This window comes from Camelus bactrianus, chromosome 8 (genome assembly GCF_048773025.1).
Source record: "Camelus bactrianus isolate YW-2024 breed Bactrian camel chromosome 8, ASM4877302v1, whole genome shotgun sequence".
Classification (NCBI taxonomy): domain Eukaryota; kingdom Metazoa; phylum Chordata; class Mammalia; order Artiodactyla; family Camelidae; genus Camelus; species Camelus bactrianus.
Window position 1 is genome coordinate 27243672 of NC_133546.1, and position 72089 is coordinate 27315760.

Sequence of the window (72089 nt, forward strand, 5' to 3'; positions counted from 1 at the left end):
TAGTCACATAGAGCCTTCTGTATCAACAGACTTTTATCATTTCAAAATTGCTTTTACTTTTATTATCTTACTTTACATACTGAGCTCTGCATAGAAATAGTAGGGATGAGAAAATAAAAGCACATAAAGTTGCATTAAGCCCAGTATCACACAGCTAGTTCAAGACAGATCAGGTCTACAAATCAATGCTGAGCTAGATGCTAATTCTATTAAGTTAAATTCATCCTTAGCAAAGAATTTTAAACCTTTGCTGTTTTATACATCTTTTAATGAAACTAATTTTCCAAACTAGTTTTTCTTTATTTTCCTTTATTCTCCAAATGGGAAAACCATGGCTTAAACAGCAACAGAACTCTGGGTAAATGTTTTCTTGAATACCTTGGCTTTACACACTCATGTAAAGACAGTTCTGAATATAAAATGTTATTTTACTTAAAATAATCATCAATGTAATAATGTTTAAATTTTAGAAGGAGGGAATTGGGTAATACCACTTTTTTTGTAATGCAATTTTTCTTGATGTTGTTTTGAGAGACATTCTGATATTCCAATAAATCAACTGAGTAATTTGTATTTTTTGAAGTCCACATATTTGCCCAGCACTAGAATAGAAGCTGTGGAAGTTTAGGTAGAAGTATAAATCAGTGCATCAATAAGCTTACAATCTAATTAAGAGAACACATTTAGTACAAATAAAACAAATAGCAGATAGCTCATATGATTTAAAAAAATTATATTCTAATGGATTTTTCTGTGCTTTTGGATAAGACACTTATTCTCTCAGTTTTTTTCATTTGTAAAGTAAGAAGGCTGGTTTTCTCTTCAATTTTTGAAATTCTAAGATCTATGTCTTAGAGTAAATAAAATAAAATCACTTAAAAATTTGGATAGTCGTTTTTCCCAAAGAATGCAAAAGAGATCAACTTGATGGTCATTAAATAAATTTTGCAAAGTAGTTCTAAAGTGATACCAAAAAATAAGATTTAATTCAGACATGTTTAAAGTAGTAGCAAAGCAGTTAACACATATTTCTTGAACAACTATTCATGCCAGGCATGTTGTAATAGCTGCTGGTGATACTGGCAAGAGTTCCTGTCTATAATTCTCTAGTTAGAACTAGTGGGGTGAACCAAAGAATAAATACTAAGTTCAGGTATTGATAAGTGCTATAAAGAAAGCCATGCACAATAATGTGACAGACGCTGACTGGGGGAGGGGGAGGGGAACTGCTGTAGATTGTTGTTGTAAGGCCCTTCTAAAAACCTGACTTCTGAGCAGAAATCTCCCCCAAATGATTAGAAGTAAGTGGCCATGCAAAGATATTTAGAAAATGCCTCATAACAAGCCAACAATAAGTCCCAAGGGTCTGAGGTAGTAATCGAAGTACTTTTAAAAAGAAAATGGAGCAGAAGCCATTAGAATAGCCCTGAAGGCTAGAGGATGCTCAGGTGAAAACGCTGACAGTCTCGTAGACCATAGTCATGGTTTGGGGTTCTATTAAAGGCATTTACCGTAAGCCTATTTCTTGTAACTTTTGTCTTTCTTCCTGTGTGCTCCAATCACCAAGATTCAACTTTGCCTGTCCAGTCCAGCTGCTTCTCTCAAGTGGATAGTGAAATAGACAGAAAGCAAGATCTGACTCACATGCCTAGGAACTTTCATTGATTTGGGGGAGAACTGAAAACCTAAACACCACAGCACATCAAAGGGTTCAGATGTCTCCTTCATATTCTGTTATCAAGGTCAAATCCATCTTTATTCTGGCCAATCCCTTACTACCTCTGCCCATGGGCACCCAGTGCCTTCTCTCTGGTAGCCTTCTTGTTAGAATCTAATCTAATCCTATGCCACCCTTTCACATTTATGGTCCACAAAATGATCTCACACATCCTCTAGTCCGACAAACTTCAGGAATGCAAATCTCAACACAGCCAGCTCCCCTTGGCTCATCATCAAAGAAGCTAGTCTTTCCTTACTGACCTTTCAGATTTTTTAATCAGGAGCTGAACACCTACTAAATGCAGAGGGCTTATATTAAGCTCTTCGAGTGGTCTCATTAAGGCCCTTTTCCCTTGATTTGAGGTGAAAAGGACTCATAGCTTACCAACTCCTCTCTTCAAACTTTGCCTCCCATTTCTAACCCTTACTCTTTCCACCTTCCTTGTGAGCAAAGGGTTAAAAGGACTTGTTTTGGGCCATCTTCTTTGAAAATGTGGTATTACTCAAGCCTTTAAACCCCACTGTCAATTTATGAAGAGAACAGAGGAACTTATTAAATAGGAACAAAATCAGCAAAATCCAGAATGTGGGAAACTACTGGACAAATATCCCAGTTTTGAAACAAATAATTACAAAGGGAGAAAATAAGGAGGTGGAAAAGCCTGTACGTTAAAAGAAACTGAGGAGACATATCAACCAAATATGATTTGTGGACTTTGGATCCTAATTCCAACACACTATCTATAAAAATGTTATAAGGTAATCATAGAAACATAAGCACTGGTTGGATATTTGACGATATTAAGGAAAGACAGTTAAAATTTTCAGAGGGATAGTCGTATTGTGGCAATGTTAAACATCAAAGAGTCCTTACAGATTAGTAATAAGGTATTTAAAGATGAAGTGATATGATGTCTGGAGTTTGTTTCAAAATAATGCAGTAGTGAAGAAAATAACATTAGAGATGAACCAAGACTGGCCATGTGTTGAAGCCAAGTGATAGATACTAAAGAAGCTTTATATCAGTCTATCAGCTTCTATCAAATGTTTGGAATTTTCCATGAAATTAAAAAAGGAAAATGCTGCTTCACACACTCACAGGTCTCTTTGAATTGCAGTATTGTTTTGATGCCTCAACTGAAATATTCCTTTAATATTTTTCATATAACACATTTCAAATGTTTATGTGGCCAACTTATGGGTTGTCTGATATCCAGTTCACTTTCTGCCATATTGTATTTTCCCTTCTTGGAAGTTTAAACTGGACAAATGGCCCACCTTTTCCCCGACTCCTCCAAAATGGTGTTGGATGGTCATATCATGCAGGAGCTACAGGGGATGGAAAGAAACTCTCTGGATTTTTAGGTCTACAAGTCACTGACTGAACACTTCAAAAAGTCTTCTGCTATGGCAATTCTGAGATTAAACAAGTACTATTATGAAGTTTTATGTAGGAGACAGCTATGTTTCTTACCACTCTCGAGGGAGTAACTTCATTTTGAAGCCAAGCACTTTAAATTACATGCATTGATGCCTCGATTTTTACAGCCCTTTAACATAATATTTTATGTAGATGATTTAAGAAATATCAGTTGCACTTCTAGAGTACACTGGAATTAGTCTTTTCTATGATGACATTATGCCATTCTGAATCCTTTCTCTGTAAAATCGCTTCTCCTTTTAGTACCTGTTGTAAATTTCATGATTGATAGCAGGTATTTGTCCACAGGGCTCAGAGTCCTTACAGATTTTCCTATGTTGCATTCTTTATTAGGTCACCCAAAAATAACAGAGCCAAAAGCTGTTATGAAGACAGACATTTAGAGGAACTTTAGGATAAAGCTCATGGAAAGCAAATAAAAAGAAGGAGTCACATAATATTCCCTGCTTAGCATTTCACTTTCTCTCAATGCAAATGTTTTTTATAATATGAGTAAAAGAAAGGGCAAATTAAACTTTCTCATTAATATTAAACATTACAAGTTACAGATTTATTTCAACTAGGCATCATTAATATGTCATAAATTATATAAATTCTCTTTCCCTTCTTAGAAGCAGCAAGGAAATCTCACACACACACAGCCCCAAAATGACACTGAATTCATGTCACTAAATAGAATTCCCCAATATCCTCATTTCATTTCCTTCCTCACTAAAATAATGGGTTTGTGGCCATACAAGAATTTTTTAAAGAATATAATCTCATCAATCAGACAATGTAACCTCTTATTAGCAATGGGAAAAAAGATCAAAAGACAGCACTGATACATTCTCCAGTTAAAGGAGAATGGACTTGGAACAGTCATGGCCATTAAAATTATAGGCATGTGGTTGGAAATATATTAAAACTCATCACCTAAAATGTATTTATGAGGATCAAAACCACTGAATTAAGTAAAATTTTAATGTGATAGGTGAGACCAATAAACCAAATTAGCCTGATAATGTTTTTCATAGAACTGTAAATTTAACAAATCAGAAGAAGAAAATAGGTATGGTAAGTTGACTCTAAGAAATAATTATCTAAATGTGTCCTATAAATGCACTGAAACAAACTGGAATAGTATAGTTTAGCAAATTCTGAAGGACCATACACCCAAGAGGGTGCCTGATCAAGGAATAACTACTTATGCTAGAGTATCAATTAGAGGGAAGAAAAAGAGACACACATATGACAAATACAATGAAAAAAACTAAAAAAATTATCTTCAAAGACTTTCATCCTTTTATCAATTTTTGAATGATATTGGTACAACTTTAAATGGATGGTTAGCTCTTGATAATAAATATATTTACAGTTTATTATGCATTAGAAATTGACCTAAGCCCTGCATCAACCCTTGCAATCTTTACAACCATCCTATGAGAAAGTACTGTTATTGCAATGGTATTACTTGTGATAAACTGAGGCACCAAGAGGTTACATACCTGCCCCAGTGAATGGCTGAACCAAAGCCACCACTCTCTACTACCTCTTATCTTTGAAAAGACAAGACTTACTTATAATAAATAATTACAAAATAATTATAAATGTAATACAAGGAATATGTGAAAACCATGGAAACGTGGAGAACAAATATGCATGTATTAGAGAAGGAGCTTAATTTAAAAAATGAAAAGAATTAACAATATTTTTAATGGAAGTACTAGGGATTGAACCCAGCACTTCACGCATGCTAAGCATGAACTCTACTGCTGAGCTATTACCCTCCCCCAGAATTAATAATATTTAATTGGGATAAATGCACAATAGGGTACTTTCACATCTGCCATCTGATTCAGGGAAGAGAGAAAATAATAATAATCTGCACAAAGATGATGCAGAAAGTAAAATAAATCCAAAAAGCATAAATAGAATCCCAAGAAGTAAGAACCATAAGGATGTCCTACCAACATATTTGGTCAGATTAGTCTTTGCCATCCTGCCAGCTTGGTATGCAGCATCTGAAGCTCAAAAATACAGTTAAAAAACCATCCAAATAGTCAGCAAATTTATACTTCCTATTTTCCTGGTACATTTTACTAGGTGTATTGTTATTTCCACTGTTATGATTAATGATGAAAAATCAGCTTTTTCCTTGTTGAGGTCAAAATCAGTATTAAAGCAGATAAGGAAAGCTCAGCAAGAATGACAAGGACAGGCTGGATGCACGAAGGACTGTATTGAAAAATCTGGATCAGAAAGCCTGCAGAGACAGCCACACATCTACAGAATCAAGGCCGACTACTGATTCCTAGCGTGAGCTTTTCCCTTCTCAGGGTCCTCTTCAAAATTAGGTAACCTTCATAGTGGAAAGTTGTGAAGGGATATTTTATGGTTGATGGTAAATATTTACTGACCCCCCCTTTTTTTAATGAAGGGCAAAATAAAATACTGCTTTGAAAATGATAGAATTTGGTTTAGACTTAGGAGAAATTTCTGGGCTGTAAAAGCCTATGTCTCTGTAGTAGCACAGCAAAGTAAGTTATGGACTCACCTTCTCCTGGCAGTTTTGTGACCAAAGGAGAAAAGGATGTTGCCAGCCTGCTGGGAAATAAAGGAATGGACTAAGTGACTTCAGGGACTCCTTCCTGCTAGTAGATTTGGGGATCACTCCAGGGAGAGCAAATACAATCTACTGTTAGGTCTTTGGTTTCCCCTCAAGTAAGTGAGTGAGAGGGCTTGAAAATATCTGAATAAAAACTTTAAGGTACCTGAACTCTTTATGATTATCTTAAATACACTTACATCAAAATCCTTGCAGATGTGAAAATATGTTTCTCCTGCCTTCTTGTATCTAGTATCTGCTGTCCTCGGCAAATTTAGCCCTGGTGTAGCCCTAGCACTGAGGCAGGGGTTTCAAATTACTGATGAGGTCTTCTGCCTCTTTAAAGGTGGTATTAAGAGTACCTAGGAGTTCTGAGCAATATCGTCCCTTTTTAGATCTGTCCATTCATCATGATCCCGTGCCAGAATTTGTTAGGTAAACATGATTGACAGACAGCCATCTTTATCCCTTATATGGCTAGAGGTCAGCCCTGGTGGAAAGTAATGCTTTTTTAATTAGCTGTTAGAGGATTGAGTTTCCTTTGTGTAGATTGCATGCTGCTCTCCCTCAGAGCCAGCATCCAAAGTGGATATCTCTTATGCCTTTCGTGCTTAGTATAACTCAGATGACTGGAGAACAGTCATAAAAGATTCATATTGAAGCTGTTTTATAAAAATTTGCACAGCTGGCAAAAAAAAATAGAGAAAACATACTTGAAATAACAGAGTCCTCGGAAAGGAAAATGAGTAACATTTTCAAGGCTATCTTGGCAAATAATGACTGCAAGAGAAAATTGTTTTGTCACAATACTTCTGCTGCAAAAATAAAATAAAATAAACATAATTTTTAACTGTAATGTGCAAAATATAATTTCCCTCTGAGGAATTGGTCCTTCCATTTAAAGGTAAAATAAACCCCTGAAACACTTTTGGTCTGGCAGAGTTTGCAAGAAAAACAAAGCAAGCATTCGTGACTAATTCAATGGCACTGTACTTCTTCCACATCTTTTGTAAGGCAAGATGTTCACTTCAGAAAAAGCTGATTATTTTTATGCCTAAAACAATTAATTCGGCAATATGTGAAACCACTGTGAAATGAAGAATGGGTGTGCACAAGATGTTAATACATATTCAAAGCATGTGCTTTTTATTTAAATATAAAATTGTTGGGCTACAGAACACTCTCATTCTAACAGTGAAACTTACAAACTTCTAAGTAGTTTATAAATACAGTGACTTGATATGATGGTTTAGAAGAAGGGCTAATATATTAAGATCCTAAAAATGAATTTTCCACCTTATGAATTAAAAAATAAAATCAATTATTTGAATGCAATGCATAAACAGACTCAAACTCTTTTGTCTAGTTTCATGTCTAAGCTGGTCAACTGATTTTCTCTATTGTTTTTTGCTTCCAATTTCATTGATTTCTGATCTTTTCTTTTAATTATTTTCTTCTTCTTGGGTTTCTTATACACTTCTTTTTCTAATTTCTTAAAATGAAAGCTTAAGAAGTTGATCTGAGACTGTTCTCTTGAGATCTTTCTTCCCTCATGAGCTTGCTTGCTTGCTTGCTTCCTTCCTTCCTTCCTTCCTTCCCTCCTTCCTTCCTTTCATTAAGAGGTAGTATAGTGTTGAAGGGCATGAGATCTGGAGCCTGAGTTTGAACCTGAGCTCTGCCACTTACTAGCTGTGTGATCTTAGGAAAATTACTGAAGCTCTCTGGGCCTCGGTTTCCTAATCTGTAAAGTAAGACTAAAAATATTTTTTGCCCACCAGATTTTTAAAGAAAAAGTGAGTAAAGATATGTAAAGAACTTAAAAGTTCTTTGCAATATGTGCAATTTGACTGCTGTTACTACTGCAAATGGCATGCATTCATAAACTATGTAGAGCCTACATCAAGTATACTCTACATTAAATGAGCTAACTTCATTTAAACAGCACATCAGCATTGATAAGAAATTCCTTGTTTTTTGCCTTGTGTCTCATTTCACTCTGTGTATACAAAATGTTGGGCTGTATTAGTAAAGAGGAGAAAAGTCTATTGATGATAGTGACGACATCTATCACCCAGTGACAGTCTCTAAGCCAATCATACGCAATTTCAACACAGAGAGACTTGGAGAAGTCTCTGTGGCACATCTTGCTTATGACAAGGATTGATTCAGTATAACTGTCCTTATTAGCTAATTAAGCTCCAGAAAATTCATTCAGCACTAACCCATATTCCTTCTCTTATTAGTGACCTGGGAGTATATTTTTTAAACAAACAATAACCTGCAAAAACAAATGCAGTTGTCCCCTGGTTCCAGGACACCTGCGGGTACCAAAATCAATGAATGCTCAAGTGCCTTGTATAAAATGTCATAGTATTGGCATATAACTTATGTATATCCTCTAATATAATTTAAATTATCTCTAGATTACTTATAATACCTGATACAATGCAAATGCTAAGTAAATAATTATAAATACAGTGTAAATGCCATGTAAATAATTGCCTGGAACATGGCAAATCTGTTTTGCTTTTGGGAACTTTCTGGAATTTTTTTTCAAATATTTGATTCGTTGGTTGATTTCATGAATTGAGGAACCCACGAGATGGAGGGCTGACTGTAGTTCTTTAAATGACTAACAACCAGATGAAATGCATAATTTTTAAAAATAAAGGATGAAATGGTTTTAGGAGACACCTCAAGATGTCATTTTGCTAGTTTCAGGCTTGACATTAGACAGGAAAATGCCTTCTCCCTGCATCTTGCAACTTTGGACAGAAAAATTGGTCTGTACAATCTGACACATGGACGAGATTTGCAGTCACTTGAATTTTTACTTATGTTAAGGTTGAGTTTTTCCCACTAAAGGGTCATAATGACTGTCAAAGAAATCCACATATAAAATTTGTTTACTGCAGTTTAAACAAGCCATTTAATCTGCAGCTGGTCTGGCTGCATGTGATGGTGCAGAGGGTGCTGAGCAAAGCACCGACAGAGTCATACCGTGGGCACAGCCGAGATTCAAGTTTTTACACCATTTTTAGCCAACACATGGCATCTTTGTTTTCCGAGTGTGATTACGGGAGTGGGAGCTGGGGTGAAGACAGGAATTATAATGAGGAGAGGATAATCCACTTTATTGAGGACTTAGTAAGCGCCAGGTATCGTGCTAGGTAAGCCCATTACATATTATCTTGTCAGATCGGATGAATAAAAGAAAAATTAGAAAAGCCTTTCAGAAAGAACAATTATGTGAGGACTGGAGGTTGCAAATATAAGCTGTATTTGCTGGCTGGGATAGAAGTCACTGAATAAGATTATTAAATGCTCATTTGGGGAGAGTTTTTAATGCATCTTTTTTCTTCTGTGTTATATGCTTATAAGACCAAAATTCTTCATTGCCATAAGTATGCTCCAATCCAAATATTAAGGAATATATAAAGTTTAAAATACACTGCCTTAATTAATAATTAACGTACAAAGTTTAAAATGCATTGCCTTAATTAATAGTGAACATATAAAGCTTAAAATGCATTGGCTTACCCTACTACAGGAATAGATTTTAGCTGTACTTTTTTATTAATCTTAATTCCTTTTGCTGAGGTCTACTTTTGAAGGGAACATGCTGCTGCCTTGCTGTTTCATCTCATTAAAGTACACCATGGAAAAGGGGTTGTGAGAAATTTATACACAAATGCAGCATTATGGGTCTCAATTAGCTGGAAGAATACCTGTATAAACGGAATCTGCTGGACACAATGAGCTGCCCTTCCCCCACTCACTTATATAATAATCCTGGCTTTCAGAAGACTAATCACTACACACCATCTACACAGCATCTAATTTCCTCATCAAATTTCTCTGCCGGGTTTAGCCATGCTTGTCAACTTCCCAGCTCCCTCTTCAACAACTGGGTTTATTCTTAGTGTCTCGCCAATAAACATTCCTATGAGCAAACCCATGAAAAAATGAAGTCCAAATTTCTTTATCGCTGCCTCTCTCCAGAAGGGTTTTCTGCTCACACTCCTGGGAAAGGTCACAGGTAATTTTGGCTGGTCACTTCAGGGTGGCAGGATTGCAGCGAGCACATTGGGCTCTTTTGTTTAAGCCTCCCACTGACCACCAAAGGGGACCACAAGCTGCGAGGAGACGGTTCAGGAAAGTGGACAGGCGACAGTGGGAGCAAGTCCGCCCAACTCCATCTCTCTTGAAGCGCAAATGAAGTTGCTCATATTCAGTTTCAGGAGAAACACAGCTTTTCTGCAAGCACAGTTATCTTCTTTATTGCTTGTATACTAGACATGACTCAATGTTTACAAGGAGTTTTAAAATCACTTACTGTGGTAGTGAAACGTGCCGTGAATGAACTGAACACTAATTCCTTTTCATATCAATTGTACCATTTTACCATGGAAAGTGCATTTAAATCTCTCACACTCAGTCTCTTAGAAATGTCTGCCTTTCTTGAGTCTCAAAAGGAAAGTGGGCCCTCAGTAAATTTTGGAAATGCATAACTACTGAACTATTTCTAAAATAGTATTGGCCTATGATGTTATACAGGTGGGATTGTGCCTTCCCCACCAACCCCTCAAAAAAGAAATATTGGCATCCTAACTCCCAGTGCCTCAGAATGTGACCTTATCTACTGATAGTCTTTCCAGAGGTCATCAAGTTAAAATAAGGTCATTAGGGTGAGCTCTGATCCAGTATGACCAATGTCCTTATGAAAAGGAGAAACTGGACACAGACACACACACACACACACACACACACACACACAGGGAAATGCCAGGAAACGATGAAGGCAGAGATGAGGATGTAGCAGCAGAAGCCAGAGGGGAGCAGCACACCACCAGAAGCTCAGAGAGAGGCACGGAACGGGTCTCCCTCACAGCGCTTAGAAAGAACCAAGCCTGCCGACACCGGGATCTTGGGCTTTTAGCCTCCAGAACTCTGACACAACACATTTCTGCTGCTCCAGCCACTCAGTTTGTAGTACTTTGTTACAGCCCTAGGAAAGGAACATAAATTCTAATGATAAGTTCCAGGATATTAAAAAAAAATAGATGGATCTGGAAATTCATTCTTTGCCAACAAATAGGTCAGAGGTAGTAACACAAGTATGAACTAGATTCTGCTGTTACCCAGCTTCTTCTTAAGCAAACCAGACTTGGCCTCTTCTATCTACATGACTATCTAAACTGGGTAAGTGTTCTATCACTGTCAAAAGCTAATAAAACTTCTAAGCCCCAGTTTCTCAACCTCTGCACTGTTCACATTTGGGGGTGGAGAATTCTTTGTTTGGGGCCGTGCTGTACATTGTAGGATGTTTAGCAGCATCCTGGTCTACTCACTAGGTCCCAGTGGCACTCTCCCCAGGGCTGTGACAACGTCTGCAGATGTTTGCAAATATTCCCTGGTAGGCAGAAGCACCCCCAATCCCACCCCTAGTTGAGAACTCCTGCTCTAAACATATTTTCAGGGAGAAATTGCAATCTTGTAATGCAAAAAAAAAAAATTATAATTGATATTCCCTGATCCCGTTTTCAATGGCCTTCAGAGACTTTTTCCAAACCTTAGTAATGAAAGCCTTGTTTCACTCACAGGCAAACCAATCCTATTAGTTCTAGGGCCATTTACTGAGGGCTTCACACTGACCTCCGAGGTTAGGCAGGAGACTCCTCGACACACGAATCTTACCAAAGCAGCCCACTCTTTGTAACTGGAAGTTTGGGCCTAACAAATGTGTCAGTTTGGCAAGCATCATCTTCCCCTTCTCCTGAGGGTGAAAATAAAATTTTATGTGAGTAAACATCATTCCGTCTGGAGGAAAGGATGGCCTTCTGTGGCGGTGGGGTGCCTTGCCACAGTAAATACTCAGTAAATGTTTACTGGATCAATGAATGGCTCTTGTTCCTCCAAACCAAGAAATAAAAATAGGAAGTTTCAAGCAAGACATACTGAAAAACCATTATATTGTTAAGGGCATGCTTGGTGGGTGAAATAAATCCTTTCTTTTTATTCTACACTGTTTTGTATACTATCCTTCCCAAAATACGCATTTGGCTTAAAAATACAAAGGTTTCCTTCTCTTCTGGTTGCCCTGTGTAGGAGGTCTCGGGGTTTATCATCTTGACACGTTATGGTAGTGTGATATTCAGATCCCAGGCTCTGGATTCAGACGGACATGGAGACATGGGTTTGAATCCCATATGTAAAAGTTTTTTGCCAGTTCCTTGTCCTACTTCAGCTTCAGGTTTTTTCATCTGTAAAATGGGAATAATAGAATCTGATACTGTTACTATAGGGCGCAATGGAGTAATGCTTGCAAAATACTTCAGCTTGGTTATAAGAAAGCACAGTTACTGCTAATTACTTTTCCAAGCTAGACATTTTCCAAATTGATGCATATAAATGTTTTCTCTTCTTCAATCTTCCTAAATTACCAAACTCTCCTGCCACAAAGATTTTTTTCCATGGCTTTCTATGATAACAAGAATAAGAGAAGCCTTTCTAAAATAAGGGTCAGCAAACTCTGTTCTAAAGGAACAGGCAGAAATACTTTAGACTTTGCTGGACAGTCTGTGTCTCAACCACTCGCCTCTGCCACAGTAGCATGAAGACAGCCGTAAGTGCTATGTTACCAAACGAACATGGCCTTGTTCCAAAAAAAGCTTTATTTATAAAAGCAGGGAACTGGCTGGGTTTGGCCCACTGGCTATAGTTTGCTAACATTTATTCTAAAAAGAATGAGCAGCTTTCCCTTTTCATATATCCCTACACATTTTGTATGTTGGTGATTTATTTTAAAAATCACTGCAGATATAAACCATGCTTTTCCCTTTCTCCTTACAGCTTTGCATTCCTGTATATGACTCAGAATAGTAGAAGTTACACTGGATTTGTAAATTGTGGGTTGAAGTCAGGGGTGAGAACATCAATGATTCACTGTAGTAAGGAGAAAGTTGGGTGGTTCTGTTTTACTTCTGCTCAGGAGAACAAACTGGACACGCACTGGCTGCTTGGCTACCACACCAGCCCACGCATGGTGTGGCTGCTGGAGCCTGTGGGTGTGTCTGAGTCGGCCCTTCTCCTCCACCCATATCAACAACAGGTGATCTCCTGGTATGACCTCCCACGACATAAGAAGCACTAAAGCAGGACCTGCATCATGGTGACCATAAGGGTCCAGTGCCAGGAATGTCATCAGCACTCAAGATTTTGTGCCCAGTTTATGTTTACAAGTCTTTGATCCCCAGGGTCCAGACCTTGAGTGATGTCACAGTTCGAAGAACAGAGTCCATCCAGTCTACAAAAGTCATCTCAAAGCAATCTCAGTCATATATTTCAATTTTTAATACATGAAGGGGATTTGCCAAGCAGAGAGTGCCTCCTTAAAATCCTCATTTTCCTGCCATCTGTATCTTTGTTTAATATAGTTAATTAAAAATTACTCACTAATACTAACTACCTGCTACACAATGCTCCTCCAATCAGGGATAAGGGATTCCTGGCTTCATGGTCTGGAAGATCCCGGCCACAACAAATTCTGCCGGACACAATGCCCAACTCGGGCATTTGTGCCTCCTGTCATCCTTTCCTTTCCTTTCCCTTCTAGTCCTTTATTAAAAAGCCAAAAGATTAGTCTAGCGACAAGCTAGACGGTTCTTGGAAGGCAGCTCAGAGAAAGAGCTGGGAATCCTCATGAAGAATTACTTAATCCCATAACAAAACTATGATGCATCTTGATTATGGTATTGTGTTCTGAAGCCTTAAATCAGAATTCAGACAAACTCCTATCCGTTTTGAGAAATGAAAGAGTAGCTCCCAACCCTAAGGCAGAGAAGAAAATGAGACGTTTAACAAGAATGGAATAACCACTACCACCATTTATAATTGGATGTTCTTTGTAGCAGGTAATTTGTGGCATGCACAGTGCGGGTACCCTTTTCCCTTTCTTAGAATGCCAGTCCTGTCGATATTCAAAGCCTAGATACAATTTGTACAGAACATGGGTGTATTCGTTTTCCATTGCTACGTAACAAATTACCATAAACTTAGCTGCTTAAAGTGACACTCATTTATCAATTCAGTTTCACTGGCTTCTCTGCTCAAGGCCTCATCAGGCCAAAGTCAGTGTCAGGGCAATAATCCCACCTAGGGCTCAGGATCCATTTCTAAGCTCACACAGTTGTGACTGAATTCAGTTCCCCGCTCCTATAGCACTGAGGCCCCTGCTAGATGGCAACGAGGGGTCTGTCTCAGCCTTGTACATCCCAGTAGTTCTTGCCACACATGGCCTCTCACAAGCCCTCTCACACCGTGGCCACTGACTCCTGAAAGCCAGGAGGAGATTATTGGAGCCCAGGGAGGGCCCCAGTCCCTCTTCTAAAAGGCTCTCTTAATTAGGTCAGACCACTAAAATAATCTCCCTTTTAATTAATTCAAAGTCAACTGATTAAAAACCTTAATTACATCCTTAATATGTACTTCTTCTGCCATATAACACAAGACAATCTTGGGGATGATATCTATCTCATGACATTCACAAGTCTTGCCCATACTCAAGGAGAGGAGATTTTACAGGATGTGTACCCCAAAGGGCAGAAATCCTGGGTATCATCTTAGAAATCTGCCTACCACTGTGGGAGAGACTACCATGATGGAATTGGCAACAATTAATCCCAAACTGCTATATATGAATGTATTTATATATACATATATATACACACTCGTATCCTTAGGAACTCACTTCTGAGGATGGACTCCCCAAAAGTGTAAAATCCCACACTTAAGATCCACGACTATCACACAGGGTATTTACTGTTTATTTATTTATAAAGATATATATATTGTTTATTCTACAAATGATACATGCATTTAATGCTTTCACTCCATGAAATCTTGAGATAATTCTAATGTTAGGACAAGAACCCAGATGTGCCTTTCAGCAACGACTTTCTCTTGCCTGGAAAACTACAAAGTGAATTTGAAACCACCAGCCACACAGTGGCAGTCACATGGATAGGATTTAAAAAAAAAAAAAAAGAAAGAAAGAGGAAGAAGAGAAACATCAGGAGCCTTTAAGCTGTTTTCTAAATTCAGAATCAGCAGAATATTTATGTTGGCAGCATCCTGTAACTCACAGCAGGAGATCTGACAGAAGGCACTCTATACATAACCCATGCGAGCCCCAGATCAAGAGGAGAGTATTTGCATAAACAGAATCCTAGAGACCATGTCATCGCTATCTTTCTCTTCCTCCTTCCTCCCTCTCTACCCTCCAAGCTGGTCGTATTGAGTTTCCTGGGCCACCTTCCATGAACATCAAGGAATGCAACAGAGATGAATGTTACATTGACACCAGCAGTGCCACCACAGAAAACTGTTTGTCCACTCTTTTCATTGCTCAGTACAAGCAAGCATCTAAAGACTTTGCACCTGTTCTAGTTAGCCCTGGCAAATGCAGCCTGTATTTATATTAATAGAATGATGTTTTCATAACAAAATGGATGTGCAGCCATCATGGACTCACTCTGGATGCTCTCATAAGTGCACAGGTCGGGGGAGGGGCAGCTCTTACATAAAGTCCCAGGGCAAGGGGAAAAGACACACAAATCCCAAGCTGAATCATCAGGACAGTTTGAGAACTTGTCCAGGAACTACCAGACTCAAGCATTGGAAATGAAATCAAATTCTCGATGAAGAGGAAAATATGCTGGAGATAAATGGCCTTTTCATGGGTAGCTTGGAGCTCTGAACCTTTTGTACTCCATCTCCTGTTTCTGTAATTTGTGTCTTATCTCCCAAGAGTAGAGCTGAAAACTGATGAGATCATACTTGGCTCCATGCCTGAAAGTTTGTTTTGAGTCACCAGTGTAAATATTGCCTACCCAATCTGTACATTTGCACAAATTAACTGAAACCAGCTACCCAATTCCTACTATGTATTTGGATCTGTTGATTAACCCTGACAGCTGTAACCTCATTAGTCCAAGCTCTGGCCATAGCAAAGCAGCTGTCAAATTAGAAAGAAGTGGACTCACTGAAGCCGCCTTTATGGACCAGGCCTGTTAAAATCGATAGATGCTCTAAAAGCTTTCAGTTCTGATTCTGACTCTCATCTTTGTTATGCGGTGGGCTTTCCATCTAGACCCATAATATGTGCCTGAAGTTGGCTGCTGATGGAGAAAGCAGAGGCTCTATCATGAAGCAAGAACATAGGTTTTATCTGGAAACTTTGGATCTGTATCAGTTGAAAATGGGTTTTTAGCATGCATTATAACACAGACATTTCAATATATTTTAAAATATTAGTTCCTAATGTATTTTTTGGCATGAGAGACTTTGTTAGTTTTGACAAGAGGCCAGCAGGGTCCTGACTACAGAAATAAGAAAGATTCTGCAGCTGGTGCTCACTGGAAAAGCAGAGATAAAAAGTGAGGCGAGAATTAGAACACACTCCAATAGGAATGTGGTTTCCCTAAATAGAACACGAAGTCCTCGGAGTGAATCCTGTTCCCTTCCCTGAGAATCTCCAAGGATGGAGTAGGAAGGAGAAAATCTCAACATCTTTTCTTGAAAACCTGGAGGTGCAGAGAAGGAGATGGTTTTCCAGCCATCAAAGTGTTGCAAAGAACACTGGAAACCAGGTGGAATCAATGTGGGAACTTCCCTTGCAGCATTTTCATTGTGAGGCAATAGCAAGAGGGAACGGAGGAAGTTCTGAAGGGAAAATCTGGAGCCCTCGGTTCTGACCCCACTACTGGTCCTAGTTCTGCCTCAACCTCCGGTGGGGGCTTTGCACAAGTCCCAGAATCTCTCTAGACCTCAGTAGACTCCTTTATGAAATAAAGAGGTTTGCCAGATGATTGCAAAGGTCTTGTCTATCTTTAGTGATTGAAGGCTCTTTTCCCAAATCATAAGAAGCCTCTCCACCACCGCCCAAGGTGGATCCAAGTACTGATTTCCCCCTCTTCGGGGTAATTTTCTCCTACTCTTCCTGTAGTGCCCTTTAGCCTATTAAGCAAACAGGTGCTGTCCTTTGGCGCCCCCTGGTGGTGGCTGGAGCTTTTACATGCGCCTTCCCCAAGCATGGCCCTTGGAGATAAGAATGCTAACTGGGAACCCGGGTGGTAGAACTCAGTCAGTTGTTCACCAGGGGGAAAAGCAATCTAAACGTTCATCGTCGCTGTGTTATAGCTTTTAATGTATTGCTTTTTGAGGCTTAAGGGAGCATGCTGCTTTTTTCTTTAAAAGAAGTAGCATGAATGAGGTGCTTTAATGGCATAAACACTACAAACTCCTAGTCCGCTTCAAGTTGAAGGATTTAGAACCCTCAAGGACATCTACTTTCATTATAATGGGAAAATACACTGGTAAAATAGGAAGTGTTTAGGTATTTAGTAGAGGCCAAGTGTTTCTTTTGTACATGACTACTTTAAATTACCAGAAATAGTAGATAATGCATGCTCTGATGTTTCCTAAATATTTATTGAGGTAATGAGAAAGAACTAAAAGTTTACTGAGCCTTTTCCTATAACTTTCCTTCAATTTAAAAATCATTTACAGAGAAAACTCTAAGAGTCAAAAGTTGAGATGAAAAAGTAAAGAAAATCATTTTTTTGTTATGGAAAGACAGGTGACTGTATTTTAAGTATCGTGAGCCATTGGAAATTAAATTCTAACTTCAACCATGATCATTTATGTTTAAACTAGCAATTAGATTATATCTGCCTTAATCCTTTTAGTCCTACTTCTTTTGTTTACAATTATATTCTGTTCCTTTTACTTTGAAATTGTACTGAAACACAGCAAAAAAAAAGTTTGTCTTTAATTTAGTGTAAAAGCAGATACAACATCTTTCATTTAAATGCAAAAAGTTACAACTATCCAAAGAAATTCGGCAAATACAATGTGAAGAAAAAGGGGAAACCTCGCAAAACTTTATTCTAAGTTCTGTTGACTGCATTGACTCCACCATGTGCTAATACTAAGTACTTTCAAGGCTAATTCATTTCCATGCATTTAGTTTGATATGATTCTAACAACTATGACTGTTTCCAGGTAGGGTTAAAAAAAAAAAAAAGTCACAGGAAAGAAAAGTCAATATTCCCTAAAGGAGAAAAACATTTCTTTGCTGTGTTTACTTGACTCCTTCTGGCAAAGGCTGTTAGCTGTTGTACCACACAGCTCAACCAGAGCTTGTCTCCAGAAAAAAAAAAAAAAAGAAAGAAAGTAAGAAAAAGAAATGTAATTGCATCTCAGAGATTTGGTTTGGAAAATCTGCTTTTGTTTCCAATGCCTCGTCTCTTTTCAGCCACGTTTATAAGCATTTTCCAAGCTCTTTACGAGCATTTTGCCCGCCTCTCCACGCTCCTAAATATTCCCCTCTGCTCCTTACAGCCAGTCACGTTTTTCAATCTTGGCCGAGGAATAAAACATTGGTTCACCTCAAAGGCTGCCATTAAATTTCCCTCATTTATTGACCAGCAGGAGGTGCACCCACCCTACTGGGGTCAATGTTAACTGTGACACAGTGGAGCTCACTGGTGCCCCTGACTGCTACCCTGCTTAATGACTGTTGGGCCCCTTGGGCCAGGTAAAGTCTACTGTTGACATATTGGTGGCAATGCCCTTGGAACCCCTTTGATCCATCAGTATGCTCTCTCCATTTGGGGATGTATTTTACTGTGTGCTGATTAAAAATAACCAGATATGGAGAAGTGAAGGAAGCAAAGTGAGCTCCTACTGGAAGAATAAGCCACTTATAGTTCTCTGCAGTGGATGCCAGGGCTGAGGAGGACATCGAGTGTAAGAAAAGTAAGGCCTTGAGAACTGCACTCTCTGGACAGAACCACCATCGATCCTCTGCTGCCCTTGAGGTGGGCAGCAGGAACGGCCCATGAACCTGCCAGCTCACTGAAAGGCATGCTGTCACTGCAGAGGGAACATTGGGCATGGATTTCTTTGCTTTTCTTCATCATTACTTTGCCATTCTGTAAATATGTGTGCTCTCTCAGCACAGTGACTGCTTAAAAAACAAACTTGAGTGCTTGGATCCACTGCCTGGAGGATCTGCTTATATTTTTACATCGTCTGGTAAAAGATCACATTCAGCATAAACAGAGAGGTGATTTCCTTTTCTTTATGAAATTCAGCGCCTAAAAATGTGCCAGAGAAGAAAGCCTAGAAATCAGAACGATCCTCTGGTATGTAGATCTGTATGAGCCCTTTCGTGCTCCCATTTTACCCTGCAAACCTGCTTCTCTCAGCCCTGACCCGGAGTGACCAGGTTAGATGGTCAGGGCTCCCAAGTCTGAGTGCTGATTCAGGCCCTTCTCTCTTTGCTGCCAATAATAGTTCGTCACAGTGCCAGATTTAGTGGTGGTTTCTTATGATGTGGATACCTGTCCAGCAGGGATTGGACTGTGACCACAAGCCATTTTTTCTTAAGCCACAGAATAACTGTCAGATGGTAACTGCTGATAGTGACTACTTGCCAGGCTCAGCAGCCTCCAAGTCAGAGGCTTTCACATCCCATAGTAATTCCACTGAACAGCCCTACCCCACAGTAAAACAAATTTTGTCAGTATGTAAAAATTCTCTAGGGTAATAGCTCACTGTTTGATCTTCAGATCTTTAAAAAAACAAACAAACAAACAGAACAACATTAAAAACAAGCAAAAAAAACTCCGGCTTGTTTCTCTCCTACGGTTTTCTTACTCTTATATTAATGCTTTTCCTGTTTCATTGCACTTACGGATTTTACTATAAGCCACATCAAGTTTTTCTGATCATCAATGGAGACTAAATCTTTTAAATTACAAGTTATATTTATACATTGCCTTCTTCTGAGAATTAAGAATCTTTTTGAAATGTTTTTCTTACAGCCTCTTTCTTTTGTAGGCAGAATCCCATTTTCCTCTCATTTTATAGAAGAGGAATCTCAGCACCTACTCTGGAGCAGTACAATGCCAGGCAAAAAGTCATCCCAGGAGTACAGGGGAGAAACAAGGAAACAAACAAAATCAGAAAGATAATGCACTGCTACTAGTCATGTTACGATGTGTTGAAGCCTCTATTCTTGAGTTGAGTCTAGCAGACTTGGACAATGTGTCTCCGGTGAAGTGTTAATGTGGAAAGATGGACGTTTACTCTAGGGAATGCTGACTTCCTGGAGTAAATTTCCTAGAAACTCCAGACTGTATCAATGCCTCTGTTTCATTTCTCATAAACTAATAATTGTTGTGCATGCTTGTGCCTGAAAAATATTATTTTTAAACTATGAAGTAGCTGTAAGCTCATAATAGTAAAAATATTTCAAACAGTGAACCAAAAATAAATGTGCATGTGTATGCAAGAAGGAAAACAGTCAATATGTTTGTAATTAGAGCAACTGATTCTTCACATTTGGGCTGTGTGATTAAAAGCACAGTCATCGGGGAAAGTAAATGAAGATTCTCCCAAAGTGAGAAGATAATTAATGATCTAGAAGCTGTTATGCTTCTTTTGACTGAAATTGACAGTCTGTCCTTAAATAAAAGGTGTAAACATTCATTAGAGTAAGTTGACTACAATTTTAACTCCAAAACAAAATATGCAATTGTAAAATTTTTGAATGTCTTCTTGAGTTTATAGGAAATAAGACTTTAGAAACTTAGAAATGAGATGCTCTGGGCTTCCTGTTGTCTGACTCATTCATCATACAGAAGAGGACAATGAGGCCCAGAGAGATCAAGGAAATTCCCCAAGGTCATGCAACTTGAGTCAAGATCTTGCAGGTGACATTGGACTTCAACTTCCCCATTCTTGCCTCAGCAGTTCACTATTTCAACCATATCATAAACGCTAAGATATTGAGTTTTGTCTGCACCTTTATGAAACTGATCTGGCCTCTTCTCTTTCATATCCCTTGTGGAAAATCTAACTCAAAAAAATTATGTTTAAGCCCACTGGCTCCAGAGACTTTCAGCCTCACCAACCTCATTCTCCAAACTATCAGCGACTACGAACATCGCTTTATGTGTACACACCCACACAAATTCTTCTCAGTTCTAAGCCTAGTCATGTAAAATTTCCCTGCAAACACTGAAGGAACACAACAGGGAAACAGACCAAGATACCATGGACCAAGCCAGAGGATAATCAAAAGTTTCCTGTGTGCTGGAGGACTCAGACAAGGCTCCAAACACTCTTCCTTGACCCTCTTCTAGCTTTCACACAGTGTCTTAGAAATTAGTGATTTAGAATGAAATACCACCAGTTTCTGATAATCATTTCAATTGCTACGTTTCCTTGGACACATTTTCAAAGTACTTGAATGAAGCCCCACATGCAAATTATCTTCCCTGAAAAGAAAGCCTTTGTTGGCAAGTTGGCTGTTCAGTTTTTGTGGCAATGGCACAGAGACACCATGTATTTTTAACATTCTTGTTTTGTTCTTGTCTTAACTGACACTAGTAATTTAAGAAATGTTGAGGGCGTTACTGAATATAAATTGGAAGAAAAATAGCCCTTCAAACTATATTGTTAGAAGTAGGATGAATATTCAATCAAAGATGAATCAAAAAGTTTAGATTATGTATGTGGGCATATACCTTCCTGAAAACAGACTCTCCCCACCATCTCTTCCTCATGATGTGGCACCCACAAGAATCACACTGCAATTTGCAACCAATTGTGCTCTAAATGACAGAAATCTGCTCCATGCTCACTTGAAAGCTCTTTTTATAGAATTATTGAATTCCCAAGTTAGAAATGATACATGGAATACCTCATTTTGCAGAAGAGGAAACAGGTCCTGACAGCAACGATACTTGCCTGAAGCTATAGAATATGTTAAAGCTTTATCTGAAAACTCAGATTCTGAACCCTTAGTTGAGAAACCATCACCCTCACTCTTAAAAATGATCAACACCAAAAAAAAAAAACCAAAAAAGATCAACACCATGTCTCATACTCAAGTTTTCCTCAATGTTTATATTTAGTCATCCATTCTTAAATTCACTCCTGCCCCTTTCTCTTTTCTTTTCTTTCTTCCTTTCTTCAGTCTTTCCTTCCTCTCTACCTCCCTCCCTTCCTTCCTTCCTTCAATAAATATTCTTTTACCACATGCTAGTCATTGTGTTGAGATCTAGGATACAAAGAATAGAATATAGTCCCTGACTCAAAGAACATCTCATTTGCAGAGAAGACCAACATAGTAACAAATGGGTCCAAACCCTTTTATATGGCTTATGGTCCTGTCCTGTCTGACCCGGAACCCACCTCTCTGGCTACTTCCCATCTTGCTCTCTATGCTCCAAACTTACTAGATTTGGGGGCTCACTGCATGGATTTCTTACATATGCCTACTTCCTGGAACACTGCTTCTCCCTACCTTCCTCATTTGGCTGGCGCCATGTCATCCTTCAGATTTCAGTCCAGATACCTGTTCTCTGGGAGTTCTTCCTTAAACCACAAGACTAGGTTAAGTCTCCCTGCTAATTTGCAAACATCTGCATAATGCCTCTCTTCCTTATTTCACTAGTGAGTTCAATAAGGACAGTGATAAGTAAGTGACATATTTATTCTTATATCCCCATTTACCTAAATCAGGTACTTGGCATCTAGTACAAGTTCAATAAATACTTAACTGAATGAAAGAATTTGTTTAGCATAATGGGAGCAGAAATGAGAGAATAGTCATTTCTACCTGGAGAGGCAGTCAGTGGATGTTACCCACGTTTAATTCATTTGAAGGCTTAGGATGATTTCATAAAATCAAGTAGATACGTATCATGTCTAATTTCCCATCTTATTTTCATGGTAAAAGTAAAAAATAAGACTAATGTTGATCTCTACTAGCTGTATCCCAATTAATTTCCTAACATAGGCCCATAATCCCTTATCTATAATTCTGAATTCCAAAAACCAAAAAAGATCTGAAAAGAGAAAAGTGTTTCATAAGCATGGGTAGCAAACTGGATCTTAACTAACATGATGTTTTGGTAGTTATACCACTTTGTACGGATTCATGTTTTGCTGAAGAAATATCAATGTCATTAATCTTTATTGATCTCACTTTGTAAGAATACTCTGCTGCAGAAATGTTTGGTTCCTAAATTTCCCCAGGATGTCATATAATTCTACATTTGAAACATGCCTAGTGGCAAAAATAACGAAGGGAATTAAGAATATGCATTAATTTACTAACTTGTGTTTCATTCAAATATTCCATCAAAGTTATCTCTTTTTCCAATTTTCTCCTTGATTAGAATTTTTCTCTACTGAGAATAATAGAAGTCAAATGTATAGAACTTGAGAAAACTAAAGCCCCAGTGATAAAGCCGCACAACATGGGCTGTCACTGGAACCGAGGTGGTCCAGGATCCTAAAAGAAGATCCAGAACTCCCTTCTGTTTGAATATATTGTTTGAGCTGGTAGAAAGAAATGAAACAAAAGTGTTAATGAAAAGTGGAAAAAGTAAAAAGTAAAAAACAAGAGTCTAAAAAGAGTGTTTATGCTCTTGGGCGCTCAAATATCTACCCTCAACATAGAAAGTGAAATTTTGAGTTGTGGCCTGAACCACTCCATGTGGAAGCCCAGAACCGTTACCGACCATGGTGCTTGCAACCCATTTCCATTAACACACCAAACCAAAGGTCTTAGCCTACAGGAGTGTGAGTCTGATAAACCATTCACCCCAACTCCCTCTACACATAACTTTGAGTAACCTACACTAAATCATATTCAGTTTTGGCAGGCAAACATCTTGGAAATAAAACAGTTTTTAAAAGCACTGATTTTTCCATTAATTTCAAGGCATGAATGGAATTTTTTTTAAATGTCAGTCCATGTCCACAGTGGGAATTTAAAAGCCACCCACAAGTTTCCTTTCAATGTATATGTGAAAAGGGCTCTATGAATAGATGTACAATCCAAGAAATTCCAAAAAGGCTGGATTAAAAAAAAAAAAACCTAAAAAACATAGAGGAATGAAAACAACAGATGACCTGCTGTTTTTCACAATTTCTAAATGAGACGATAAAAATGCCACTGACTTAACATGCAACATCTATCAAATCAGTTCCATTGCTAAGAACATTTGCCCCGGAGATAAGCCCTGCATCCCAGCCCATTCCTAAAAGAAAAACAAAATCCCTTCAGCCTCCATCCTATCTTGACATGTTTTCAGATTGTGAAAGATGACTGAGGGAAAAGAGCACTACTTGATGAAGGTCAAGGGTATTTAGTAATTCTTGGTGAGAAACGTTACAGAAAGTCCATTAGAAGACTAGATCACCACATTCCTGCTGCCTCTGAATAGGACAGCAATAAACTGGCCATATTTCCCAGGGAGAAAGGAAAACAGCCAGGCAGAGCTCCCCTCACGGCAGTGTTTTCAGATGTCTGGAGAAGTCTCTGGGGCTTTCTGGTTGGCTGACAGCTGGGGTATTACAGTGCAGTGTATGTAGCTATGGATCATTACAGATTGGCACACAGCTACAGAACAGAACTACCTCGAATCCCAGAGATGCTGTTTGCTCAAAGACGTGCTCTGCGGTATCCAGAAATTAAGGGAGGTATAATTTATGGTATGAATATGTACTTTCTGGAATGACTAAATTTAGAATTTCCCATATATCTTAGGGAAGTTAATGGAATAAGTCCTATTACTCTACAAATAAGAGTACGTGGGTTTTGTTTCTTTGTTTAAATGATATTGCCATTTCTTTTTTCTTTTTTTAAGCAGACTGGGCCAATAATGATAAAACGATGAAATGATTCTCTCTCTACATATAATAGTATTAACTATAATAGCAATGATACTCCAGAAATAGACTAGTGAGACAGTGGTTCCCAAATACTAGTCCATGCTGGTGCAAGACCACACTGAAATTCTTACTTGTACATTACAAAATAAGAAGAGCGAGGAGAACATAGTAGTTTGTTTAAAAAACTAAATTTATTCTATTTACGAGTTTGTTACTTATCATTCCAATGGAATGGCATTCCAATTCTCTTGGTATTAAAAAAAATCTCTAAGAATGGAAAGATGGTGATGGGATGGGTAAGATATGTTGTTGTTTTGTTGCCTGAGGTCAAATACAGACAAAAAGCAGTCAATCTGGAGTAGGAACTCAGACAACGCCACTCCAGTCCCACATTCTTAATCAATATGCCCCACTAGCTTTTCCCACCTTAATGTTCCCATCCGAAAAAATGGAGAATAATGAGAGTACTGTCCCAGCTTGTAAAAATTAAATGAGCTTGTATTCGTAAAGTTCTTTTTTTATGAAAAAAAGTTTATTTTTAATATTTAATTAAAAAAATCATACCTATGAGGTGTCCTACAGAAATTTAGATACAATAATTGCATATAAAACCTAAAACCCCACCTAACTGTGGTAAAGCAAAGGCACGTCAGGAAAGAAAACATGTACTCCACAGTCACTGATGCCCCAGCACCTGAGATGTTTCCACAGGATCATCCCGAAGGACGCAGCCCTGACCGGGTGCAGCCTCCTGGTCCCTCGAGAGGGGGACGGGCTCCCCACAGCGACCACGCAGAGCTGCTATGGGGGCACCTTGGGCCGAAGCACTCACTCGTGTTTGCTTCATATTCTCAGCCAAGACAATCAATCAAATTTTGCCATCACTTATGCTATTTTGGCAAAAAGAGCACGGCTCCCTTGATGGGAAGTATTTCTGGCAGTTTACAACAGGGATGGGACCTGCCTTCCTGCAGCAGAGTGGCCGTTTACCACAAAGCCGGTGGCCACAGGACATCAGCCAAGGGCAGGCAAGCCGGGGCCACCGAGCCCGGGGAGCCGGAGACAAGCAGGGGAGGGCAGTCTTTAAGGGGCTGGGCGACATTGCATTGAGGGGCGGGGCAGCGGCTCAGCAGCCCTCCTGGCATACGGGCGTCAGGGGAGGCGGGAGAACGAGTACAAGACGAGGGGGTGGTGAGGGAAGAAGACAGGGGCCTCTGCTAAAATCCACCAAATACCACGAAATTTTACAGTGTTAGAGGCTTTTCCACGTGACCTTAAAGCTCCTACACTTTCCAGCGATCTCCCTTCATTCTAACTTTCTATCAAGATCTTCCCCCTTCCTCCAAATATTAGGACTCGAGACAGGGCCCCCTGAGGACAGTGACTCCTCCCTAACACTCTTATACGGCCTCCACGGAGCGGCAGGCGACGAAGCGGGCTGTCGCCTGCCGGCGACAAACCAAAGGTCCCCGAAGTGGCTCCATGCGACAGTCGATTTGGCAATTAATTAATTAGTTAATTAATTAATTAAAACAAAAACCTTAAATGTATAAATCACCGAGTCCTCCAAGGGGCATGATTACAATATATTAGGAAATCCTGTGGCCTAGATATCTTCAAAAGCGTCAACAAAAGTATTAAATATAAAGGCAATCTGTCTATTCCCCTCCTCACCCTGAAGAAACCCACATAAGGAAGGCAGGGTCTGCAGCGTGAGGACTGCATGGCCCTCCTCCTAGTAGTTGGCTGGGAAGAGCCAGTACCTGCCATGGCACAGCCCGCGCCACCAGCTGTCATCCATCATCGCGACGTAGGTGATGATGTCGTCGGGGTGGAAGGAGACTTCGTCACCGCCCGCAGCCTGGGGGTCCCGAAGGGCGATGGCTGTGATTCCGAGGTCGCTTTCACACTGGTCATAGGCATCTATCTCCCTCTGCCGGATGGTGGCCCGGGGTCTCCGCAGTTTCGTAGGCGACCTCCGGCGCGGGCCTCTGGGGAGTCAGCGGCCTTCGTGCTGCACGCCGGCTCAGGCTCGCGGGGCCCCTGTGGCTCGGCTGGGCCTGGAAAGGAGCTGCGTCCTCGTGGACCCGGCGTGAAGGCGGCCTCTGCCGAGCAGGTGGAGGCGTCGAGGTCGCGGTGGGCGTGGGCTTAGGGGCCCCGGCTCACTGGTGCCGCGGCCTCTGGGCCTCTTCTTACTCGCTTCTCCTCTTTGCCGGCTCGCTCCACTTCCGCCTGTCTTCTCGTCCTCTCGGTCTTTCCCTCGCGAGGTTTCCAGTCGCGAGGTTTCCCGTCGGCTCCAACAATGCTTGTTCTGCTGTTCACGGCTTCCACAGGAGCAGTCTTCTGATGAGAGGAGGCTACCTTGGCAACGTCCTCAAAGGGGGAAGCCTTCTTACTCGTCCCGTCCTTCTGTGCCCTGTATTCTCTGCCAGATCCTTTGATGTAGTGTTTTTTGGGGGGATTCATGCAGCTGCAGTTTCTCCTGGTGATCCCGGCCAAGAGCACACGTGTCTGTCTGCACACCAAATTTCCCTCCAAAGCCTTTCACGTAGTCTTTCTGGGACTCTGCTTCTCCGTTTTGCCTTGATACTGAAAGCCAGCCCTTTTATACACCTTGCCTGGTCGATACCATTCTTGCCACGCAAACTTCTGGAGTAATCTTTCTGCAACCCGTGTTTCTCTGTCTTGCCCTGTAATCGAAGCCCATCGCGCTCTTGCCTCCACGGTTGGCCTGCAGGCCCGTACTTGCCGCCAAGACCACTCGAGTAGTCTTTCTGTGAGGCATGTTTCCCAGTTTTTCCCTGGTAGTCAAAGCCCACAGCCAACTGGTCAACTCTGTCCACCTGGATACCAAACTTACTTCCAAATCCCTGGTTGGGGTCGACCTGCAAGTAGTGCTTGGAAAGCTTTGATTGATATTCATGGTGGACAGCTGATTTGTCCATGCTGTCCTGCTCCACACTGAGCTTCCCTCCGTAACCACAGGAGGCTTTTGGTTCTGTTTCAAGCTCCTTCTCCTTGAGGGGCTCGTATTCTTGAAACACGTTCTCTCTCAGTTTGTGTACAGTCATGTATTCCTGGTGCCCAGACCTTGCACCGTCTGGGGTCCCCATCTCTGTTCTTTCTCACTTATACCATTCACAAAATTAGGATAGATTTCCCAACAGTCAGCTCCCAGGTCATCCTGGGTGATGGACACGGTGTGGCCTGCCGCAGCTTTTCCCATCTTTCTTTTCCAGGTGAAGATGAAAGGCTGTTCACAAAATTCTGTTTAAAATTCAGCAATCTAAGGAGGAATTTCCAGGAATTTAGGAATGATTCTGTTGCTGCCTGGGGTCAGTCTGGTATGGTCTGCTTGGCCCTGGCTCCACTGCACCCATTGCCCCCAGGCCTGTAAAGTTCTTAAATAGTGCCTGACATATAGAAAGTTCCGTATAAGTGATTGTTTAAAAACAACAACAGCAACAACAAGAAATCTGTGTTTTATCCAAAGTCATACAGCTAGTAAGAGGCAGAACAAGGATTCCAACCCATGCAGTTTAGTAGTACCTATAGTCTATACCCTTAACTCGCATGCACCACTGCCCTGGAGTCATGCTGATTCACACCATTAAACACAAAATGAGTGTGAGAGGCAACCCCTAAGTTAAATCATCACCAGTTTCAAAACTATCTGGAATAAAAGCAGTCAACCATGGAAATGGGTAGTTGCCTTGTTAGCAACTCAAAAAACTAAAAATTTCATCTGGGTGGGAGGAAAAGAACAGAACCAGGTGGGTTGTATTCCCCAGGGGTCCCGACACTCTTGCAGCTGTTCTGTGGGGCCAAAGAGGCTTAAAATAAAACTCAGTATGATTGCCAGCCTGACCCAACCCTGTCTCAGCCCCTGTAGGAAAGAAACTGTTTATAGAAGGGACATTTATTGATTGGTTTTTAAAGACTCTTGCTTTAGCATTAGTCATTGGTTTGCTTCTAACAGCTTAAAATCTTAAGAATAAAGTTGTACTTCTCAAAAGCAGGCAGACATGCACACAAAGCATTCTCAACATCATTTAGGCTCTGTTCATAATTAAAAAGTAGAAAGCATGTTCCTACAGATATGAAAGGAAGGAAAAACAGAGTTTTGAGTTTTCCCCCATCATCTCTTAGGCAGCAAACTGAATGGAAATTTTACAGGTTCCTGATCCCACATCTCTCTATGTTTTGTCTATTACTTGCATTTCATCAGCTCAATGTAAACATCCCTGCTCTTGCTGCTGCCAGGTTAGGAAAAACTAGTTAGCCTTCCAGGAAATCACCAGCATTTTGTACTTACATCTTGATGAGTGAAAATTTGATGGAAGAATGAACCAGCAGGACTGAGCGAATGTTTTGGGACCCATTACATTTTGTTATTCATACAGCTGATCACGCTGGAGAATGATCTTGCCAATTAGCACAGCTTTTGCAAAACATCCCGCATCAGGAAAACTGGCTGGTTAGCATCCTCTCCTGCAGCCTTCAACTCAAAATACAGCTCAGGCCTTTCATCACTTGTCATAGTTTTGTAAATAACTCCAACCATATGAAAGGGCTTTCTTTCTTTTACCGGTAACCATGTTTACTGTATATGCACAACATATAAGTTATGACATTTTGTTTTGGACTTCTTTTTAAATTAATTTTTCTGACCAGGGACCCACTGTTGTTGAAACAGATGTTGTGGGACCCAATAATAGCTCTCAGCTGCCAAAGGCAAAATATGAAACTGTGCCCAGACCTCGCAGAGCAAACGACTGTAAAAAAAAAAGGATGCTTATTACAAACAATCGAGAAAGCTGATATTTCATATGTGTAGCAACTTCTGTGTGATCATGGACTGAATACATTCAATGTCATTCTTCATGTACCCTCTCCTCTCTCATGAATAACTAGCCTGAAGGGCAGGTACACTGTGAACCCCAAACCTACCCCTCCCTAAAGTAAGAACTCAGGTATATGTACTCAGGAACTCTAGTCCAGCTAACTCACAACTTGAAACTAAAAGACCCTCCCTCACATTCTCATCCTGTCTGTAAATTTAAGCAAGTATAGCTCCATGTAAAATAGTTTTATGTTTGAAATGACAACCAGATTTTTTTTAAAAATATTAGTTAACATAAGTGTAAATGCAATGTAGGTTTATCAGAGTGATAAGCTGGTAAATGTTTTAACAACAGGCTCTCTGGGGAAAAAAGTCCTGATTTGTTATATTTTCCAGTTTCCATGGTATAAATATTCCCACTGTGATGGATTTCAGGCTTTCCACATGGCATCACTGAATGCAGAGCTGGGAAGAGATGAGTGGTGTCACACCATTGTAGAATATTTCCACAATCGACATTTAAAAAGTCAAGAGCATTAACAATTGAGAAATACTGTACTAAATGAAGTATCAGAAAGAGAAAGACAAATACCATATGATATCACTTATATGTGGAATCTAAAATATAACACAAATGAACTTATTTATGAAACACAAATAGACTCACAGACATAGAAAACAAAACTTATGGTTACCAAAGGGGAAAGGGGGTGGGGGAAGGATAGATTAGGAGTTTGGGATTAACAGATACAAACTATTATATATAAAATAAACAACAAGGTCCTACTGTGTAGCGCAGGGAACTATATTTAACATCCTGTAATGAACTACAATGGAAAAGAATATGAAAAAGAATATGTATATATATGTATAACTGAATCACTTTGCTGTACACCAGAAACTAACACAACTTTGCAAATCAACTATACCGCAACAGAAAGAAAGAAAGAAAGAAAGAAAGAAAGAAAGAAAGAAAGAAAGAAAGAAAGAAAGAAAGAAAGAAAGAAAGAAAGGGAAAGAAAGAAAGAAAGAAAAGTCATGAAATGTTAAGTGAGACATGACTTAGGAGTGTTTATTGCCTCTGTTTACAATTTGTTTAATTGGACATTTATATAATTTGTTGATAATGACTGTGCTTAACAACCGGCTCCCAATATTCTTGAAAATTTAACCATTGACTCTCATAAGCCAGTAGAAGCTGGCACCAGCACATCGCGGTCCATCAGCACTGTGAATGGTTATCTGATATTTCTTCACACTGATTGTGGTCCTCTGTCCAGCAACATCAGCATCACCTTGATAGACCCCACTCCATCCCTCCTCCTGAATCAGAATCTGCATTTAGTAAAATCCCCAGGTAGCTCTTGGGCACATTAAAGTCTGAGAAGCACTGAGCTAATGAACAACTTGAGAGGATGCTAAATTATGTAATGAAGGGGGAAAATATATACGTGTGTGTGTGTGTGTATACATACTCACTTTTTAAAGTTCTAAAATCAAAAACATTTTAGAGAACACCGCCAATAAGCATGATACTTCAAGGCAGCTGCAAAAAATGGCTGCAAAATCCATAATTTTTGTTTTGCCCCAAGATTTTTGTTTGGATAATTCTGGATAAAATGTGTGTTGGCATCCCTGTAACTTCTGGAGGCAGGGATTCTGCTGTTAAAAACTTTGAGTTCAAATCCTAGCTTTCTGCCAAATTTGCCAGAGGAACAGCAGAAAAATTATTTAATCTCTCTGTACCTCAGATGTCTCATCTGTAAAATGGGGTGATATTAATAGTACCTAATTAGTTAAGTGGTTGTAAGGAGCAGTGAAATTGAAGTGTTTACCCCATCTCCTGGCATATAGTAAATGCTCAATATGTTTAGTAATTATTACTCTTTCCTAGTGTGAAGGAAAAGCCGGGCTGGTCTAACAAGGTAACTCACAAGTCTAGGAATGTGAAGGAGAGGCTGGGCTGGACTAACAAGATAACTCACAAATCTAAGTATTGGAATACTGATCTGAGTTCTGCTAGACTAACTTGTAAATCTAGGTTAATTAGTGTTGGTTTGCTGTTCATGATTTTTTGCTAGCCAGCTGGGTTTTCAAAGATACGTATCTGGCTTTGGAATGTTGGTTTGCTGCCTCCCCGCCTCCACTTTTGTGATGATAATGCTGCTAAAGCTTTTCCATGCCTATTGGCCTAATACCCCAAGCTTGTACTTTACCCTATAAAACCTCATGCGCACGTCTTGGAGGTCCTCAGAGCTTCAGAGCAGAAGGCCCTCTGAGCCCACCGGCGTAATACATCTGAGTACTCCAACCCTCCGAGTGGTGCTTGTTTCTAGACTGGCCTGTCATTTCCATAACACTAGAGGGGGAAAACATTCCAAACCATTCTCTATGTAACAATCCAAAAACATGTTTAAAAATAAGAAATAGGAGATATGTTTTTCTTGCTATGTCATCTAGTAATTCTGACTTTTATACTACTCTTATTCCCTAAGAGTTATAAGCAAATATAGCAATTAAAATTATCTGTAAAATATGTCCAAATTTTAGCGTGGTTCATTCCAACTTCAAGAGTCACCTGGGTGCTTCTGGGAAAGGGTCTTGCATTCTTAAAGAAGAGACTCAAAGAAGAGAAGACATCTTCTGCTCGATTTTGTCTCATGTGCAGGTTCTGTCTTGAACTTTGTGACCGCAAGGGAGTCCAGGACAGTAGAGAGAATAAGGGAAGGAACCTGGCCTTGGGGGATGCCCTGAGCTCCCGCATTACCAAGTCTGGACAACTTGGAGCAGCTCCACCTATGGGCTTTTGTCATTTATAATAACAAATTGTCCTTAATGTTTAAACTGGATGAGTTTTGAGTTTACTGTTCTGTTATTCATGGAGCATCATCTGAACTCATTCAAATCCCTTCCTGTTAAATTGAGGCTGGAAGGAGTTAAATGATCTTCCCAAAGCAGCAGTTTGTGACAGAGCCAGGCTTCATGGCACCCATGTGTTTCAGGTGGGTCTTTTCCTTTCTTTTCCTCTCCTCTTCTGTCCTTCCTTTTCTTTACTAAACTCACAGTAAATTTGACCATTTCAGAATTTTCAGACAGCCAATACTCATTTTGTATGCAACATGTCCAATGGTATGATTGAGACCAAAATGTCCCCAGGAAGCTTTAGACAGCCAATTGGGCATTCAATTCCAAATGTTATGCTTTGAGTAGCTTTTCTCTAAGTAACCATAGGGGAGGCAGCAACTATGGGATAAAATTACACCAACGCAAATCCAAAAAATTACTCAATTATGGAAGAAAATAAATCTATTAAACTAGCTTTTTATTCTCATGTAGAAAAAAAATAGCCATTGATTTATTTGGTAACTTTTGCAATATGTGGCCAGTATTATTGGCATAACCTAGACTTTTTTCCCCCTGAAATTTGCAACTCTTTGAAAATTTATTCCACAATGACTTATAAAAGTAAGTTAGATCAGGAACGGTCTAACCAGGAAGAAACAAATTACTTCCAGTGATTTTAATGCAGGGAATTGGTTACATAGGTGATAGTAAGGAAACCCAGAGAGAGTAACAAAAATAATTCATTGCCAGCACTAGGCTGGTTAGACAAAGAGTGAAGATGCTATTGTAAAAGACAGGGGACAAGATTACTCAGAAGGAACAATGGCCAGCAAGTCTGGTGGGGGCTGGAGCCATGGAGGAGAAGCAGTCATTGCTAGAGAGGCCACCAGCAGCACAGAGATGGGCAAAGAAACACTCTGGCTTCTCTCTTCTCTTGCGCTCCAGTCTCCCACCAGAGCCTCCCACTGGTCCGGGGGCTGGCTGACAGCAGAGCCTGGGAAACGTAGCCTGCAAGTGTCAAGAGCAGGAGCAGGAGCCTGGAGAAGTGTCCGTGGGTCTGAGAACAGGCCACAGATACTCTCAGATGCTTTAGTAAACCCTTGTAAACTCCTTGGAAGAAAACGTCTGTACTAATTCCATGTATTTTTACATTTCCTCTCAATTCAGTTGAAAACGTTTCCAAGGAACACATAGGTCAAACATAATTTGATTCTACCTTAGTGAGTCTCCAATTAGCATATGTAAGAATTCATTAAACCTAAAGATAATAGGGACTACAATAACTCTTTTAAAGGAAGCAGTGGCAATGATACTATTTTAATTCAGACAGGGAACCCCCAGGTAGGTAGGTGGGTGTTGTCCTAGGCTTAAACATGCCGTAGAAGCAGACACCGGCACGGGTGCCTGCATCCGCTCTCTTACTCTTTCAACAAATTGAAAGAAGAGGAACAGGAAAAAAAGTGAGAGAAAGGAAGGGAGGAAGAGAGGAAAAGAAGAAGGGAGAAAAAAAGACTCAAACCAGGAGCACTTTAAGTTCTGCACAAGTCAAAATGCGGATATTAATATGACCAGTTAGCCTTTAATTCTCTCACAATTCACATATCTTTTAGCATTTTGATCACTGAAAAAAAAAAACTATCCATTTCCCACAGTCTAACTATATTTCTATTAACTGGGCTGAAGCAAGTGGCTGTAAATTGTGTTTTAAATATTTGAAAAACATCATCTCTCTTCTCTTGCATGATATTTATCCTGACGTGTAGTAACACATCTTCAGATTCTGCGTTTTTGTTCTCTCCATTTTTCTCTCTTTCACATTGAGTTTGCTGGCTCGCAGCCTTTAGCTGAAAAAGAAAAATTCTACTCTCATTCTCAGCTTCAGACTAGGTAGAGAGAAGTCCTATTTTAATTGAAATTGAAATCCCACAATTAGGTTAGAAGAGCACTTTCTCAGTGGATTCTCTGGAAGGTTATCTTTTTCTAAGTTGTATAACTAGGAAATGAAACGGATCATCAAGAAAATTCCTCAGGTCTCTTGCATGGCCCATGGAGGAAGTGTTTAGCCCGTGTATCAATTCACTTTTCCCCTTTTTTTACCTCCTTGTATTAAGAGATTTTTATCTACAAAACACGATGACCCAGGGCACTACAAAATGGCTTGTAAGTTGATATTAGAGAGTAGGAAAAAGAAGGAATTTTAAACAAGGTAAGTGTAAGAGACTGAATACCAATTACTTGAATAAGGCACATGCTTTTTACCCTACATAGAAAATCAACAATGCGTGTGTTAAAAAAAAAAAATACCTACCATGTATTTAGTGAGTGTTTGGAAATGAAATGAGAACATTAAACTTTATAAAGTGTTTGGTTGGTTGCATTAGATGGGTACAACTACTTCATGAGATGGATTGATGAAACACCTTTATTGCTGTCAGAACTCAGTACAACAGTTCTCATCGAGTTAAAAAAAAAAAAACTACAGAAGTGTTATTTGGCAAGAATTTAAAGTCATGTTTCATATCAGTAGAAATTATGCCTAAGGGCTTGTGTGCATATGTGTAGACTATGTATTAACTCCCAAAACGTGTTATGGCTCTATCCTAAAAAGACACTCAAAACCAGGATATTGCAACACTTGAATGTCCATGAGAATATTAATATACAGATGACTCCCAACAAAAATGAGAAAAAGAATAATGCCTAGGCTTCCCATGACATCTTGAACACTTTTACAGGAAAATACATGCTGTAATCTCTTCATTTGTCTGTCTTCTCTACTAAACTTCAAATTCCTTTATATTGAGGGTTGTATCTTTTTAAATCTTATCCTTAGTGCTAGCATTTTCCAAGACACTTCAGGAATTTTAATTATAGTTTTGAAATAATGGAATAACAAAATGAAAGGATTTTGTTTACTTGCATTAAAATCTTTCATAAATATAATCTAAAAGAAGTAATATCATGGAATCTAATCTTCCGATTTGGGCTGGAAACACTGGCCTTTTAAGGTAATATCAACATTTATTCTATTTTGCTTACGGAATTTTAATATTATTATTGACATTGGTCATGCAAATTAGTCCTCTGGATAATTGCCTGATTTGATTTTGCTTTGTTCAAGCAAATAATTAAATATATGAATTTGGACAAAGTCATTACTTAAGTTTCTTATCTTGGTTTATGAATCAGTAAGATTTGTGACTTGTAGTAAGATATTTAGAGATGGTGAATTATAGTAATTGACCAGCACAGATCATTGCCATTTAGAATTTATTAGAAATTCAAATTTTAAGTTGGCACAACACAGACAAATTAATGTTGCTATAAATTTTTATTAAAGAGATTTATTTAGACCAAACTATTTAAATTATCATTTTGAAGGCTATGTTTCTATCTTCTTTGATTTTTAACTTTGTAGAGAGTTACCTATTATATTTCTTGAAGCAAAATTTTATATTATTCATGCTGTGAAGAATTTCTGAGTGGCTCTTAAAGATGTTCACCAGAGTGCTCAATGATCTGTGTATTTTTGCACATAGAGGTCAGATTTGCTAATGACATCTAATTATTTCAATGGCACACTTTTCCTAAACTGAGCAAAACGTTTCCCAATTGAATATGGTCGGGTTGCCTCTTTTTTCTAGATTTCCAAGGTTACTCAGTTATATAGAGGAAATGCTGACATGTTCTTCCCTGTCAGCTCTTTAAATTGTTAAAGGAGAGTCAGAGGAAGTAAGCTGGATAGTCACTGTACTATAGTTCCAATTGCCAAGTGGCTAATCCCTGCCTGCCCACCAGAATGCCCTTGTAAAGGAAATGTCCTTGCTCCCAAGCTATTTGAGGGGCTGGCCTGGGTAGCCTGGGTATCATGAAATACCCCCCATCAGCCCTAGTAATTGTATTGAGTGAACACCTGACCCAAGGATAACCAAGCCACAAGCCTGTCAATGACATTTTGACAGGATCTCGGTTGAAGAAAAGAAACGATAGCTTGGGTCAATCAGATTCCTTTTCTCCAAGATTTCTGAGTAGGAAATTCCCAGAGATCAGTAAGGCCAGTTAACATAAATGCAGAAATGGCACCATGACAGCATGGGTCATGACTAGCCAATGCCATGTGCAAACCAAAGTAATGGCAGAGCAGAACACATTTGCATCAAAAAGGAGAACAGAGTGGTTGCCTGGCAGAAGTAAAGATGCTCCAGAGAGGCTGTAAAGCCTGTAGGAAATCCAAGGAGTCTCAGAATCACTTTCTTTCCATCCTGTTTCACTCAGTTCCAGCCCATGTATGTCTTCACAACAGTTTCCCAAAAGGAAAATAGCGTTGCTGCTTTCCTAGTACTAAAAATAAGGCATCATAAAACAAAGTATTTAAATACAATAAAGATTTTTTTTAAAAAGCAGTGTAATACTCATAATGTTTTGTTGAATAGCTAGTAGACTTCTCTTTAGACATATATTAGTATTCACATATGATTTTTCACGGCTGGTTTGTAGCTTGCATTTTTTTTAACTTGAATGTCATGAACACATTTCCATGCTCATAAATATAGCTTTGTAACATTACTTCTAGAGGCTCATAGTATTCCATTGTATCCATGTACCATAACCTCTAACAGAAATGCCTCCATGATAGACATTTATATTGTTTCCAATTTTACTCTATAATAAGTAATGGGGCAATAAATCTACTTGAACATTTTAAATATCTTGTGATATATTTTATTTAATTGTATAATTAGTTTCTTAAGATTTTTAAAGTGGAACTATTAGGACAAATGGTATTTTTATTTTTGATTCAGTAACAAATTACATTTTATGAGATACCATTTTTTCCCAAACCATTGTTTGCACAAAGCATTGATCTTTTTCAATCAAATAGGGAAAAAATGCAATCTCATTCCTGTTTTAATTTACTTTTCTTTGATTATTATGGATATTTTTGACCTTTTGTATTTCTCCTCTTGTAAAGTATTTATTCATAAACTTTTCCCACTCTGCTATTAAAGTATTGATTTTTTAAATTGATTTGAAGAGTCCTGTATCTATTAACATCATTAGTACTTGGCCTAGCATATATGTTGTGAATATTTTCCTAGTAATTTGTTTGTCTTTTAAATTGTTTACAGTTAAAATTTATCACATTTTACAGTCAAAGTTATCAACATTTTACTTTATGATTCCTGGTTTTATTGTCATATTTAAAATGGCCTTCCCAAGAACATAAAAATACTCATTCTAGTTTTCTTTTAGGATGTTTATGGATTCACTGTTTATATTTATATATTTTATCCATCTGGAATTTATTTTGGTATGATTAAGTTAAATACTCAATTTATAGAGTTATCCTAACACTGCTTACTGAATAATTTATTGTTTTTCCTCTAGCTGACTTTAAAATGCTACTTTTAACATGCACTAAATTCCATGATACACTGAAGAAACTGGACATAATGGTAAAGCAGTTTGATGCTAGAAGTATAAAAACTTATGTTCCCACTAACTGTATAACTTTGGACAAGTTACTACAGTTATACGTCTAAGCTTCAGTTTCCTTGTCTAAAATGCAGAGATAATAATGTCTCCTAGGAGCACTTGAGGTTTAAGTGATTAAAAAGTATGCAGAACATGCAGCCAGGCATCTGTTATTAAGGAAGTTTCAATAAAATTAGTTACTAGCCATACTTGGGTTTACTACTGAATTTTCTTTTCAGTCCTGTCAATTTGTTTATTCCTGTGCCATAAATTTACTTTTAATGATTATATCTTTATACAGTTTCATATCTATTAAGTTAGGTGTCTTTCCTTAATTTCTTCTTAGAATTATCCTGCTTTTATTTTATTTCTTCTTTAGAAAATAGTTACCTCCCTTGAAGTAACTTAATTAATTACTTAATATCCCTGAGCTTCAGTTTAAACATATACAAATTGGGTATAATACCTACTTTTTGTAATTTTTGTGAGAGTTGGGTGTTAATATAAATAAATTTCCTAATACAGTGTTGGAAACATAGAAGATGCTCTGTAAATGATAATACCAATTACCAATTGTAAATACCAATTATGGAATCATACAATTGTGATTATTGTATTCTTGACTTATTCTCTCTCATGATATTCAGGCAAAGTATTGCCATAATAACTTTACACTTTAGAAAATAGCAAGCAGGATTGATAATGACCATTGTACAAAACTAAATTCCAATCATAAGCTTAAACTGCACTAGACCAAAAGATTCCTGAAGTGCATACAACCAGAAACGCGGGTCTAGTACTACAGGGACTGTCTTTTATACAATAATTAGAAAAACATTGCTGGTAGAGGAAGAAAAGAGTGGGCATTTCAAGTTCCATTACTCCATTGGGTCCAAGACAAAACAAAAAGTTGGTGCTAAAATTGCAAATATCTAGGTAGTATTTTACAGATCTTTTACACCAGGGTATGTGTGCATGAGTATAGATGAGGGATGATCTGGAGGTCTGTTACTCTTTAGGCTACTGTCTGAAAGGTAAATAAGAGTATTCATACTTTTAAGGATGCTGATGGACTCAAAATTGAAATGACTTTGAGAAAAGAGATCAATGGGTCATTTCCTAAGAGTAAGAAGATCGCTGAGGAATAATGAAAATTACTGGATTTTCCTTCTTTGCCTCCTTTCCTTTCTTCCATTCTGCCTTCCTTCCTTCCTCCCTTCCCTCACTTATTCATTCAACAACCAGAGCTTCCTCTTTCAACCTGGTATCTGTCATTAAGAAGAAAGAAAATGTTTACTGTCCTCCTTTACTTCTGAGAGAAGAGAGAGGAAAGAATTTCAGCACTCTAGTCGACATAAATATCAAATGTATTATTATTTCCAATGAATCTTCCAGGGGAGGGGAGTTTCTTATCCAAACCACCCACACAAAATATCTTAAGTGCAGTATCTTCTCACCAAGAACATAAGTCTACCAGTTAAGAAGTAAAAAAGCAGAAATAAGAAACAAATGCCAAAATCCTCTTTTTGGGGGGGTATTTTTTATTTTTTGCAAATGCATTATAACCAATTGATGTCAGACTGTAGAGTTTAGAATGCCTATGATACATGGCATAATATGCCATCTGGGCTAGCCTGGATGTTGCAGGCAGTCACCTTACTTTTTGGTTCTGAGGTTAGGGTCACAAAGAGAACTGCAGTTGGTATCACATTGCACAAGCTCCCGGAGCTTGGGGGAGAATAATGACACGAATCAATAATGCTGTCTGGGAAATGGCTTAGAATAAAATATTACAGAAGGGCACGAACATCACCCAGGGGGAGACTTCAGCGCTGATTAAATATGGCTGCCTCAGCTCTCTTCCACGCAGTGACAGATGGTGCAGGAGTGCTTACTTTGGCTTTTGCTGCATTTTAGGGGAACTAGGGTTACTCAGGTAACATGAAAACAGGGCAGTGCTTGCCAGTTCAGTTAGCTTCGCTGCACTTGGCTGCCCCCTGAAGGCCAAAACTGTACACGCAGGCAAAGAATTCCCCCATCCCACTTCAACAGAATCCATAGCTGACAATAACTTTCAAACCGATTCCTTTCAAAGCCACCTTGCGAAAAGAAATTAACAAACCAAACAGAACTCTCACGTAGAGTTCTCCTTTTCACCAATCCCCACACCTCAAAGGAAACAAAAAAGGATAGTTCATTTGTCCAAGTTAATAAAATATATTTAGTATATGAAGAATTAACAAAATACTCCAAATAAAAATTAGAATTTAAAGATTATCTAGATAGATGTCAACATTAAATCACATTTAAATGCATGAAAAAAAAAGAATAACACAAATTTGCATGGCCAGTGTCAATAAATCATTCTTTTCTTATTTCTTCTATGTGTAAACTACCAAGTTTTGAAAAAGTATCATGCCATGCCACAAAAAACAACTGCAATGTTCTCCTTCCATCCCATCCAATTCTACTATAAACTTGTCATGGAATAATGTTAAAAAAATACTACTTATCCTACTAACTATTTTGGCCTTTCATAGAGCCTAAATTTAAAAAAAAAAATCATTTTATCCCTGGAGTAAAAAGTGTGGGTGGGAAAGGCATTAGCATTCAGTAGTCTGGGTACTGAATTTCCTCTGTGTGTGAATGCCTCTGTCTCTGGGTACCCTGTGATTGGAGACACAGGTCCAGAAATACTTGCTGCCTACTCAGCTCTGGTATAAATTTGATTGAAACCATTAGCTAAAATGTAATGAATTCCATGTGTCAGTCTTCTTTGGCATTTTTTTAAGATAGGATTTTTAGAATACATAATTGTGATAAATCCACTCTGGATAATTTATGTTTTTCTTTTCCACTACATTTCCATCCACATACAGATTTTAAACAGCCAAATGGGCATTTACATATTTACTGCTGGTTATAACTCCTGCTTTCTAAATTTACACTTTCAGTCACTTTTTTCCCCAATATCTTACTTCTTGGGAATTACTGAAGTAGGAAAACAGATCAACTTTTTCAGGCCACTGAAACCTAAAAACTTTTTTGTTGATAGTGAGGCATACTTGAAACTCTTCTTTGAATATTGTATTCCTTGAAATTTTTATAATGAATAGAGAGCATTTTGTGCTATCAATCTAATTCCTCAAAACTCAAGCTTAATAAATGTATTCTTTTAACTTTTTTTATGTCCTGAAAACGGTCTATTTTAAATAAATTACCTTTACTCAAAATTTCTTTCAGCCAGTGTCATCAATTAAGTCTAAATCAAATTGGCCACCCCCTAAAGTTTTGAATTCAGACAATTAAGTAAATACAGTAATTCGTCTCTTTTAACAAGATTTTCTTCAAGGGTATAGTCATGCTCTTTTAAAATATGTACATATACAAACAAAAGGAAGTACCAGTCTCTCATATATAACATCCATTGTCCATTCTTGCGAATCAGACATTCTGAAAGAAAACAGTAACTGAAAGCCAATTTCCCACTGTACGGCCAGTGTGACCCAATCACTCAATGGGCTGCCTCACCAGGCACTAATTTCCCTCTTCCTGGAGAGGAGCAAGCCCGAGCTGGACGACCTTGTGACTGCGATAGCACGCAGTCATTGCCATCTGTATGAGTTTCTTGGAGTTGCTGTAACAAATTATCGCAAACTGGGGGATTTAAAATAACAAAATGTTATTTTCTCACAGTTCTGGAGGCCAGAAGTTCAAAATGAAGGTGTCAGTGGGGCAAGTCCTTCTGAGGCTCTGTGGAGAATCTGTTCTCAGCCTTCCTCCTAGCTTCTGGTGGCTGCTGGCAACTCTGGGCATCCCTTCATTTACAGACACTTTGCTCCAATCTCTTCCTCTGTCTTTACATTCCCTTCTCCCTCTCTTATAAGGACACTTGTCACTGGATTTAGAGCGCACCCTAATCCGTGAAGACCTCATCTTGAATTCCTTAACAATTACATCTGCAAAGACTTTTCCCAAATGAGCTCAGAGTCACAGAATCTAGGGAGACATATATTTTTGGGGGAAGTGGAGGGCACTATCCAATCCACTGCACCCTCCGAGCTTGAATTTGTATGATGACATCTCACCTCTACTGGAAATCATACCTACAGGGGCCAGGTGGCCATTTGCCACCAGTCTTCATCCACATCAGCTCCTGCCTCCATCACAATTGTCATCTGCTGAATAAAAGGAGGGAACAGAACTCTATTTACATCTTCACTGCAGATAATCTGATGTAACTAACTCTGTAAGATTTCTTTACACCACCACAGTCTACATGTCTAAAAATGATCTGAAAAAGTCAGGGGCCAGAGAGACTTCCTAGGAGTGATCCTGTGACAGAAGCCATGCAGGATCTCTGTGGAAACGTGTCAAGAATTCCAGTGGTTTTTCTGACTTTCTTGCCTATAAACTGCTTTTAATGCACCTCCATTAAAGTGGTCTAATAGAAATCACTTTAACTGAGAAGTCGTGTGTAGAGAAAAAACAAGGAGTGATCAAAAGACATGGCATGTTTGATTTCTCACTAGATTTTATCACTTGCAGCTAAGATGAAAATTAGAGCACTTAGGTCATAGCTCACCAAGAAATTGAGCTAACAGGCTTTGACCTAGTTTTTATTCACATGTAAAATAAAATTAATTTACAGTGTTTACAGATGTGGACAGGTGGGGAGTTTATACAATTTTTTTTTCTTGGTAGTTGAAGACTTAATACAATTTTATAAGCATATATACCTGTCTGTATCCCTCCTGTGTGTAAATTACAAACGAATATTCATGGACGTCATTGTCAAAATGTTCTGTTCTTATCAATTGACTTTGCAGTTCTGAGGTTCCCTCCCTTTCCTCCGCTTCTTTCTTTTTCCTCTTTTAAAAAATTTTTTAAAATAAAGTTTTCTTTCAAGTCCTCTACGGTTACCGTGTTTCGGCCATCAAAGTCCCCTCCTAGCCATTTTCATTTACCTTGTGACTCTGACCCTTTGTGAAGCTGAGCATTTTCAGAGTAAACCGATCCTGCAGGTCCCCAAGGATGTTATTCTCATTTATTCACTCAGCCCTTTGAATGGAGCAGCCCTCACTTGGCAGCCATTCAGCAGACCAAGATTCAAAGAGCACACAATCCTTTTTCTTCCAAGGGCCTTTCAAAACCCAGTCCAAGGTTTGTCGAGGAGCTTTAATGGATGTCAGTCATTTAGCATGTTACATTTCATTCATGGCTGCCAGGGAACGTGATGAGTAGGGAAGGAATAAAAGAAAACAGGCAGACAATAGGGCTAAGGGATAATTTTCTGAGCTTTTTGTGACGTGACATTATAGAGGGCATTTCTGAGCTGCCATTACTCATGATGGGTGAGTTAAAATAGAAGAGTTAATGTGCTTGTATTCAAAGCCCCACCAAAGCCTCCCAAACAACTTCAGAGACAGGATTTCAGGAAACCGGGGATCAGTTTGAAATGTGGGTGCTGTGGATCTAAGACAGCTGTTTGGTGGGGCCCTACTTCCCCCCTTGGTGGGTGACTCCGTCCCTTTTGTGCCATCTGCCTGGTCACCTCTGACAGCTGGCTCTCCTTTTCTGAACATCAAAATATTTGGGGCCAGTCTCTGGAGACCAGCAGTAAGACAGGGAAGCTCAGTGACAGTCCCAGGGGGTTAGGAAGGGGGAAAGGAGGTGGAGGCTCAGGACTGCGCACCTCCGTACCTGCCAACTGGTGTGTCACAGACAGGCTAAAATTACGGACTAGTCAATTATCTGATTAAAGAGAGCCTTTCATTTGAGGCTTTTTTTTTTTTTTTTAATCCAGACTGAAATCTAAACCTTCTAGAAAGTTACCTTCCTCAAAAAAAATTTTTTTTTTAAGTTGGGCATAATCAACATATGGGAGGTAAATGATAAAAAGGTACAGGGAGAAACACTTTGTTACTGGCTACAGGCCATAAATTGTTCTGGCATTTTCTTTCTTTCCTTTTTTTCTCTTGGGTCCGACAGCAATACTATGAACTTACTTGAAACTACTGGCATCAGATTTAATCTGACTTACCTTCACACACACAGAGGAGCTACCAGGCTGATTGTATTTTTAAATTAGTAGAATCCGTTGATTTTAAAATGTACCAATGTTTCCCCAAAGCATTTCATTTTTTATTAGTTTTACAATTGCATTGAAATCCCTTTAAATTACAGAGTTCATGAATTATGCCTGTGTCAGGCAGCATCAGAGCTAGGGCTTTATGGCTCTTGGATTCCACAGACGCTGTTGTGGTTTAACACAACAATGTGCTGCTCCTTCACCGGCCGGTTAATGGCTTGCCCCGTGGTTAAAGGCCCCACACTGCACCGGGCAGGCTGGGCCGAGCCACCCTGGCCAGGGCTGCCAGGCCGGAACCGCACAACAATAGGGAAAACATTCCGCAGTCATTATTCAATATGTGCTGGGCTGACCTCTTGAAATTTTATTAGTAGTTTCTCCATAGTTCAAGCTGTCCTGTTTGACAAAAAGAAAAATACACTGTAAAGCTGTGGAGGCAACAAACAGCAACGCACAGGAAAAATTTAAAAGGCCAGACCTAAACAAAAAGAACATTCTTAATCTCTAGACTGAAGACCAGCTGGGGATGGGGCAGGAGCTCAAAAAAAAAATTGTGCCCCTTTGTTAGAAAAAGGAAAAGAAGAGAAAAAGAGGAAGAGGAGAAGGAAGAGAAGGAGGGAGGGAGGAATCAGGAGAAAATCTCATCCCCACCGTGTCTATTTCTCAGTTCCTAAATGCATGACCTGCTCTTCCCATCGAGTGTGAAGGATTTACACTGAAGAATACAGTGGTCACCAATACACATGCCCCAGCAGCCTTACAAACCTACGTACAGATGGATGCTGACAACAGTACATCTTAGCCTTTCATAGATTGTTTCTACCCGACAGTCCCCAAGAAAATACACATGCATCTGTGACTTTATTTTTTGTAATTTAATGCAACACCTTCATGACCTCGGTTATACAACAAACATTACTAGTGTTTAGATCTGACTGTGTCTCCAGGACACCTTTTCCCACACAAAGTACAAGGCAACAGCCTGGCTGATGTGCACAAGTGCACCGAGCTAGATCATGAACCATTGTGGTTAGAATCAGAAATATACCTAAGGAAAATGCTTCTGCTACAGTTGCTGAACCTGACTTTGATTTAAACGTATCCTTCTGTTTTTCATTTATGGACCCTGTCCCCTTTTTAACTTATGAAGAGATGGCAAAGAAGGGAAGATGTAACATACAAGTGTAGAGGGGCAGTGTGTGTGTGTGTGTGTGTGTGTGTGTGTGTGTGTGTCTGTGTGTGTCTGTGTGTCTGTCTGTGTTGGAGGGAGCCTCAGCTTTAGGGAACCACTTTCCCCGAAGGCATAAGAATATCCTAATTGGTTTGTCATGGAAATTTTGCCTGAGATCCTGACCATGCTTCTTAAAGGAAGTAAATAAAACTTCTGTCATAGATTCTCATAGATTCTACCTCAACTCAAAAAGACTTTGCAGCCCTGACTATCTTCTTTTACTGCTCTGACAGGTGGGCACACAGACCCTGCCTGCAGTCTCAGTGGCCAGCAACTCACTGTTACTGTCTCAGCCCGTTCGTGATCATTTTAATTGTCAGAAAAGTATTTTCTTCCATGAGCTCAAATTTACTGCCCTGTGACTACCCCTGTTCACTTGTAGTTCTATAACTCTGCAGAAAAACTGACCTCTTCTGTGGAACAGCCTTTGAAATTTTTAACACAACTCGTCATTTTCTCAGGTTAAATGAACACATTCCTCCGTTATTCCTTGTATGATATGGTTTCCAGACCCTTCACCATCCCTCCTTTGAACATGTTCCAGTTTGCTGTCAACTTCTCCCCTTAAGTGTGGTGTCCAGCACTTCCTGTGTGACCGGCAGTGAATGAGGTTAGACTAATAATTCCCGTGATGTGGACGCCATGTTGCAGTTAATAGAGGATGGACTGAGTTAGGTGTTTAGCAAGAGAGCCACACTCTTGTGTTACATGAACTTGCAGTAAAACCTGAAGTATTTTTACACTTACTACCAAATCAGATTTTCACCATTATCCATCCAAGAAATTGATTATTTGAATCTAAACGTAAGGTTTTTTTGTTTATACTGTTGCATTTCAACTTCTTTGTTCCAACCAGTCTTTCAAGCTTATAAAATACAAACATTCTAACTAACTCATTAGCTAATCCTCCTAATTTTGTGTCACTTGCAATTTTGATAAAACTTCTTTCTTTGTCCAAGGCATTGAACAATAAAAACAAGTGTCTTTAAAAATGAAGAATTCAATCAAGTACTTGACACCTAGCATTCAAAAAAACGTTAGCAGTCATTATTGCTGAAAATTTTCAGAGCACTGCCTTTGATGGGTATCAGTGCTCTCTCTCATGACCATAGCTAATAAAGACTCATAAAAAATAAATAGAAAAACAGAAATATTGTAGTGGAAAGAGAGAGACCAGAACATGAAAATAAAGATGTACCTAATTCATGTACCTTTGGGAAAGTGACATCCGTGTTCCCGTGGCCCAGTTCCTGATGGCAGTCAGGAACATGGTCTACCTCCTGCCCTCAGAGCTTCCTCTGAAATGTGCTCCCGGGTGCTCCTGGTTTTCCATCTTCACCGTTCCAATAAATAAAAGCAAAAAGAAGCAAACAATTTCAAGTGTAAGTCCAAGATTTTGCATAAACAATGTTCCCATCATGTCGGTATCAGTAAAACGGAGGCCCAAATGAGTGTTATAAGAATTACTGGTCTCTCTCGCTTTTCGAAAGTTCTCTTTCGTCCACTTCACTTTTACAAAAGATCTACATTAATACCTATTTTCACTAACAGGAAGAAATCTAGAAAGGATTTTTGCTTTTTTTTTTAAAAAAAAAAAAAAGGTGAAAAGTGAAAATAGTAGTCAGTGTTTGTTTTGCAGTTAGCTGAATAGAGGCAGCAAGAGTGGCTCCCCCAGGATCCTTCCCTGGAAACTGCGCCCAGCATCTCGCTACCATAGCTTTGAACTGTGTCCGTGAGGCTCTGTGCTTTATCTCGATTTATTTTGTGCATCCTTTAGCAAGTTGTGTCCTAACGTAACTGCTTCTTCGCTTCACACTGTTTTGGCTTACAGAAGGTTTCAGATCAATGATCTACTTTCAGATAGTGGGGAAACCTGTATTTACCTATGCTTTAGGTAAATAACTGAGTATTTTTTATTGTGGTATGACAACAAACTACAGGATGTTTCCTGCTTCTTAAGAATTTACTTGAAGCAAATTTCCTTCGGTGCAATATCACAAAATTTAAAACTGCACGTTTTGGAAAATATTTTAAAATATTATGGAAACAAATGGAAACAACAGTCCTGAAATCTAGTAAGTGCTGTAATCTTTATACTATTTGTTTCTGCAATATATCTGCTTTTTATTACTTATTTATATACAACATGAATAAATTGTCTTTATAATGTGTGCTTTTGGTATGCATTAAATAAGTCCAAGTAAAGGAGGGTTTTATAGGCAATGTACTATCTTTTCTTGCCTATGGCCCCTCATTGCCTATACATGTTGTGGATAAAGGCCAAAACAATATTCATTTTTCTAGAAAATAAAATTTATAATATAGAAGGAGTATAGATTTTACATCTATAAACTTTAGAACTTTTAAAAAGCCTCAGATTATATAGCAAAATAATTTAATTAGCACCCTAGAAGCAAATTGGAAGAGTAGACTATATTTACATACCCAAAAATAAATATAAAACTTACACTTCTACAAATTTATTGTAGTTTTCACTGTTTTAACATATTTAAGAACCTGATTTCTAAGAGACTGGTTTTCTACCCATATCAATTTTTTCCATATAAAAAATAATCGTTATATGAAACAAAGTTCTAATTATGCAGCATTTGAATTCATCAAAGTGGCTTCTCACTTATGAGAAACATAAACAGGCATGTAAGCATACCTTCAGATATGATAGACTAATGTTAAAGACTAGTTAAAATACAGGGATGTGATATTTTTAAGGAGTCCCACAGCTGAGAGATATGGTAGAAAGGGCTCTTTATCATGTCATGGTGGAATCTCCACTTTTTCAGCTACCTTAAGCAAGCCATGTACCTGTTCACTGTGCACCACTGTAGTTGGAGAATGACCAGGCTCCTTGCTGTCACTGGGAGTTCATTGATCCTGAACCACTGCCTTGTTCACCCATGCTGGGGTCCTGTGATTACTAAGGCTTGAGTAAAATGCAGTAAATGAAGAACAGGAGTCTTAACTGACCCAGGTCCTTCCTCTCCATGATGACCACCTTCTCGGCCACCTTGGAGATAAAAGCACATGGGATCCTTCTATGTCACTGCCTTCTGCCTACTTCTACTAATGTTTTCTTGTGAATGGTTATTGATTCTCTAAACACTAGCTGACATTAGATGCTTTTCACATCTGCTCATACCAGGATGGCTGAGAAAACCAGTAAGAAAGAAATCTTCCAAGTTAAGACCCCTGACCAAAAAAGAACAGTTTTAAATAGATATCATTGCACCAGGGGACCATTTTGGTTTTGTAAACTCTTTGAGGGAACAGAGGGACCAGTCTATGTTAGCCCCACTTCTATAAATCTGTTTCAGCCTCAATGAAAAGTTATTTTTTTTCTGACTCCCGTGTAAATACATTCTATAGATCTAAAAACACTTCCTGGAGAATTAATTATTTACATTTTTTTAATGAAGATAAAAGGATCTGATTTGTTCATGATTTGATTTTTACTCATTCCAACATTCTAAACATCTGTTAATCTAGAATTCAAAAATCTCTCCTATAATCCTCATGAACGTTTCCCATTTGCTTTATTTTAACTTCTATTTGTTGGAATATTCCCTTATTTTCATTTGATAAAAAAGAAAAAAAAAAGTCGATCCACCCACCTCTAAAAAAGATAATAAACAGGTTACTCTTTCAAGAGCTTACAGAGCACAGAAGTGAATATTTTCATTTGTTACTGATAATTCTGCAACAAAGATACTATGTTTATACTTCCATTACAGAATAGGATACTGTGCTTTCCTAAGATCACAGAGCTAAAAGTTACCGTATTAGGAGACAAAATATAGTTATGTTCAGAGAAATACTGATTCCTTTCTCTGTTTCCTTCCCTCAAACCAGCCTCTCAAACTCCGGCATGGGCCCATAGTTAGCACTAGGCTTCCTTAATGCATAATGAAGCCCAGTTCAACAGTCACGGCCCCCAGTGATCATCTCCTACAGGAGAAATGCCCAGATTTCCCATTGATTTGCCCAGAGGTGTGTGTGTGTGGATGTGTGTGTGCATGTGAGAGAGAGAGGGAGAGAGAACTTATTTTTATACAATTCAAATGTATTGGCAGGGATTTAAAAAGCACCAAAAGAGATGGAAAAAGAACTCCTTCTCTTTATTGCCAGAAGAAAAATAATTATCCATGTTACCATAAAATCTGTATGAACATTCCAATGTGAAACTCACCCTGCCTTTTTTCCTAACATGCAATCCATTAGGCCATGTTAGAATTTATTCTAACTACAACGCTATACTTTCATGCATTATTGTGTATTTGTAATGAAAGGGTTTGCTACTTTGGCAATTATAGGGAGAATTTAAGCAAAAAACTAAAGTATATTCTACAGAGGACCCAAATTACAGTAGCAACCAGTTGTACAATGATTTAATCTAGACCTCAAGAACAGCAACAAACCTTAAAATATCAACCTTTTATTTGCATAGTAAGGAAGATCAAATATGCGCTGTATACAGTAAGATCTGAGAAGATACTGGAATAATATTAGCAACATATAGCTGTGGCAGTGACAGAGTAAAGCTACTACTTAAAGGAATAGGTTCTCTGAATGCTATTGGGTTCTAAGCAGCTTGTTATCAGTATAGTATCAGTAAATGATAAGAAAATGATATCTTGCCATGGAATAAGGTGTCATTCTAAATTCTACTCACTGCTAGATTGAGTTCTTTAGGACTAGGAGGCATTTAATAGCATCTCTTTGATCTATACGTAAGAAAACATGGCTGTGAGTAGCTCTTCCAAGAAAACATAGATAGATGTCTGAGCTAGACCTAAACCAGGACCTCTGATTCCAAATGCAGTGTGCTTTCCCACTGCAATAGGCTCACAAAAACTCTAAGACACATATTCCAAACAGGATCCGCAATTTGGAAAATTTATTTTGAATTAAAACCTTGTGCCCTGATTATTTTCCATCAGTGTTTATCTTTGTATGTTTCTCTGCCCCGAGGGTTGTCTCTTTTGGATCACTGTTAACTGATTTTTCTAAACATTCCTGTGTGTCTTTCTCTCCATCTCCATAACTGCTTTCCAATTTTAAGCCTTATCTCTACTTTTATTTTTATTCTAAGTTTTTTCTTTTTTGATTTTCTGAAAATATAAAGTAACATGACTTTGTTGTCAAGAGCTCAGATGCTACTTATAGATTCATGATACTTAGAGTTATCTTTGAAATTGATTTCCTCTTTATAATTTTTATCAAGTTACCTAAGCCCTTTCATCCTTTTGAATATTGGTTTTTGAAATTTGCTTTGTAGGCTATGAGAATTCTGCAGATGAAAAAAAAAAAATAGGAAGAGTGTGGTTAGGATAAAGAACAAGACTCTGGCGTGTAATCAATATGATTCAGTGGATAAGTAGAATTTCCGATTGTTATATCAGTTTTAAACCAAACTATGCATTGTCCAATTCAGGAAGCTTGATGCTTCCAACATGTTTGAACTGTTCTCTGGCAGAGAGTTAAGTGCTTTGAGAACAGAACAAAAACCAACAGAGTTTATGGTGTGGTAGAGCCCCAGATTCTCAGATTTTAAAGACACAAACACAGGACATTTTAACTGCAAAGGATTTGCTCCAATGGATATATTAATGCTTATAAATGTTCTTTTGCCATGCTCAGATAGCCAGTATTTTATATGTTTTTGATAATTGTATCTATTTCAGAATTAGGGACAGTAAAGAATTTTGAAAGGGAAAAACCTGATTCTACTAGAGCCACTGCTTACTAGCCGTGGAGCCTTATTTAACTTTCTAAGCCTCACCTGTAAACACTGCAGGGTTTTCATAACAAAATAATGTACACAAAGTGACTGTCATATATTGGGCTCCCAGCGAGTGATATGATGATAATAATGATGATGATGATGGCGATGATGATGTTATTGAGATCTGTCATTGAGTAAAGAAGACAGAGGAGAAAACCAAGCTTTTGGGTAAATCTTAATAGCAGATATAGTAATACAAAATAATATCTAACTGTGAAAATTGCAAAGGGTAACAACAAGTTAGAAATGAGATTGGTGTTTCATTAAATGTCTTCTAGGGAAAAAAAAACTTTACTCTTAAAGACCCACAGACACTATTCTGACAAAACTATAAAATTTATATTTGGCCTTGATGTAATAAATAATTTTAAAAAGCAAATTTATGGAACTTTACTGAGATTTATTAGTTTGTTAAAATGTTTTCCCCAAAGTCTTTCATTTTGCAGTACATGATTGAGAAAACATAAAATCTCTTTTTAAATAATTTACCATTTGAAGTAAATGGTAATAAAACAGAGAGTTTGAAGCATTTGAAATTTACTTCACAATGTCATCTCTAGAAAGCTATTTGTCAAGCTTCATCCTACCATCTTGTACTTGTTTTGTGACTTTTAATAGCAGTTAGAGACTCCAGGGAGAATCTGACCCCTGGTAAGCAAAGACATGCACATACTCTATGTGTTACGGTCCATACATGAAAATGCTCATCCTCAGAGACAATTTTAGAATAGACAAAAAAGTCAGACTTAGGCAATCAGGATAGCAAGCTCTTCAGGAGGGCAAACTTGTGAGTCTCTCCAGGCAAACTTTTTCAGATTTTCAGTTATCAAAGCAAAGTTCTCCAGTGTTGCAACGGGCCCCTCGTTTATTCTGTTTAGCCCTAAAGCAGAGGTAACCTGGCCAAGAGTCAGCCATCTCTCTAGGTGTTCAATTCTTCACTCGCTTTCCAGGGCCAAAGGGCCCTGTGACAAGGGAGTCACAGCTGAGAGGGGGAGACCCTCATCTTTTCCTCAGATTCAACTCAGCATGGCTCTCCCAGTGGCTAATACTAACAAGAGCAGCAGGTGACCCCTTCTGTTTGCTCAACCATATGCTATTATTCCTATTGTTCTAATTTTGTATTTAAAAAATAAAATTTTGACTCAAATAAAACAACATATTTCTAAAAACAGAAGTAGGAGACATTTTAATGCAGACTGCGGTATGAGACATTGTCCCCTTGCTCCCTCACATGGGTCTTAAGTGTTGAATAACAGCCTCCAAATAATTATTTTCTCTATCCCACACGCTTCTCCCTCTTGGTGCGCTGCCCAGGTAGGCAGCCAGTACTAAGTATCTGATAACATGCCTTGTTGGGCCATGTAGAATAATATTTTGTTCCAAGACCTGTAATCTTGCGCCTCCACAGCTAAGCCTCCACGCCCAGCACTTCTTGTCTCTTGGGAAAGGCACAGCGTCTCCGTGGCCAACAGTTATGCTGTTTCTATTCCTTCCAAACCAAGATGAAGATGATGTGAAATTTCTGTTTGCTTATTGCCCACTGAATGTATTCACACATTGTAACAATTCTGAAGAAAATGCCAAGATGAAGTATGCTCTGAATGAGAAAGCGAGTGTCTCCTCAAAGCTAATGTTACTGGGTTGTTAAGTTATACGTGTTTTTAAAGACTGTATTATGGGAATTCATTCATGTTCACCTCTGCTATCAGAAATCAGTGTATAAGAAGTACACTGCCTACTGAATAGGTACAGAGAGATGGAGAACCTTAAATTTATTTGCACATTCTCTGCTAGGTATGTTGGTTTTACACATATATTGAATTCTCTTCTTTATATTTAGCCAGACACTCTTAGTCTTACTTCAGAGGTTTAGAAAAATAAGTTACACAACTTAAAATACAGTTTTGCTATAGAATAGATGTTTTGTTACCATAGCCAGTTATTATAAAAAGCAGAAATAGAGTTCAGTATGCTAGCAGAAGGAGATATACAAGTCTTGGCCAGGGCAAGATATAAAGGACAATTAGAATTTGAGAACAGTTCATTTTTAAGAGAGTGCTTATGCCGTAAAATAGTCATCACCTCTAAAAGTTTCCTCCTATTCTCCTTATGTATTATTCTTATCTCCAAACTCGTTAAATTATATACATTACATATGTACAGTTTTTTGTCTATTATATCTCAATAAAGTTGTTTTAAAAAGAAAGAAAAGAATACAGTTTTGCTTTCATACTAAGAACGGTGCTTTTAATGTGATCTTTGAAGATGTCTCACCCTGGAACTGTTTTTGGTTTTTTTTTTTTCCTTTTTCTTCAATTGCCAGTGATGTCTCATAAGTGATACACAGGTAAAGTCATGTTATCTGGATTACTGAATTCTTAAGGAAAAGGTGGGGGATGGAAAAATGCTGCATTGCTTTCCTCTTCATAGGTTGGTTGCAGAATGAAACAGAAGTGAAAACTACCATTATCTTGATATGCAGATCAGTATTTGATAAGTTTTATGGTTACATTGTACAGAATTGGGGGGAAACAGTATCTCACATGCTGTTCCAACCAACTCAATATCTTCTCCACCTTTGTTCAATTGCTCTCTTTATCTCATTTGCAAATTTATTTGTAAAATTATGAACATGTGAACTTATCTGCATATTCTCTTTTAGGCATCTTTATGCCAGGGATATCTCAGTTTGTGACTTAGAGTACTCCGAAACAGACCTCTCAGCAGGTCACATTTGTATAAGCCAAATCACATTTGCAGCAAATACAGTTTAAAAGGACAGATTCCTCACTGTTGTGATGAACCATTCCCTAATTTCCAAACCTAATACATCAAGATGTTGGTGCAACTGATGGTCTTCTGGTACAGAACACGCATGTTTGCTTCCATCGTGCTCCAGTGCTTGAGAGATTAACACCAGGAGCCAATGAGAAGGCTCCTTGAGGAACTGCATGAGTAAAGAGAAGGTTCAAAGGCAGAGAGGATGGATATGCTGGAGCTGGCTAGAGGCCTGGGGGTCAGGAGGATATGGGGAAGGAGACGGTGTTAGAACTCGGGGGAAGTCCTGCCACTATTCAGAAACAGTCTCCAACACATCCATTTTATCTCAGTGGAAATTTCTGAATCTCTGAGTTTCCTAAGTCACCGCTGGATGAAATGATGAAGGTAGATATTAGACAAACTACAGTGAGAAATAACTTTTAAAGTTTCTTTCAATTATTGCCAATTTTCAATGTCTATAGTGTTTTTCTGCCCTTGTTCAACTCAACAAACACAAATGCCATGTCGCTCAGAGGACGATGTATGTGAATCTCATACATGATGCCCCCAAACACTTAGGCCTCCAGTGCGACAGCCAGTAGGGAAGTTGACAGGAAAAGGTTGGTTTTATTTCTCTCCTCCTGATGGAAGTCTGTGTGAAGTGATGGGACTCGTCCCACCCTCCTTCTGCGTACGAGGATGGGAATGCAGCAACAGCAGAGCTGACTTCAGCATGTGGGCTGTTGGACAGTAGTCATGGGGAAGCAGAGGGCTGGGGGAGGAGTCATGAAAGTTAGTGAATGGCCCTCCTGTCCCAGCTAACTTTTAGGGAAAGGCTGATGCCATTGGTCTCCTAGGGTATTGCTTAATTCCTCCTCCCGCTTTAAATGGTTTGTGGGTCAGCCATTGACCTTCTCTGCACGAGACAGGATTGAGAAATCACTTTCTCAGAAGCAGTCCGGGCAAGTCTCCATATCCCATGGTCCTTTCTTGGAACAGGGAGACACAGGAAGGGGGACAGAAATCGCAAGTCTCTAGGCCCAAGGCAAGACCACCTGGATTTTCACATATCTTGAGAATCGGAGAGCCTGTACAGATTTTTATTGATGGCATCAACCATCAAGGCTACCAATAAAATAAATACAATTTGCCTTCCTTCCAGTTGTCTATGGCAAAGTAAGAACTTTCAGTTTCTTGGACCAAACGTGTAAGATCGCATTTCATGTGCGACTTCCTTATTCCTCTGCAATTTTTAATTCAGAAACCCAACTTGTTTAAAATGATTTTAAGACCAAAACAATACAGCCCTTACAGCCCTCTGACACATTGTTTGCAACCAGAAAAATCAGCAAAGCCAGAAGCTTTCTGCTGTGAGCACTTTTGTTTCTCCTCTTTTGTTTTATTAACCTCTCCACAGCTGGTGCAGTTGAAAACACTCTTTCATCACATGCTTAGCAGAAGTTCAAGTGTAGCTGAGAATGCAGCCAAGAATCTGTCTGCTGGATTCACTGTCAGAATGTCATGTTTCACTTCTAACCTATCTGATACAGCTGACGGAAACAAAGAAAATACGCAACAGGAAAAGCTCTCCCTGGACCCTCTCAAACTCATTATTCCCGAGGAATCGAGGACAAGTTAAGTCGAGCAGAGTAGTAATATTTTCACATCCATGTATGAATTCAGGATTCACGGGGTTTTTTGCCTGTCCACCCTTTTATTGATGTAGTAAATAAATAGTCTACAAATCACGGGGCTGCTGGATTATGAAGCAATAATTCACTCTTGCCTGATACTACTTAGAATTTACAAGATGGAATAAAAATTAAAATCGAATAGAAAACTTACCAGATTTCTTCTTTCCTACTTCATTTTAATATTTATAATCTTTGTACCTAAGTATCTTTTTCTGTAATCAAGGTGTATTTTTCTGTATTCATGATGATTGGTTAATATTTAGGTAATATTTAGGTAACAAGTACATTTATTTGTTATTGCTGCAAGGTGATTATATTGGCAGCCAGAGTGTTTTCTAGCAAATGAAATGAATACTCAAGTTACTTTTCTTGGAGAAAGGATACATTTTCAGGAGCATTACCAGAACCGCATACTTCAGGTAAAAATTTGCTTCTATGATAAAATAAGTATTTTTACCTTCTCTAGTAGAGTTATATTTTTTTAGCACTTCAATTTTAGTGAATTATTGATGGGATCGTCTCCCAAATGTGGGTACACGTACTTCTTCTGTTGTGACATTCATAAGCACAATGATGGAAATTAAGTAGCTCTGAACACTTGAGAAATGCTGATACTAAGGTGAGGAATAATTAACACTCTGGCTTATGATGCATATCTACTTCATTCATTCAATCAAGAGATAAATATTTACTAAGAGCCTACTATGTGCTCAGCACTGTTCTGGGTGGTCCTGGGATACTGTCATGAACAAGGGAGATAAAGCTCCAGTGCTCTGCTTAATTCAAGTGAGGAGAGTGAGACCAAATCTGAAAACACAAACACAGTTGGTAGCAAGGAGTTCCAGGCAGAGGATTAAAATAGAGTGGTGAGATAGAGAATGACTGGGAAAGCTCCTTAATGTTGGGTAGTCAAAAGAATTACCCTCTGAAGAAAGAGGATTACAGCTCAGTTCTTTTCCAAGATAAGAAAAAGGCAGCCACATGAGGATTAGAGAAGAAATATCTAGTCCAAAGACAGAGTCAAGGAATCTAAAAAGATCTGTAAGGCTGAATAGATTTGGGTTTTATTATAAGGGTAATGGGAAGTCCTTTGGGAGATTCCAAACAGGGGAACAAGATGAATGACTATTGTATTTAAATCATAATTCTAGCAATTAGGTAGATATTGGAAATTAAGAAATCCTGGGAGCAATGGTGGTAGCTAAAACTAAGTGGTAGCTGATATTTGGCTATTACACCAGGTAAAGTCAAAATGTAACGTTCAGTTGTTAAGATATAGAAATTTCTCTCTACATGTTGATAAGCAGCCCTTGTTCTGAGTCCCCCAAATGCTGCCACCTTCCTGTCCCATCCTATCCTCTCTCCAGAACCTCCAAACAGCCTCAGGATGCAGTAATAGAAGAGTTAAGATCTAGCATAGCAGGCAACTTACAGGACTTTAGTATTTCTGCTCATGGTCCAAACTCCTGCCATATATATTGCTAAATACTTTGATTATCACTCCTTGTGTAGGAATGAAAATACTCATTTTTACACATATTTGTTGAGCACCTATGACATAAGAGTTCTCTAGGTCCTAGGACTGCTGGCTTTAAATGTAATAACCAAAACATCTGTACAGTAAAGAACTTGACACATTCTGACTATGTTTCAGAAATAAAGTCATCAGGATTTGCCAGTGAATTTGATGTGGGGAGAAGAAAAGGAGAGAAATCCTCCCACATTTGTTACTCAAGCAACTGGTAGATGATGGAGCTGTTTATTTAGATGGGGTAAGTGAGAAGGAGTTGCTTTATGAAGAAAAACCTTCTCATGCTTCAGAGCAGACATAAATTCACAGAAACACATGGAGAGGCCAATGAGAAATCTTTGAAAAGAATATTGAGTCACTTATCCTAGGTATGTGCCAATTCTTCACCTATAAACCTGGAATATTAACATTTACCACACATACTTCAGACGGCTGTGATAATGACCCAGTGTGATAAAAGATTCAGGAGAGGGTATAGGTCAGTGGTAGAGCGCATGCTTAGAATGCACGAGGTCCTGGGTTCAATACCCAGTACATGCATTAAAAAAAAAAAAAAGTATTGGAAAAAAAGATATGAAGTTTCTTTGCTTTCTCTAGAAAATTGTGGGTCACTATCACTAAAATATTATTAAGAACTTCACACAGATTTTTGAGAACCACCATTCTAAGTTTTTCTGTTCTCTCCTCCGGTAGGAATGCGGGAGGCAGGAGCCTCCAAGGATGGGCACAGAAGAGCTGTAAGTAAGACCAGCAATTAAAAACTTCTAAGTTAAGAGATTGTGTAGAGATGGCCTGTATATCCATTTTTGTGACTTTAGGGATGGTTTCTCAACGAATCATTTTTTAGCATTAATGAAAAGCTATACCAAATTTGCTATCATTTTATATTAGATAAACAGCATCAATTGCAATTAAAATATCTGATATAATTTACAAAAAGCAAGAAAAGGAGGACAAAAGAAGCAATGTAATTCACGTGCTTCATTCATGCTTTTTACATTTTGAGTCTGCATCTGTAAGACGTGGATTACCTATGAGCTACTTATCATCCAGAGTTGTGGAAAGAATCAAATGAAATAGTGCATGTGAGCATGCTTTTCAAATGTTTGTTGTTATTAGGCCAACAGGACATATAGTATATAGTGGAAAAACTATTTGCAAGCTACAAAGAGTTGGCTATTTGCTTTATGTCTTCTTACCTCACCCCATGGAAACCACAGCATCTTGTATTTATTCCAAAGTATTTACCATCCTTCACTGGATTAAATGAATTATTATTGAAGACAGCAGATGACAAGAATATCATGCATCTAATTTACTGTACCTAGAGGCTTAAGTTTAAAGCTTTGGCACAATTCCTAAGGTACTTTGCACCCTCCACACCAAACCAAACAACCCTCAAAAATTTCAGTAGTTCAGATTCTCTGCCAATTTTTCTCAACTGCTTCTTTTCCCCTCTCTTAAGAAATGAATAATTTAACTTTCAGAAGCTTAATGAAAATTAGATAATATGGTATATTAGTGGTTAAAAACACAAGAATTGGAGTCAGGCTACAAGGGGTTGGAAACCTAGTTATATGACTGACCTTGGACAAACTGCTTAAGCACTTTTTTGCCCATGCAAGATGGGAAAATTGATAATACCTATCTCTAGGGGTGTCATGAGGAATAAATAAGTTGTTAGAGGCAAAATGCTTAGAACAGAACTTGGCCATAGTATGAATTCAATGAGCATTAGATATTATGTCCTCAGAATATGACATGGCATCTACAGTAGGAAAAGAACAAAAAAGAAAGAAACTGGGCTAGAGATGTTCATGTTACCATATCTTAATACCAGTGTGTAGAAAAATACTATGGAGGATCTTTGGCACTAAGTCAATCAAGATCTAGAGTTTGATTAGAAAGTTGATGTATAGAATTCACTGATGAAACAAATGTTTGTGAGATGCATTCCGTGTACGAGGGACTGTGGTCAGGCAAGTAGTGTAAATGCAAACATATGCAAACCTTCCTCAAGTAATTCACACTGGGGTGAGGGGAGCCGATTGGAAGTGAGTGAGTTGCAGCAACATGGATGGACCTGGAGATCATCATTCTAAGTCAAGTAAGCCAGAAAGAGAAAGAAAAATACCATATGATATCACTCATATGTGGAATCTCAAAAAAAAAAAAAAAAGGACACAAATGAACTTATTTACAAAGCAGAAACAGGCTCAGACATAGAAAACAAACTTATGGTTACTGGGGAGAAAAAAAGGTGGGAAGGGATAAATTGGGAATTTGAGATTTGCAGATACTAACTCCTATAGATAAAATAGATAACAAGTTTCTACTGCGTAGCACAGGGAACTATATTCAATATCTTGTAGTATCCTATAATAAAAAAGAATATGAAAATGAATATATGTATATGTATGTATGACTGAAACATTATGCTGTACACCAGAAATTGAAACAATATTGTAAACTGACTATATTTCAATAACAAAGAAAGAAAGAAATGAATCAATTAAAAAAAAAAAGAAGTGAGGACATCATTTGTTTGTGCCCATCACTTCCAAACTTCTATACAGAACAACACAATGTGAAAGGTGCTCAAACAGAGAGAAGGACAGAGTACAGTGTTGTGGAATTGGGAGCAGGTTGCATGGCTGGGGGAAGGCTTTTACAGCACCCTGAAAAGAGGAGGGGCTTGAAACTAATGCGTGATAGCAGACAAAATGGATCAAAAAGCACTTCTAAGAAGATATGACGCTAGATCTGAATTTTAAAGGATAAGAAGAAACTAACTAGTAGACAGAATTGGGGAGGAAGGAATAGGTATTTTCAGGTGCATAAACAAGTAGATGTGTGGAGGCATGAGACAGCATGGCCTAATCTGGGAATTTGTGTAACTATGGCCAAAATGAAGAGTGTGTCTGGAGGCATCAAAGGAGTTGAGAATGGAGACTTTGTCAAGGATTAAACCATGCAGGGTGGGATAAACTGGGCTTGCAAGTGTGATTTTGGTGCTGAATGGCATGGCATGGCTTTGAAGGGTTTGTGCAAAGGAACATCAAAGTGTGTTTTTGGAATATCTGACTAACAGCACACCCATCCCACTCTCAGCACTCCTTATTCCTTTTCCCCTGCTCTGCTTCCCTCCACAGCACTTATCACCACCTGACATATTATTTGATTTGTTGGTTGGTTGTCAGTCTCCCACTGCCAGAGTGTAAGCCCCATAAGGACAGATAGATACGCATTTATGAAATAAATGGCATATGGAGCAAACTTCTCACTTTCAGACTCGTACATTTATTTGGTTGCCTTTTCTTCTGGGGGCAACCTATTTTGGTGTAGTAGCTAACAGCCTATAAAGATGAGGACTAAAATTGTAATGAAGATTCTCCTGGTGATTCCTTTCAATTGGCATGAAGGAAAGCCACTAAACACCAGTGATCCTCTCTGAACTCATTTTCAAGAAAAGAGGCTTAGCATCTAGAATTATCCAAAATAGATGTCAAAGTCCAAGTGCTTTTATAAACAGGTAGAAGTAGCTCATTAGCATAGCTACTTGACAATATTTTATCCCCCCCCCCAAATAATACCTATAAAAGCTTATCATTTCTATAAATATTTTTTACTTTAATGAGTTTAGGAAGAAATGTAACACAATGAACACTGAATTAACACATCTCATACTAAGAGTGTTTTAATGGTCTATAACTTTAATTCCATAAATTTATATTAAACTCCTTAAACTAGATGAATGTTCGCATATCCAAATAAATGGATAGTTAATTATACTTAGTGATGTTTTAATCTGGGCAATTCAGGGCTTAACTAAGACCCACCAAGTTTTCCAGAATTAGGCATGCTCTCACTTGTTTTATCATGTTTCCTTACCAGTTGGGAAACAATTCAGTTGGGTTTCACTGTGCAGTATGCATCATGAGTCTGAGCTGCATGGGATCTTTATTTACTTCCTGCCTTTGATCACCAGTCTTACCCCCTGACTCGTTTTGAGTAGGAAAGTTCCATGCTTGATTCTGTCAACCCACATCCTGCAGTCCTGAAAGCACAGGATGTAATTTTCCCTTGCCATCTCCAGAGCATTTTATTCTGCTCATGTCTCAACTCTTTGATGACTTCCAAGACCCTCTCTTTGGTTGTATCCTTTGAAAGAAGCCAGCTGGGCCCTCCCTGACCTGCCACGATGACTGACCTTGGTGTCTACTGTGCCTGTACCTACTAAGTTTCATTTTACCAAGCCTAAATTTGGCAAGCTTCAGTGAGCTGCTCTCCATCATCAGTTCAAAGCAGTTCTCTACTAATTATTGTTGCCATTTGCTTAATATTTAGGGAAGTGCATGGGCTTCTTTCCTTGGGAAATGTCTTGGCTGGAATGTGATCTTCAGAGTTTAAAATTCAATCCCTTGCTTGCTGTGACTCAGAAACAATTACTATTTCACTCAAAAGAAAACTCTTCTGAAATAACTATCCTTAATACAGACAAATTTAGGAAAAGTTGTCATTTTTAAAAGCCAAACATTTAAATATTACTAAAAGACTTGAAAACATATTATGTGTCTTAAATGTTGAATGAAATAATTAGGTGCTTAAATTCAGTCCTTAAAATTAGAAACAATAAAAGAAAGAAAAGAGAGAAAGAAAAAGATTAAGGGCAAAGGTAGAATTCTAAAAACTAATTGAAGAGTATTGAAACAAATGGCATAAAGAGCAAACATCCATGTACCTGATATTTGTATTTAAAATGATATTTAAATAGTTGTGCTGATGTAGCCCTTTGAAATGTCAGGAATTTTGAGAAGTCTGAGATGTTTACTTGTAAGTTAACAAGTTAGCTGGCCACAGTTTCATAAATGCTATCAGAAGACATAAGACTCCTGGGTCAGAGACAAAAGACTTTATTACTCACAGCACAGCAGATAGTATGAACTTCATGTTTGAGTCATTTCACCCTGCACCCCAAATCCCATGGGAGTGGTGTAGGTGGGTCTAGGTAGGTGCTGTATCCATAGTGAGTCTGTATTCCAAGTTTAGGAAAACTCCAGTCTTATAAGGAGTTGCTAACAAGTCTACCCAACCTTTTCCAGAGGGAGCTATTATCTTTATACAGTTAGAAAGCAAATCTGCCCTCTTGTAGAAGGATCTTGGTCTTTCATATGCCATGTCAAGTGCACAAGAAAAAGCCATGAAAAGACAGAATGGAACAAAAGCTGTAACAATATATGTAGAAATGCCATGAAGAATTAACCTGAACAATATCCACCCCTTGATGTAGTCTTTAAAAATATAAAAAATTCACTGAAATTTTGTAAGGACCATCACTCAAATCTATAAAATACTACTGCAGAGTTTGGCAACAAACATAACCACCATTAATTCACAAATATTTCGAACTTCAAAACTAGCAAATCGTCATTATCAGCAGTAAAAGTTTTGACATATTAAACATTGCTTTGCATGTGACACAATACAAATTTTTTCCATTAAGACAGGATGTTCAACTAGTCCAAATGATCTTACATTAAGGTAAAATATTCCTATGGATGGATATAAAATAAATAAATAATAATGACAATAGCGAAGACTTTTACAATTATGTAAATTTCTAGAAGTCAGTATGTTTTCATCTTTATGTAGGAAATTGAAGGAAAAACTATGACATTAAAAATGTAAAATGGAATCTGTAATGATTGTCTTATACCTTTCCTTTTTCCTTAAAAACCAAACACCATCTGCTTGCTCCTCACCCTTAGCTAACTAGTCTCTTATTTCACTAAGATAATAGAAACAATTAGAAGAAAGTAATCTCATTTACTGCTTCCAAATCTACCAACATACCTATCCATATCCGTACTTTTATCTTTTTTCCTATTAAACTGAATTCACTCCTTTTTTTCTTCTAAGACTATTTTTCACCCCAGATTTTTTTCCTCTTTCAGCTTTTCAGAGAATTTTTTCTTGCAATTATCCCCTTCCTCTACCCTGCATCATCAATACTCTTCTTGTTACTGTCTCATCCTTATCAGCATGTGAACATGCTTCAAAAAACTAAACCTCCCTGGACCTCATGTCCTCCTTCATTTGTCTGCCTATCCCACCACTTCCTCAAAAGAGGTCTCTAAGCACTCACTGTCTCCACTTCTCACTTCCTCTCTCCTCCACCCTTCTCAACCAATCATCCTTTCCTCCCCACCACTGACTCCACTGAGACTGCTATTGTCTAGATCAACATTTGTAGGTACCATATAGATAAAATTTCAGCTCATGATGCTAGATTAATATTTGGTAGACAAAAATCTACTTAGAAGCACAAAGATTAGCTACCTAATTTGTGAAATGCAAACAGTATCCATTTTCTCTGTCTCACAAGGTTGTTGTGAATCAAATGACATAATGCAAGTGAATATTTCTGTAAGCCACAATGTGCCACTCACATGTAAGCATTATGATTTTTTAGGCTATGAATCAAAGGCATGGATTTTTGTAGTTTTGATCTAGCCCTAGCATAACACAGAGAACAGGAACATAGTACATTGCCCACAGGCATTTGTTGAATAAACAAATAAATGCATGATGAATGAATGAAAACACTTGGTTTGGTGGAGACTCTGTCTAGAAATGAATGGAAGCATCCAACTATAGTGGTGCTAATGAACAGAGCAGAAAAATGATTCCTTCTGCAGCAACATGCAGAACCCTACCCCCCACCAAAATTATTTAACACCTTGAATAACTAATAGGCCTTCAATTTGCTCAAGAAGTTATCTGATACATGCACTCCAAGGTCCATAGCAGCACTATTTACAATAGCCAAGACATAGAAACAACCTAAATGTCTATTGACAGATGACTGGATAAAGAAGTTGTGGTATTTATATACAATGGAACACTACTCATCCATAAAAAATGCCATTTGCTGCAACATGGATGGACATGGAGATCGTCATTCTAAATGAAGTAAGCCAGAAAGAGAAAGAAAAATAGCACATAATATCACTTATCTGTGGAATCTGAAAAAAAAAAAAAAGACAAGTGAACTTATTTTTAAAACAGAAACAGACTCACAGACACAGAAAATAAACTTATGGTTACCAGGAGGGAAAGGGGGTGGGAAGGGATAAATTGGGAGTTTGAGATTTGCAGATACTAACTACTGTATATAGAATAGATAAACAACAAGTTTCTACTATATGGCACAGGGAACTGTATTCAATATCTTATAGTAACCTATCATGAAAAAGAATATGAAAAGGAATATATGTATGTGTATGTATGACTGAAACATTATACTGTACACCAGAAATTGACACAACATTGTAAACTGACTGTACTTCAGTAAAATAAATAAATAAATAAATAAATAAAAAGTTTTTAAAAGAAGAAGTTATCTGAGCTTTCAAAGGATCCTTCTTGTCTAAGTTTCTTTTTAATTGTGAGGCTATCTCATAGGTCCAAAGCAAATAAAGAAAACAAATACATACATGAAGACATGCCTTTTCTGCTCAGCCAAGACTCAAACATCAAGACTAATCAATGCCATTAACTAAAATATAAAATGAGACAAACAAATAAAAATATACTTTTTGATCATCTTGTGAACCATTACTTTAGAATTCTGTTAAAATAAGCTAATGACAATGTTGAGACCCTGAGCTAGACAAACAACAGTCAACTTTGCAAAGACACATTTAAATTATGATGGTCTCCTCTCCATAAAATGTTCAAATTCTAGTGACCCAGGTAATGGTGTTCTCTCAGACTTTGAAAGCTTTTCCACACCATGTAATGAGGAAACTGGAGGCATGACAGGTCAATATCATATCAAAAATAAATGTGTTATTTTCGGATATTTCCTTCAGGGTTGGCTGACATCGGTCTACCATGCAACAGTTTATGGAAGACAGCAAGAAGGCTTGACTTACACACAGTGCTGCCACCAGAGTCAACAGTGCTGCCAACCAAGGAAATTTAAAGCACATGACTTATTGTCAGGTTTAACTTGTTTTACAAACCCAAACAGCCATCCAGCTTCTAAAAATCCATTTCTGTTTTAAGAACTAACATTTAATCACAAGGACAAAATAAATATATTTGTGCATATAAATAAATGGTAATAAGAATGTCTGCCAAAGAACTCAACTTTCCAATGTACTATATAGGAAATTATTAGTGGAAATAATAATGACAAAGAATCTTCACAGATAAATGTCAACAAAGCAATATTAGGAAAGAACTAAGATGCATTCTACTTCCTAGGCTAAAGCTACACATACATGGACTTGAAATATAAGGTGAGATTGTTTTGTCCTTATGTTCTCTTTTTCTACATATTTTATGTACTGCCCTCCTAACTTATATTGAAAAATTCTTTGGCTGAATGCTGACATGGAGCATCAAGGAGACTTGGTTTCGAATCTAAATCTGCCACTTGTTAAATGGCATGTTCCATCTAGGAATGTTTTGAAGAGGACATCTGGCAATGTTGGGAACTCCTGCCACCAGATCTCTTGGCTCTGCCTATATCCTATCAGGCCATTATCAAGTTAAATGGCTATTGCTAGTGTAATGGTTTGTCTTTGGCTAATAGATTGCAAGGTCTGTGTGTGCAGGAGGCCTGTCTGTCTTGTGCAACACCATGTCTTCAGCATTTGCACAATACCTGGCTCTTTCTAGCCACTCATTTGTTCAATGAGTTCATGGATGAATGAGTGACCCATAGCATTGCTTCTCAACCTTTTCACTCCTTTCAAGGATCCCTTGAAATCATCTTTACATGAATTTCTTTCATACTAACATTTCTACTGTATTTTATTGTTCTAAATTACTTGGGGCTAATTATTGGATTATTGATTTGGACTCTGGATCCTATTCATGTTAGCTATCTAACTTGAGTCGGAAAACCAGGTTTCATAAAACTATTTCTTGTTGACTTTGAAAATAAGGAATGGAGTACTTAAAATAATACAAAAAAAAAAAATTTCACTAGCAAGCCAGGAAAAGAAACCAAAAACAAGATAGTATTTTGCTCTCATTTTCAAAGTTTGGCTTTTTTTTAACTTAATGTCAATCTCCAGTGTTGCTGTGAGGGTGTAAAGAAATAACACTTAGATCTACCCTGGACAGAGTCTATGAGTGTGATAATTATGGTAAGCCACTCTGCCATCTCTAATAAAAGCCTTACAAACATTTGCCCTCTCTACCCAGCAATTTCACTTCCTTGACTTATCCTAAGAAAATAATCGAAGTTTCACACAAATATTTCTGCATGGGGATATTATATGTAAGAGTGTTAATTGAAAATAAAGTAAAAATGTAATAACATGGAGGAGCTGACTTACTATGATGGAATACCAGGCTGTTATTAAAATTCATGTAAAATAGGGAGAATTATACTTGAAAGCTATCAAAAAGAGAAACATGTTAAGTGAAAATTACCCCAAGTATTATAAATATATTTGTATAGAAACATACAAATTTTAAACAATATATTTAAATTTTATTCATTATGTATACACATACATATACAGAAAGACTAGAATAAGATATACTATAAGTTAGACTTTATGAGGTTATGCTGCAGTAACAAACAATCCTAAAATTTAGTGGCATAACAGTAAAGGTTAGATTCTTGCTCTTGTTTCATGTCAGCTGAGAGTCAGCTGTAGCTCTGCTTCTTGCGTCCCTCTTGTCCTGGTATTTGGTCTTAAGGAACAGCCCTTCTTTGGTACTTTGTCTTTCACATGGCAGAGAGAAAAGAGCCCCGGAGAAATCATGTGATGCCTTTTAAAGATTGTACCAAGAAGTAGCACATCATTTCCACTCATATTTCATTGGTCAAAGTGAGTCCTGTGTACAAGACTGGCTTCACTGGGGTAAAAGGAATAATCTCTTACAGAAAAGACCCCACACATCTCATGGAGAAGTGGTAAACATCAGGAAAAAAATAATAAAGTTTACCACAATAACCATTATCTCCTGGTGGTGATATAAGGGCTAATTTTTGTTTTCTTCATGTGTTACATTTACAAGCAGAAAAAAAAATGTCTCACATAGAAGGAAGTCCACTGTGTCATACCACATGGTTCACTCCTGCTTAACTTCCTTCTGATTGAGTTATATAGGCTGTCATCTGTGGTCAAATGAGTTCTGATGTATCATTGGCTATGGGTGTTGATCTGGTTGGTCGGCCATTCTTTCTCAATGAGTCCTATGTAGGCTTCCTTTCAACATGTTATGGGCCCTATAAAATAGATCTATAAGCAATATCAATTACATTACTGAAGAGTGGATATTGGTATGGTATGAACCCAGTGGGAGTCAGTAGGGGGCAGTTCTGCCCCTCAGAGGTTATTTGGCCATGTTAGGAGACATTTCTGGTTGTCACGACTTGGTGGGGTGCTTAGAGGCCAGGGATGCTGCTAAGGGAAGTCTCCTCCACTCCCCCACAAAAAAAGTGGCTCAAAATGTTAGTAAGTACCAAGAGTGAGAACCCATGTGGTCCCATGATAGTATAATTCATACTTAAAAGGAGACCTGGGAAACTTGCAAATGCTTTAACATTTAAGTCTTAGAAGAGCTCAGCCTTCAGACATGGATGGTGGTTTCTTGTGGGTTGGCAATTACACAAATGCAATCTATGACTGAAGATAGTGCTGTGAACCAGGTTTATTGACCAATCAACATAGGCATTCATGTACCTTACCATCAGAACTTATGGTCTAAATCAATATTTAAAATACTTTAGAAATAATGTCTGGGTGATGACTGTGAGACTGTATCTTGGGAGAAATTGTTCTGGTATTTTGCACAGGAAATTGTTGCTGACATGAGGAGGGGTATTTGGAAAAAAGTAACGAATGTTGTGACGGTTTGTCAGTCATGAGTAACTTCAAATCCTACAGTTATTACCATCATTTGTGTACATGTCTGTCACTTTACCTTCATCTGTTATGTATTTGGGAGATGAAGGAGAACAAGGGTGACATCACCACAATGTTCAGAAGTATCTTGTAACATTTGTCTTTCACATTTTGTTGTCAAAGGTTATTAATTGGCTACAATCTTGATTCTAAATTTAAAACAAATGTTACATGCATGTCTCAATTGAAGAGATTATTTTATAAAAGCTTTCACTTAGAAAATTAGTTTTAAATAATTAAAATAGGATCCATGCTATCTTTACTTCATTTTGCCATCTCTTTCCCTATTCCTTATCCTAGAAATTCCATCCCACCAAAACTCAGCGCCCTCTTTTGGCCATCTGCCCTATACCGGACTTCTGTATCCTGATAAAATAATCACTCCTTCCCACCCAGTATGTGAATCCGCACTGTCTTCCCGTAACACTTCCGATCACGTCATAGTGTTTAAGGTTGTCTTTCCACTAAATGATGGACTCCTAAAAACAGACTGCTTACAATCTACCTTTGTAACCCAGCGATTTACATAATGTCCAGCTCGTGGCAGGTGTCAACAAATGATAATGTGTTAATGAACTTCCTCAGTGGCCACATTTAATCGTAGAGAAGGAAGGATATATTAGAGCTACTTTTTATATTAAGAGGTGAACGACTAGCTTTTTGAAAGAGCACACATGCTGACTCAAAGGAGTGAATATCTGGTGGTGCGATTTTGCTAGGGAGACAGCAGAACAGGAAAGGCGTTTTGAGCCAAGAGAGGCTTCCTAGCTTCCTCAATTCATCCCCAAAGGCAGTGTCCTACTCTAGCAGGACCACGTGCTGCTCTGCTCTAAAGAAATAAAGCTACATCTAGGACATTGTCCTTGATGAGGTGGGTTTTTAAAACAGAAAAATATTTTTCTTAGAATTATTGCTGATGAAATTCTAACACATGTTGCAATCACATGGCTGAAAAAATATATGACCACATGTTAACAATACCCATTTGATTTAAGAAATTGTTATTGATATTTTTTAACATACACCTGTCGCTATAGACCCTAAATACCAAACATATGGTGAGAATTCTTCTAAATTTCACAGTTTATTAAGTTATAAGTTTAAAAATACTGTAAGATATTGATTGTCCCTTTTATTTTTTTCAGGTTCAACATTCATTTAACTCTCTAAAAATACATATTCTGGCAATTATTGCTATCTTTTTTCCCTTTTTACTCTTAGATCTTAATGGCTACACTTTATACTTGGAGTTCTTGGTGGTATTCGATTTAGTATTTTATTACATGCTTTCTTCTTTTGATCACTAATACTTTCTTATATGTGTCATAGCTCCCTTGGAAGAGGGGTTGAGTTGCAGACAGACATTCTTAACTTACAGATGGGTTGCATTTTCAAAATTATACATGTTTTCAACATGTTTTTATTGATCACTTATCCTATGGCAGACTCTGTGCTAAATGTTGGGAATAAACACAGCTTACTTCATTAGAAGTTAATTTTTTAATTTAAAATGCACTTTTTCTATATAAGGGGTGCTTTTAAAGGAAGTTATGTTCCCAGATGATCCCCACAAATCAATTTCTATTTCATACAGTTCTATTGCATTCATTCTTTGTCCCCAGTTCCCAATCCTATATTGCAAAAGTGCTAACTTCCCAGTAGTAACTTCGTTCTCTCCAATAAGAATAAAATTTAAATAGTGGCACATAAAAATGTTTTCCACAAATGGTGGCAAACAAACAGTATTTCAGTACTGCAGTGAACAAAACAGGAGTTGAGGTTTAGCACAGCTCTTGGGGTGAATCTTGACTACTGGGAGTCACTCGGCATATGACATTGTCCTGACTATTCCTATGGAGTCAAAGGTGTAACCAGACTGAAGGGAAAGGTCATTACCTTGTTTGAAGGAGAGGTTATTTCTTGTGACTCCCTTTGGAAGTGACCCAGGAAGGAACAGTCCTGATGACCCCTGGCTGTTCTCTCCCACCCAGGAGAGGAAACAGCCTGGTGGTCCCAGGCAGAGTGTGAGAGAGGCAAAGAACTCTGGTCCTGATGCTGTCTCCAAGTTACTAAACTAACCACACTTACTTCCGGGATTTCTGGGATGTAATATAATAATGTTCCATTATCTTAAACCAGTTCATGTCAGGTTTCTATTACTTGCAGCCAAAACGGCTCTAAACAACTCAAAATCAAACATTTTGGAGAAGAGAACATGTAATCTTCTCGTCCTCTTATTCTAATCCCAGCAATGAGAGTCTGTGTATAATTTCCTAGACCTAACTTTTCTGAGGTATATTGGACAGATACCCCTTGCTTACAGAGAAACCATTTTTTGATTACTATCAGAGTCTTTGGTGCCTTACTTTTCCCCAAAACCAGAAAAAAAATCGTCTTCAGATACCAAAGGAAGAAAATGGCATGAAGCCCAAAAACAACCTATATTTCTTTTTTCCACTTTAGATGATGCTCAAATCTCAGCCAGTTTCTTTTCAACAGTTCACCACCACATCTAAAAATCTAAGTGTATGCTGCAATGGTAGCTGCCCTGAATCCCAAATTACCCCGAACACCCGTTCTTAATCATGGAGATCTTGATTGGAACTAAATTTGTTCTCTGTGTAGAAATCACTCATGTTCCTAGAGCAGTTTCTCCTCTGGTCAAATTAGCTGTGTAAATATTACAAATAAAAATATATGTAGGGGCAAGTGGATTACAAAAAGGCATTTCCTTATAAATGATCCATGTGACCCTAAATTAGAATATGTCTTAAAAAATAGGGAGAGCCTGGGAAAGATTAGTAGACCAAAACAAATGGTGCCCATAGACTGCCAGATTTGTAGGCCAAATTCTCAACAGTGTAAAGCTGGGGGGGCGGGGGGGAGAGGCAGAATCCCAAATGGAAAGAGGGAGAGAGGAAGGTTTTACTTATAGTGTTTTTCAATCCTAAAATACAAGCTGGACTTTGAAAAACAAGGCAGAGCTAGATTGGGAAGAATGCATAGATTGACTTTCTTTGGCTTTTTCCAAATTGCTCCCTTTCATGTGTTTCCATCCTATTGGAAACAATTTAATTCATCCTTTCAGAACTTTGTAAACAAATTGCATATTTAAATTTGTGTAGTACTTAGAAAGGGAATAAACAAAACACACTCAACCTCTTTTGTTATTGGATAAAGCCTAGAGATGCTCTTTAGTGTGGTGCTGTGTTCTCTTATGAAGACATTCAACTACATTTTAAAAGGTTTAGAGGCATAAAAATACACATTTGTGACACCATGACATTCTGCTGCTTTCCTTGGGGAAAATCTTACTTATCCTATGAATGAATCAGGACCATGAGACAAACTGTGAAGTCTGGGACATCATATCTTAATACAGGGGGAAAGTTCAGCTATGGAATATTGTTGCTCATTTCCCCTCATCTCCTTCTACTATAACATTCACTTGGAATTGGTTCATTTGATCTTTGTCTAAGGAAGAGTAAACAAATTGCTAACTGTTCAGTCTGTTTCAAAATCAGCTAACACTCAGCTTATCCCCAGTGCTGGACTCTCAGGCCATGATGATTATACTTTAATGCCATAATGTTTAGTGAATCTTGTGGGCCAAAGATATATATATGTGTGTGTGTGTGTGTGTGTGTGTATGGAGAGAGAGAGAGAGAAAGTTTCATTTTGGAAAACTATCAAACATATGCCATTTACCATTTATGTATTTTTAAAATAAAACTATTACCATGAACAGTGTTTGTTAATGAGCGACAAGTAGTGAGTTGATTGTGGTTCAGAATGAACCCTCTTATTACAAAAAATACGGAATCAAACTATACTTCAACACACACTCAAGAGTTTCTAAAGCCATGCATCTAATCTCCTGTGTTTAACTGTTATACAAATCAATACTTTAGTTATAGATTATCACATAATAAAATCATGCAAGTTCAAATTTTGATATTAATTACTGAAATATCCATTCTACAATATTAGATACTATTAAAAATTCCTCTTTTTACAAAACTGCTTGAAAAGGAAGGGCTATGTGTATGTTTGCTTTTCAAAAAGATGATGTTATCTATTGGATAAGTGTGAAAAAGGAAAGGTGTTCCTTCTTGGCCATGTTATTTAATGTCTTCATTCTTTTTATTTAAATATTTTAAGATATCAAGTCTAAATTTATCTCCTCATGTCAAATGTATGATCACTCTGTCACTAACCCAGTGGATTTCTCACTAATCCTAAACATTCCTCTTCCCCCAAGACCAGTCTTTTAATTTATCCTTCCAGATGCCATACTCAATTCTGCCATTATTATTATTGTGACTTTGCTCCTGCTTGAGAAAACCTGAAAAGTTTAACTCAAACTCCCTACTACCACTACCC

At 38.2% G+C, this 72089-nt stretch overlaps 1 long non-coding RNA gene across 1 annotated transcript; it reads right to left on the reverse strand.

Annotated features, from left to right (window-relative positions):
- Positions 1-24820: 24820 nt before the first annotated feature.
- Positions 24821-56786, reverse strand: LOC105077240 (src substrate cortactin). Its single transcript, XR_012508588.1, has 2 exons — positions 46199-56786; positions 24821-34034 (listed from the first exon to the last, which is right to left on the reverse strand). It is a non-coding gene; the product is annotated as a src substrate cortactin (long non-coding RNA).
- Positions 56787-72089: the final 15303 nt, after the last annotated feature.